At 37.7% G+C, this 72,089-nt stretch overlaps 1 pseudogene; it reads right to left on the reverse strand.

The window, feature by feature from the left end:
- Positions 1-18,105: 18,105 nt before the first annotated feature.
- On the reverse strand, positions 18,106-30,143 carry LOC118573741 (annotated as a pseudogene).
- Positions 30,144-72,089: the final 41,946 nt, after the last annotated feature.

Below are 72,089 nucleotides of genomic sequence, written 5' to 3' on the forward strand. Positions count from 1 at the left end.
AACCGGCAATGTGTAGCTCAGGTCTGAGCTGGGACCAGAATGGCCACAGGCAAGTGGCTTTTTTGTGAATTTGTACCTTGAATGTTGGGCACCAGATAAGTTTATTAGGGTGCATGTTAGGGACCAAGATGTCAGGAACCAAACATGAACCATGGAAAGTACTAGCTAAACCAAAGAACAACTCATAAGCCCCTTCCCAGAGCAGTAACCAGAGGCCTCCAAAGATAAGAGAACATCCCACAGTCAGGTGCCATGACAACCGAACGTAAAGAGCAGTCCATGGTCAGGTAGCCTAGCAAAGGAATATACTGCCCCTGACCAGTGACCTTAGCTGACATCTCACAGTTGCACGATCTGCCTCACATGTCTTGCACCCCTTCCATGTTCTACATGCCCCTTTTCCCTTTCCCTCCTTCCTGCCCCTTCCCCCCTTATGCTATATAAGCCATGCTGAGAAAAATAAAGATTGGCGGCTTGATCAGAATTCTGTCTTGCTGTCTGTCTCTTTGTGTCGCCCTTCCCTTTCATTCTCTCCCACAGGTGGGTCGCCCCTCATTGACACCCCGCTGGCCGGGGCAGGTGCACACGATTTTGGGGAACACAATACCACCACAATTCATTCCAAAATTTAACTTTAAAAATGGAGAACAAGGTCGCCAAATAAAAAAAATGATTACTATTCACTCATTTGAGTATCTAACTTATACATGAATATGTTTTTTTTAGATAATGGTGTAGATGACTGAGGCTGTCACATTTGGGGCTTTCAGGTAGTGTCTTAGACAGTTTGTAATTTTAATAACAGAAAGGAGAGCAAATTGTCCTGCTAAAACTATATGACCATCTGTCAGGTAACCATTGTTCTCCAAGTTGACTTTGGGGATTCTCAACAGACAAAATACAGTCCAAAAATACCAGCATAGGTGATTACAAAAGGACACTCCTAATTTATATCCTTACCATTTGGATATTATATATTTCTAGACAGATATATACTTTCTTTCTCACAAAACCCAGGCAAAGAGGAGATTCATAAAGAGCCATGCTTACCAAAGACATGAGAATCTGAACCACCAAAAAGAACTTTAAATTTAGTCCTTGCCCCTCTACAAAGACAGAAATTATAAGATGGATAATGTCTTACTTTCTCAAGTAAGGATGGGCCATCAGGTCCAATGATGGCTTTCCCTTAAAGATGTTGCTCAAAGTTTCCTGAAAAAAGGCCTTACTTGAACAACTTCAGATAATCATCAGGGCACCTCAGGTAACTCTTGACATGCCAGTTAAAGAAAACTAAATTTCTTTTCAATATGGGGAGCTTGTCTTTATCAATAACCCAGGATACCTTTCTGAACCAACTTATATATCAAATAATAATGACACTGAGAGGAACCAAATGGTCCACTTAGACATTTGCTTTTTATAAGGTATCTTGTCAAAGCCAATATATAAATACTTATGGCCAGATAATACATTTCCCAGAGGCAGGATGGCAATTAGGCTATGATTACTTAGGGCTAAAATTATATATAACCTTGTGGTAATAGCATACCTCTGTCCAATGATGTCTCTCATAAGTCAACATTAAAGCATTCTTTTTTATGGTTTTTTGAGACAGGGTTTCTCTGTGTAGCTTTGTGCCTTTCCTGGAACTTGCTTTGTAGACCTGGCCTCGAACTCACAGAGTTCTGCCTGCCTCTGCCTCCTGAGTGCTGGGATTAAAGGCATGTGCCACCAATGCCTGGCCATTAAAGCATTCTTTACTGAAAAAAAATCCTTAAATTTTAACTTCCTTAGAAGTTATGCAATTGACTATTTTGTCTGCATGTATGTATATGCACTATGTGCATGGCTGATACCTGTATAAGTAAGAAGAAGGCATCATATCCCTTGGAACTAGACCTGCTGAAGATGGTTATGAGTTGCCATGTAGGTAATAGAAATCAAACTCTGGTCCTCTGTGAGAACTTAACTGCTAAAACTGTTCTTAACTGCTAAAACATTATCTCACCAACTATAGGGGTGGACAGTTTACTAGCAACTTTTAGAGATGAAAATTAAAAGCCACCAAAATCCCATATATACTGTGGTGGTATGAATAAGAATGACCCCTATAGGCTCATAGAATTGAATGCATAGTCATCAGGGAGTGGCACTATTGAGAAGGATTTGAAGGTGTGTCCTTGTTTGTGTATGACCTTGTTGGAAGAAGTGTGTCACTGAGGGTTATCTTCGAAGTTTCAAATGTCCAAGCCAAAGGCTTTCTCTTCTTATACTTATGGATACAGATGTAGAATTCTTAGCTACTTCTCTAGCACCATGTTTGCCTGTGTGTTGACATTCTCCCCACCATGATGATTATGGATTAAACCTCTGAAACTGTAAGAAGGCATCAATTAAATGCTTTCTAAAAGTTGCCTTGGTCAAGGTATTTCTTCCCAGCAATAGAATAGTAACTAAGACAGAAGTTAGTAGCAGGGAATGAGATCTTGCTGTGACAGGCTTGACAATGTCCATGTTGGCAAAATGTGGACTTTAGGATTTGGGATTAGGAACACAGTTGAATGGTTAAAGTGGGGCTTAACATTAGTAGAAACATGGGAGTGAGTGGTGCTGAGAGCAACATAGATTATGATGGCCAGGTTCAAGAGGTTTAAGAGGAAAAGAATATTGGTAAGACACAGGCACTGGTGCAAACCACACCAGTTGGAAAAACAGGTGAGTGACTGGACTCTCAGCTGGGCTGCCCCAAAGTCCAGACATTAACTAAACCCCAGAGTACATTCTATACCCCTTTCACTCCCATCCCAGCAGCAACAAAGGAGCTGTATCCTGACACCACGTCTGGTGAGATACCTGTCTTCAGGCTGCACCCTAACTCATGCCACCTATTGAATGCTGTACTGCTAAGACCCACTCTGCCACCCAACCCCAAGCACCTGAACACCCACCATGGCAATCAGAGCAGACTACATAGGCACAGGTGCACACCCTATCAGTGGGAAGAACAGGCACAGGCTCAAGCCACACCAGTTGGAAAAAAAGATGAGTACACATCAGTATAAGAATACATTCAACACCTTTCTTTCTCCCTTGTTCTCTCTTCTTGAGCCTAGATTCCTCCTCCTAATTATTCTTTCTGCCTGACAACCCCACCTATTTCTCTATTGCCTAGCTATTGGAGGTTCAGCTTTTTATTAGACCAATCAGGTGCCTTAGGCAGGCAAAGTAAAACAAATGCAAAATATCTTTAAATAGTTAAACAAATGCAGCATAAACAATTATATCACACTTTTCCATAGCTAAAGTAATATTCTACAGCAATTGGGGGAGATTGAGCACCAACTGGCCATATGTTGTTGTTAAATGAAGCTTTTAGACTGGGTTACATATAATTGAGTTGTTGGCCAAAGGTGTTCCATGGGAATCCCCAAACAACCCAGGCTTTTGCCAAGACTATAGGATGTTCTCCACAGACTGACAGCAAGGCCCTACTGCTGAAGTAAAAACCTACAGAACTCGTTGAACATGGGGAAGTTGAACTGGTGACTACATAGAGCCTTCACCCCTATGTTCTAGCATCCTTAGTACAATAAGGTACTCTGAAAACTACCAGAAAGGTTTGTGGCAGGCTTGGTGTTTACATATCTCTTTTGGAACAAAGCTTGTGGAATAACCAACAAATACCTGATTTGACTTAATTCATATGCCATGAGATGGAACCCAAACCTGCCACTGCTTGGGTGACTAAGAACTAGAAACTAGATAGCCAAGAGACCCAGGATTAAACTAAATGCTATTGTTCTACTAAAAGAAGGTAGCAATAAAAAGGCCTCCTAATGACTTTATGCTATACTCATAGATCAGTCCCTTGCTCATCCGTCATCAGAGAAGGTTCCTTCTTCAGCAGATGGGAACAAGCACAGAGACCCACAGCCAGATATTATACAATGAGGGACCGGCTTTGAAATATTTAGCCCTAAGAGGGATGTCTTCATCAAATCCCTCCCCCTCAGGGCTCAGGGAATCATGCAGAAGAGGAGGCAGAGAGAATATAAGAACCAGAAGGTATGGAGGGCACAAAGGAAGTAAGGCCTTCCAAATCAACAGGATCTAACATCATATGAACTCACAGAGACAGAGGCTGCATTTGCAAGGCTTGCATGGGTCTGCATCACATCCTCTGGGTATATATTATGCCTTCAATTTATTGTTCTTATGGGATCCCTGAATGTGTAAATGAGTGGGTCTCTGATTCTTGTGCCTTTTCTTGGCCTCTTTTTCTTCTATTTGTTTTGTCCAGTTCTGAAGTATTCATTTTGTATTATCTTATTAAATTTTGTTTTATTATTTTTAAAAAAGAATACATTCAACAACTGAAAGAGCAGTATGGCACCACCTGAACCCAATGATTCTACAACAACGAAACCTGAACATTTCAATGCAGCTGAAAAACAAGAAAATGAACTTAAAAATTACTTTATAAGGGTGATAGAGGCTCTTAAAGGAAAATAGAAAAAAATTGCAAGAAATCAACAAATCCTTTAAAGAAAGCCAAGAAAAAACAATCAAACAGGTGAAGGAACTGGTTTAAGACTTGAAAACTGAAATACAAACTGTGGGGGCCCAAAAGAGCTGCCATGACAGGCTTAGGGGCCCAGATAGAGCTGCTATAGCAGGCTTACTGACAGGCAACACCTGGATCCACCCAAGGATGGGCCAGCATCTAAGAGGAAGTATCTGACATCCCAAACATTCCAACCATTAGATAAAATTAGATAAGATCTTCAGATGTTCCTGAGCCTAGCACACACCAATTTTCCTTTTACAGATACCCCTGGACAAATATCAGCCAATCAGGGTCCTGAACCCTAGAAATACTCTTATTTCAAACTCTGCTATTATAAAAACCCTACCCTGCCTGGGCTTGAGCTCTCTGCTTTCATCATTATGTCAGACAGAAAGTCCCAGCTCTGAGCTTGAAATAAAGACTCTTTGCTTTTACATAACAGCAATAAAGAAAATACAAACCAAGGGAAATCTGGAACTGGAAAATCTGGGGAAGCAAATAAGAACTACAGATGTAGACATCACTAACAGAATACAAGAGATGAAAGACAGAATCTCAGGTGTTGAAGATATGATAGAGGAAATAGATTCATTAGTCAAAGAAAATGTTAGATCCAATAAATTCCTAATACAAAACATCCAAGAAATCTGGGACACCATGAAAAGACCAAACTTAAGAAAAAACAGGATAGAAGAAGGAGAAGATTCCAGCTCAAAGACACAGAAAACATATTCAAAAAATCATAGAAGAAAACTTTCCCAACCTAAAGAAGAAAATGCCTATAAAAGTACAAGAAGCTTATAGAACACCTAATAAGCTGAACCAAAAAAGTCCCCTCACCACATAATAATCAAACCACTAAACATGGAGAATAAAGAAAGAATTTTAAGAGCTACAAAGGAGAAAGGCCAAGTAATCTATAAAGCAGACCTACCAGGATTATACCTGAATTCTCAATGGGGAATCGAAAACGCAGAGGGCCTGGAGGGATATTTTACAAACACTAAGGGACCATGGATGCCAGTTAAGACCACTATGACCAGCAAAACTTCCAATCAACATAGACAGGGAAAACAAGATATTTCAAGACAAAACCAGATTTAAATAATATCTATCCACAATTCCAGCACTACAGAAAGTATTAGTAGGAAAACTGCAATCCAAGGAACTCAGCTACATCCATGAAAACACAGGCAATATGTAATCTCACACCAGTAAAACCCAAAGAAGGGAAATGCATACAAACTACCATCACCACTGCCAAACCCACAAAACAACAGGAACTAACAATAACTCATCAATAATATCTCTTAATATCAGTGGACTCAAGTAACTAATAAAAAGACACAGACTAACAGAATGGATACAAAAACAGGATCTGTCCTTCTGCTGCATACAAGAAACATACTTCAACTTCAAAGACAGACATTACCATAGTGTAAAGAATTGGGAAAAAATTTTCCAATCATATGGACCTAAGAAACAAATCAGTGTAGCTATCTTCATATCTAATGAATAGATTTCAAATTAAATTCACTCAAAATAGATAGATGCATATTTCATATGCATCACAGGAAAAATCCATCAAGATGAAATCTCAATTCTGAACATCTATGCCCCAAATACAAGGGCACCCACATTTGTAAAATAAATATTACTAAAGCTTAAACCACAAATCAAACCCCAAACATTAATAGTGGAAAACTCAACTCTCAGAAATTGGCAAGTCTGCCAGACAAAAACTTAACTGAGAAACAAAGAAACTAACAGATAGTATGACTCAAATGGACTTAATAGACATCTACAAAACATTTCATCCAAACACTAAAGAATATACATTCTTCTCAATATGTCCTGTGCTGTGGATATCGCTCTGTGTAAATAAAGTTCTGATTGGCCAGTGGCCAGGCAGGAAGTATAGGTGGGACAAGAGAGAAGAGAATTCTGAGAAGTAGAAGGCTGGGGAGAGACACTGCCAGCCGCCGCCATGAGAAGCAACATGTAAAGACACTGGTAAGCCACAAGCCATGTGGCAAACAGATAAACAGAAATGGGTTAATTTAAGATAAAAAAAGCAGATAACAAGAAGCCTTCCATGGCCATACAGTTTCTAAACAATGTAAGTTTCTGTGTGCTTTCTTGGTTGGGTCTGAGCGACTGTGGGACTGGCGGGTAAGAGAGATTTGTCCTGACTGGGCCAGGCAGGAAAACTCTAACTACAAATGGCGTCCAACGTGTTGGCAAGAATTTGCACCTAAAACCTGAGAAAAAAGATTCTAAGACAGAGCTAAAAACAGCTTCCTAATTGTCTCTCTCAAGTTAGCAGCAGCCTGCAGGTTTAAGCTACTATGGCAGGTTCCTGGCGTGTGCATCTGACCTGCAATGTGGCAGGAATGAGGAGTCTACAAGCAGCACTTTACTCTGCTACATGGTGGATTTAGCATTTGCTAGTTTAAAAAAAAAAAGAAAAGAAAAGAAAGGTTGCTAGGCTATGCACTGCTTTGATAGAACTGCTTCTGATAGTTGATGGTACACATGGCTCCAGACCCAGAGCTGGCAGTAAACTGTACCACCGCCATGTTGGGAAGCTGAGGTGGGGGGAGCCAGCAGCCACAGTGGTGTTTCAGTCTTACAAAGATGGATATTACACAGAGAATCTGGTTTATGTTGTCTTTGGGATTTTTAACTGCAGAAAAAGATTTGATCATAAAAGTTGTTGAGTTAAACAAATATGTAAATTTTAAAGGTACCTTGACTTCAAAATTTGGATATAAGGATATGTTGCTTTAGAAAGGAGTCTCTGCTTTTGTTTCCACAGAAAGCCAGAGGCTATGGATTTGTTCCAGATTAAGATACATCAGGTTTGATCAGCCAAGACCACCTGAAAGGTCTCCAATGACACCATGGCCCAGATGATCCAACATCCAGAATGGTTTCAAGGCAACTGGCTCAGAGGTTCACCCTAATGGACTACTCCATACTCCTAAAATTTTCTTTGTGTCCCCATAAGATACAGCGCCCCCCTCCAGCAGGAAGTAGTAAGAGAAACTACGCCCACATTCCCAAAATTATCAAGCTGGCTGTGGAGATGGAATTGGTTCACTCCTTCTCTAAACCCAGACATATTGCTAAAAGAAAAGGTTAAGAGATTCTTGTGTCCCAAATCAGAAGAGCCCTCTGGTGTGGGACAGAGAAAAACCCATATTTTTCTTTAAAACAGGTTGATTATAAATGTAATCTCTTTCTAAAGATAAAAAGGGGTGAAAGGGTAGATTAAGGAACTTCTAAAGAGCAACAACTTGTTTAAAATGTTTTACATTGGTATAGATTTTAGTCTATTGATACAAACTTAAAGTTAATTTTGTTATACTGTGTGTATATTTCTAATCGTGTTTAAGGTATTATGTTTGTATAGCTCATTTTAAATTGAAATTGATAATTAAAATAGATTAATAATTAGTCATCTATGATAATCATACTCATAGCCATGTTAGTTAAGTCTTCTAGATATACATAGAGATATTTCAGATAGATATGTAATCTTCAAATACTTCAAAGACCTACAGAATACGGCATTTAAAATATTTTTAAAATTTAGACTTTCTGGACAGTGAGATATGTCTGCTCCTGGCAGCACCGATTTACTTCAGAGAGGAAGATGGGCATTGAAGACACTTCATATCTTATCTTCACCTTGGCAAAAATAGCCATTTGGGCAAGAAACTGTTCTTGCCAGGACTGCTCGATCAACTGGACATGCAGGACCCATAGAAAGATGACCACTAAACTTTGCTTGACAAAATGGTCCTTCAGGTTCCTGCTTCATAGAGGAAACTGCCAGACATTCTACAGGACACTGAGAGAAGTGACCGAGAGAGTGTAGCCCTGTGGGTTGAAGACAAATGCCCCAACTTTACAAAGGAACATTAGGTGACTGTCCAGGCTGCCAGCTGTCTCTGTCTACTCTTGCAAGACTCCCGAAAAATGCTTACATCCTTCTCCCAGTTCTCAGGTAATATTATATCCTTCTGAGGTCTTTGATGTGGTTGAAGACTAGATAGTTATAATTTCCTCAGTTATGATAAAAGATAAGTTAGATATAAAAACCTTAGACTCACAAATATAAGATAGTTAGGATATCTTCTTTAATATTGTAACTATAATTCTTGCTTGATAATTGTTTTGTTATATGTAATTGTACTATGTAAAAGTTAAAACCTTCCTTAAAAATAAAGAAAAGTGGAAGTGCTGTGGATATCGCTCTGTGTAAATAAAGTTCTGATTGGCCAGTGGCCAGGCAGGAAGTATAGGTGGGACAAGAGAGAAGAGAATTCTGAGAAGTAGAAGGCTGGGGAGAGACACTGCCAGCCGCTGCCATGAGAAGCAACATGTAAAGACACTGGTAAGCCACAAGCCATGTGGCAAAGTATAGATAAACAGAAATGGGTTAATTTAAGATAAAAAAAAAAAAGCAGATAACAAGAAGCCTGCCATGGCCATACAGTTTCTAAACAATGTAAGTTTCTGTGTGCTTTCTTGGTTGGGTCTGAGCAACTGTGGGACTGGCGGGTAAGAGAGATTTGTCCTGACTGGGCCAGGCAGGAAAACTCTAACTACAGTCCTGGAACCTTCTCTAAAATTGACCAAATACTCAGTCACAAAGCAAATATAAATTGATACCAAAAAACTTAGAATAATCCCTTGTAACTTATCAGACCATCAGGGACTAAAGTAAGGGTTCAACAACAACACAAACTACAGCAAGCCTATAAACTCATGAAAACTGAACAAACCTCAACTGAACTAGCTCTGGGTTAAGGAAGAAAAAAGGAAAGAAATTAAAGATTTCCTTAAATTCAATGAAAAGGAATCCACAACATGCCCAAACTTATGGGACACAATGAAATCAGTGCTAAGAGGAAAGTTCATAACACTAATTGCCTACATAAAGAATTTGGAGAAATCTAACAAAAACAACTTCACAGCACATCTGAAAGCTATAGTATAGTGATATTTTATTTGTATTGAAATGTGATTTTATTTGTATGTTAATAAAGTTGCCTTGAGGTCAGAGCAAGCCAGAGAAGAAACTGGGTGGTAGTGGTGCATGCCTTTAATCCCAGCACTTGGGAGGCAGAGCTAGGTAGATCTCTGTGTGTTCAAGGACACAGCCAGCATGGCAGACACACACCTTTAATCTCAGTAGCAACCATAGAAGACCTGGAGGTCTGTACAAACAGGCAGTGATGAGGAGTTCATATGGCTGGATTTACAACCAATGAGAAAACAGAACAGAAAATCTATAAAAAAGATAGGACACACAGAGGTAGCTCTCTTGCAGAGAGGAAGAACAGCAGAAGCAGGGAAGGGTAAGGTTTTCCGCTCTTGCTCTGACCTCATGGTTTTTAACTCTGCAGTTGGTTCTGTGTTTCTTATTTAACAAGCCAGTTACATCTACACTGTAGAACAAAAACAAACAAACTAAACCAAGAGGAATAGATGGTAGGAAATAAACTCAGGGCTGACATCAATAATATTGAAAGGAAGAGAATAAGACAAAGAATCAATGAAACAAAGAGCTGGTTCTTAGAGAAAATCAGTAAGATAGACAAACCCTTATCCAAACTAACCAAAAGTCAGAGAGCGACTATCCAAATTAACAATATTAGAAATGAAAAGGAGGACATAACAACAGACTCCAAAGAAATCTAGAGAATCATTAGGTCATACTTCAAAAACCTGTACTTTACAAAATTGGAAAACCTAAAAGAAAAGGACAACATATAAAAATTAAATCAAGAATATTTAGACAATTTAAACAGATTTATAATCCCTGAGAAAATAGAAGCAGTCATTAAGAGTCTCCCCCCACCAAAAACAAAGCCCAGGTCCAGATGGTTTCAATGCAGAATTCTACCAGAATTTCAAAGAAGAGCTAATACCAATACTCCCCAAATTGTTTTGCACAATAGAAACAGAAGAGATATTGCCAAATTCTTTTTATGTGGCCACAGTTACCCTGATACCCAAACCAAACAAAGATGCAGCAAAGAAAAATAATTACAGACCAATCCCCTCCAGAACATTGATGCAAAAATGCTCAATAAAATACTGGCAAATCTAATCCAAGAACAAACGATCAAGTAGGCTTTATCCAGGAGATGGAGGCATGATTCAATGTACTAAAATCTGTCAATGTAATCTACCATATAAACAAACTGAAGGAAAAAAACACATTATCATTTCATTAGATGCTGAAAAAGCAAATGACAAAATCCAACACCCCTTCATGATAAAGGTTCTGGAGAGAACAGGGATAAAAGGAACATACTTATACATAATAAAGGTAATATATAGCAAGGCAACAGCCAACATCAAATTTAAACTGAGAGAAACTCAAAGCAATTCTATTAAAATCAGGGATAAGACATGCTGTCCACTGTCTCCATATCTATCCAATATAGTACTCACAGTTCTAGCTAGATCAATAAGGCAACAATATATCAAGGGGGGTACAAATTGGAAAGGAAGAAGTTAATCTTTCACTACTTGCAGATGATATGAGAGTATACACAAGTGAAATAAAAAAAAATTATACCAGGGAACTCCTCCTACAACTGAGAAAAACCTTCAGTAAGATGGATGGATACAAGATTACTAAAAAAAAAAAAAATCTTTAACAGTCCTATATAAAAATGAGAAATAGGCTGAAAAAGAAATCAGAGAAACATCACTCTTTACAATAGCCACAAATAATATAAAATAATTTGTTGTAACTCTAACCAAACAAGGGAAAGATCTATATGACATGAATTTTAAATCTTTGAAGAAAGAAATTGAGGAAGAGATAAGAAAATGAAATGATCTTCCATGCTCATGGATCAGTAGGATTAACATAGTAAAAATGGCAATCTTACCAAGAGCAATCCACAGATTCAATGCAACCTCCACCAAAATACCAACACAATTCTTCACAGACCTCTAAAGAACAATATTCAACTTCATATGGAAAAACAAAAAACCCAGTATAACTAAAAGAGCCTTGCACAATAAAGGAACTTCTAGAGGTATCACCATCCCTCACTTTAAGCTCTACTATTAACCTATACTAATAAAAACAATTTGGTATTGGCATAAAAACATACATGTGGATCAATGGAACTGAATTGCATGCCATGACATAAATCCACACACTTATGAATATCTGATTTTTTAAAAAAGAAGCTAAATATATACAATGGAAAAAAGAAAGCCTCTTCAACAAATGGTGCCAGCATAAGTAGATGTTGGCAAGTAGAAGAATGCAAATGATCCTTATCTCTTGCTCTGCACAAAACTCAAGTCCAAGTGGGTCAAAGACCTCAACATAAACTCAGTTACACTGAAGCTGATAGAAAAGAAAGTGGGAAGTAGCCTTGAATGCATTGACACAGGAGAATATTTCCTGAATATAACAACAGTAGCACAGAAACTGAGATCAATGATTAATAAATGGGACTTCTTGAAACTGAAAAGCTTCTGTAAGGTGAAGAACACTTTCAATAAGATGAATTCCAGCCTACAGAATGGGAAAAGATGTCCACCAACTCCACACTGGATAGAGGAATGATATCTAAAGTATATAAAGAACTCAAGAAACTAGACATCAAAATACCAAATAATCTCATTAAAAAATGGGGTATATATTTAAACAGAATTCTCAGCAGAAGAATCTCAAATGGCTGAAATACACTTAAAGAAGTGTTCAATATCCTTAGCTATAAGAGAAATGCAAATCAAAAGGACTCTGAGATACCATCTTATACCTGTAAGAATGTCTAAGATCAAAAATGCTAATGACAGCCTATGTTGAAGAGAATATGGAGTAAATGGAACACTCCTCCACTGTTGGTGGGAATGCAAACTTGTGCAGCCACTTTGGCAATCAGTATGGCTGTTTCTCAGAATATTGGGGATCAATATACCTCAAAACCCAGTGATACTACTCTTTGGCAAATATCCAGACAATGTTCAACCATACCACAAAGACACTTGATCAGCTATGTTAATAGCAGCATATTTTATAATAGCCAGAACCTGGAAACAGCCTAAATAACCCTCAACTGAAGAATGGATAAAGATAATGTGGTATATCTACACAATCAAGTATTACTCAGTGGAAATAAAAAACAATGACATCATAAAATCTGCAGGAAAATGAATGGAACTAGAAAAATTAATCCATACCAGAAAGACAAACATTGTATATACTCACTCATAAGTGGAAATTAGATGTAAAGCAAATGATAACCAGATTACAATCCTCAGCCCCAGGGAAGCTAGGTTATAAGGAGGACTCTAAGAGGGACACATAGATATCCCTGGGAAAAGGAAATAGATGAGATGTTCTTGGTAAACTGGAGGCAAAGGGGGGAGAATAGAGAGGAGGGGATAAGAGGATGGGAATATGAGTGTTTAGGATGGTTGTGTTGGGGGCAAGATAGAGGGGGAGAATAACAAAAGAGATAACTTGATATATGGGACTATTAAGGTGATATAGAGAAACTTGATGCCAGCTAAAGTCCCAGGAACACACAAGAATGACCCTAGCTAAGACTTCTAGCATAGTGGAGAGGGTGCCTGAACTGGCCTCCTGTAATCAGATTGGTGACTACCCTAATTGTCATCACAGAGCTTTCATTCAGTACCTGATAGAATCAGATGCAGAAATCCACAGACAAGCACTGGGCTGAGCACTTGGAGGCCAGTTGAAGAGAGGGTGTTGGGATTATATGAGCAAGGAGGCATCAAGATCATAACAGGAAAACCCAAAGAGACAGTTAATCCAAGCTCAAGGGAGCTCACAGACTCTAGATAGACACCTAGGGAGCTGGCATGGGATATACCTAAGCCCTTTGCATCCTTGGTGACAGTTGTATAGTTTGGTCTTTTGTGATGACCCTAGCAATGGGACCAGGACCTGTCCCTGACACATGAGCTGCCTCTTTGGAAACTATTCTCTATGGTGGAATGCTTTGTTCAGCCTTTATTGCAGTGCGGAGGAGCTTGGTCCTCTCTCAACTTGATGGAATGATGGGGAGTAGAAGGGAGATAGTGAGAGGGAATGGGAGAAGAGGAGGGAGGGGAAACTGAGGTTGGTATGTAAAATAAAATAAAGAAAAAAAAGTTTTAAAAAAGCAGAAATAAAGAATATTAGTAAATGGCCTAGAGCCTGTTCTTGTGATATTTTTGGAGAATAATGTGGCTGCTTTGTGCTTTCGCCCAAAAAATATGACTGAGGCTAAATTGAAGAGTTTTGGATTAATGGCTTTAGCAGAGGAAATAAGACAGCCAAGTATTGACTGCTGTGTGGTTATTAGCAGTCAGTCTTGTGCAGATTTTTAATGAAAAGGAATAAGCTAAGAAAGGAAAATTACAAAATGTACAGTTTGATAAGAAAAGGAGTGCCCAGAAGTGTAATGATTCTATGTCTAGTGCTCAAGGAAATAAAAAGTTCAAAGAAAAGCCTGATGTTAAATGGAATAATGGGAGTGGAGGCCTCAATGCAAGACCCCAACAAGTTAAGTTTCCAATTAGTTTAAAGGAATTAAAGAACAACTTTACAGTGAAGGAAACCATCAAAAACGTAAAACTCATGAAAATATATTTGAATGAAGGGGCCAAGATTCACCCCCAGGAAGCAGAACTTGAAAGAACTTGGCCACATGGTTTTGGCTTTAGAGTCAATAATACAGGAAAGGATACAAGAACACAAGAATCTCCCTCTGTGGCTAAGGGATACTGCTGAGGCCAAACATGTGTCAGGGATATACCTGCATGGAGGCCTTGAGAGAGCCTTATGTGGAGCTGTGAATGTGAAGCCTAGATTGTATTGGAGAGCACAAGATGTTGGAGATAACAGAGTTGTGAATGCATTTCAAGGTGAGGAGATAACAGGGTATGGAACTAGCCCAAGAGAGACATGTGTGTTACAGTCAACAAAGATGAAAGGAGTTGGAAATCTAAAGAGCTTTTTGACATCAGACATAGAGATCTAGAATTTGGAGTTTTTCCTACTGTTTTTGGCCTTGCTTTTGTCCAATATTTTTTCGCTATGCTCCCTTTCCTCCATTTTATAATGGTAATGTATATTATGTACCATTTCATGTTGGAAATATGTGATCTATTTTTTTATTTTGATTTTACATGAGGTTAATTGTTAGAGGTTGCCATGAGTCTCAGAAGAGACTTTGAACTTTGCTCTTGTGAACAGTTTTGGGACTATGGTAGACTATGGAGACTTTTGAAGTTGGATGGAATGCATTTTTTTGTATTATGATATGGCTTCATGCCTATGGGGGCCAGGGAGTATAATGCAGTAATTCAAATGAGAATGACTCCCACAGAACCATAGATTTGAATATTTAGTTGTTAGGAACTGGCACTACTTTAGAAGGATTAGGAAACATGGTCTCATTGTTTATTTATATAATAAATTATTTACTTAGCACCTGGCATTTGAAAATCTTTAAGCTTCCCACTTTATACTATACCATGATTTAAAGTGTTTTTAAAAACTTAGACTTTCTGGAAAGTGAGACACACCTGCTCTTGGCAGGACCAATTTACTTCAGAGAGGAGGATGGGCATCGATGACAATCTATATGGCATTTATCTTCTCTTGGCAAAATAGTCATTTGGGCAAGAAATTGTTCTTTCCTGGACTGCTTGACAAAATGTTGCATTGACTGGACATGCAGGACCCACAGGAATGTTACCACTGAATTCTGCAAGACAAAATGGACCATCAGGTTCCTGCTTCACAAAAGAAACTGCCAGACATTCTATAGGACACAAAACAAAAGACTATCAATTTTTGCTAAGACAAGTGTGGTTGTTGCTTTAGCAATAGGCGTCCCCTGAGACCAGGACAGTATGGCACCATCACTGAAGTGGCCTTTGTAATCTGGAAAAGGTACAGTGCCCCTTTCTTTGAAGGAGACTGAACAGGCAATGGATAGATGGCTTCTGGTGTGCAGTGAAACAGTAACTGAAAAAATTATTCTTGAAAATATAACTAGGTTAATGGAGTATAACCTCTCAATGTTAGACTGGCATTTAATAAAAAAGATGAAGCCACCCAGAAGCTGAGAAGAATGGACAGATGAATTCCCAAAACACCAACAATTTCCAGAATTTAAAATCCTGAATCATGACAGGACACTGGTGGAATTCAAGTTTATCTGGTACATGGACTACTCTCACCACATGTGAAGTCAAACTGTAGGCCTTGTGTACATCCTACTTCATAAATGAGTCTGTCAGATACACTAAGCCTATAGGCTTAAGATGATGTCCCAACATTGTAGAGAAGCCTCAGGTGACTGTCCAGGCAGCTGGCTGTTTCTGTCAACTCACATTTTTTGGAAGTCACTTGTTTGCACTTCCTGTTTCATTAGATAATATTATTTCCTTCTTGGGTCTCTGAGGGAGTTGAAGACTAGATAGTTATAGTTATAGTTAGATGAAGATTTGATAATTATAGATATAATTTTCCTTATTAATAATTTCAGAACAAAAACTCACTAAAGAAGTGTAAAGTGTATAAATTTGAAAGACATTATCAGATAGTTTTCTGTTGGTAATACAAGTTAGGATAGAAAGTGATTCAGGTACATTTTGGACTTAAAATAAATAGTGGAATATTTTCTCTGAGTTTGTTAAATGTAAATGGACTAGACATTGTTGATGTATTTATTGCTTGATATATTGTATATAGTTATTGTACTTATTGTATATAGTTTTCTTATATTAGTTATTAACTCTTTTCTTTTTTCCTTTTTATTAGAATACAAATGTGGTGATATTTTATTTGTGCTGAAATGTGATATTTTATTTGTATGTTAATAAATAAAGTTTGCCTGGAAATCAGAGGTCACATAGGGCAGGTGGTGGTAGCCCAAGCCCTTAATCCAATCACATGGCAGGCAGAGTCTCTGTGTGGTCAAGGAGACAGCCAAGCATGGTGACACACACCTTTAATCCCAGTTACAACCAAAGAGACATGGAGGACTGTATAGACAGACAGAGATGAGGGAGTGATGTGGTTGGGTTTAGAAGCAATGAGAAAACAGCTAGAAGGCAATAAAAGCACAGGTTAGACAGGAAGAAGCTCTCTCTTTGGGGAAGCTATGGTGTGGTGGTAAGCTAAGGCTAGTTGTGGCTATTTGCTGTTTCTCTGATCTCTTCAGCTATTACCCCTATATTTGGTTCTGTTTCTCATTTAATAAGACTGTCTAGAAATTCATCTACATTCATGCCTCTTTCTTATTGTCAGGGTTTTGTCCAAAGTATGCTTTTGGACTATTCAGATTATATTTCCATTTATTAGGTCGAAAGGTAATTTGCCTTGCTATCCAATTTCAAATAAAAGATAGCTCACCAAACATATTTCAAAATAACCTTTTACTACTCCTTTGTTTAAAGGAACTCAACCCACATTGGCTGCACCTATGTCTCTTCATGAATTAAATGCAAAGCTGTTTTAAGATATAATGATTCTTATGAGATAAGTACATTCATTCCAAAAAATTAACACATTAAAAACAGTTAAACTTGTCCAAGCCAACTTCATAAATTCTTTAATCTTTTATTAAACAAAATGTACAACCCAAAACATTACACTATGGTGGTAATAACTTGGGTAAGGGAGAGGAAGAGGAGTTACATCTATGTTTGTAGAACAGAGAATTCATCCAATCCCAATTTCAGATCTGCTAGAGTTCACAACAGAAATGGCTGATAATTTAACATAAAATGGTACTGGACCACAATATTATGAGCAAAGGCCATTTCAAAACTAAAAGTGACCTCAGAAACACAAATGCTTTTGATCCATGAATAATCCTTACCAGTTTATCATCTTCCAAACCTGAGCCTGCCAACTTTCTTTCATTTACTGAGGCCATTTCCAAACAAGTCTGTAAGTGACCAGGACAATTTTGAAGCAAAGGCAACAAGATAAAGAAGGATGGCGCTAATATACCAATAAGAGAAATTAAACAGCAAGCTCAAGAGCTAGTCATGTTGCATTTCTAATAATGGTAAGGCAGTCTCTTCCAAATGAATGGAAACCTAAGGGAGGAACAGGTCTTTCTTTACAAGTTTTCCATTTCAGATAGCTTTTCTGGTGTTTCTCTCAGACAGCCATCGATTGCCCAGAAACGTGGTTAGGAATACACCACAGTAACTCTCTCCCCTCACACTCCTCACAGCCCGAATCAAAGCACACTTTGAGGTGAGCCAGATAGGTATTTGATTTTAATGACAAAGAGAAAAGAATTTGGCCAAAAATTAAAAAAAAACATAACAGAAAATATTTTTAAACAGATATGTAGAGTAGTTAAGTCCAATTTGTCTAATATTTTAAAGGGAAAGGAGTGGGGGAAACAGGCAAATTTTCTTAGCTCCCATGAAAATTTGCTGTGAAGGTTCCAGATGAGATTGCCAACTAGTCCTCGATCAGCTGGGGTCCAATTTCTACAAACCAGTATGATTCATCCATTCAGGCTGTCCTGGCTGTTGTAGTCCTGAACACTTGCTTTTATGTGGTCTGGGATGATATCAACTGCAGCTTCTTGTTCAGGCATTTCCTCAGGGCCTCTGACTACCTGATCCCTCAAGGAGGACACCGAGGTTGGAGTTCTTACCAAGTTCACAGCACTGCCAATGTCTTCACTTACTTGAGGAACTGCCTCCAAAACAAGTACATTCAGAATTCCAAGTGGTGGTGAGCCCATCTCCAAGGAATTATACTTAAGAAAGTCATCTGGCTCAGAGAGCGGAAAGCACAGTTTTTCTTTTAGAACTCCAGCTGTCCGTGTGACAAAATCAACAAGGTCTGGAAGGCAAGGAGATGGTCCAAGGCCTGAAGGACTGACTGTTGTGTATTCTATTCTGAGTAAATCTTTTGGTAATTGTGAAGTTTTTTTTTTGTGTGTGTTTTTTTTTGTTTTTTGTTTTTTTGTTTTTTTTTTGTTTGTTTGTTTTGTTTTGTTTTTTTTAATTCCTCAGACAACATTCTTCCAGCCAATAAGTCAAGGGCCTGGTGTGTTCTCTCATGTCCGGAGTCATGGTCAATATTTTCTACAGGGTGTACTCTTTCTAGACAGTTGGAGGTGGATTAGGTGAACTATGTTCACCATCTGTTTCAAAATTAAGCACCAAAGTTTTGTGAGTTTCTAATAGAAACCCAGAAAAAGGTGGTATTGTTTCAAAGTCATTGGGGCTGGAAGGATTACACACTACAGATAGTACTGAATTTTTTTTTTCACACATTTTCTGGGATGGGGCAGTTGGTGATCTATATGCTCATTATACCTTAGCATTGGAGAAATCATCACATACATGCCCCAGATTCCTCAGGGCAGCAAGCCCCTCTATCTTTAAGTGTGGAGCGTCCAAGTTTTCCAGGGCTTTGCTTTCTATTGCCACTGTTAGTTCTGGACAATTGTCTTGTAGCTCCACAGCTTCCACCTCTGGGCTCTTTCCTAGTTTCTTTTGGCTCTCCCAAGCCTCTGGTTTCTTTAAACACATATCTGATCTAGCTGCAAATAGCAGAAGTAATTCAGGCAAACCTTTTGGACTCTGGAGCAATGATATAAATGAATCTATTTTTGCCCTTTTGGAAGAGAGAGACTGACTCAATTCAATTACTACTTTACTTGGATTTTCATGTCCTGTCATCAATCTCCTAGACTGTTCCACCTCTTGGTCAGCTGTTGATAATTTGGGTTGTCCTATTTCTCCTTCCAATGTGTTTCTGTTGCTGTGGTTCAAACTGGAATCTTCTATGCTGTGGAGTCCAATGTTGGCTCCTGCTCCTTCTTCAACTGCTCCCTTTCCTTTTAGTTCAGTATTTCTCTTCACTTCTCTTTCTCTACAGTCCTCAGACTGGTTCAACTCTTGGTTCTTGTTTTGGCTATCTAGGAAGTTAGTTTCTACCAACTTCTGAGACCCCTTGGTATGACAAGTGTGTATCTGATACATGAGAAGCTAAGCCTGTACCAGATGTCCCCGGCTCTCTCAGGTCAAATTTGATTTTCCCCTCTGGAGGGCTATCTTTATCAGTGTTACTCTGGAAGGATGCAGAAGTCCACATGGCCAAAGTCTCTGTCTTTAGGGTAACCATTTCATAAGGCCTATTTTGGTACAACCTTGTCAGAGGGTGTAGGAAGCTACAGCTGCTGTCTCTAGTTTGGGGATCTATATGCTCTACAACTGACAATTTCTCTACAAACACCAGACCTTTTGAAATGGGATCTTCAAGTTGGCTAATTACAGGAGCAGTGACCAAACCTCTATTTTGAGGCAGGTCCTCTGGGGATTCACTACTGTTCAAAGTAGAAGTGGAAGAGATATCTGAACTTTCAGCTCTGGAGAGACTCAGCTTAGTCTCATGGGCTCCCTTTCCCACCACTGCTGTATAATATATCATACAAGTCCTTAGCATTGGCTGTTGCTAAACACAAGTTTCACTTTTCTCATTTTTTGGCCTGCTCACAGAATGCACTTGAGAGGGGTGGTGGAGGACACACTAACATAGAGATTGGGGTCTGGTCTCGGTCACTGTCTCTTACCCCAGGAGCTGTCTCATCAGAAGGAATAGCAACTGGTTGTTCTGAGGCTGTGAAGGCTACAGGCAAAGCTGGGTTCAAAATCTTAGGACCTTGGAAGCCACAACCAAGAGTCTAAGATATAACTAAATCGGATTTCACTGGATCTAAGACATTTGTTTGAGTAGGAGATGGGGCACACAGAGGAGGTATAACCAGGCATGTTGGAAATGGTGGTGGTGGTGGTGGTGGTGGTGGTGGTGGTGGTGGTGGTGGTGGTTGGTGGTGGTGGTGGACACGGTGGTGGCAGAGCCAACATTTGCTCAGGTACTTGGCATGGCTCATTCTTTTCAGCCAGTTCCACTTTTTCCTCTGGAGATCCTTTTAGAATCACCTCTTCCCCTCCAAAAGCTTTGGTGATGATATCTGGAGGCAAGAATAGATCAGATGAAGATTCTTTAACCACATGCAGAGGGCTGGCAGATGTCCCAGAGGACTTGATGGGCAGAAAGGTGTTAAGAGAGGCAGGCTTGCTCTCTGTGGCTGACCACGATTTGCAGAGTACCATGGATGGGATAGGTAGGTTGGGTCGGATCTTAGTCTGTGTTGAAGTAACAACAGGTGACCAGGGGCTGTTGCACAACAACAGTTTTCCCAGAAAGCTTGATTTTGATGGGTTTTGCCTTTCCAGTTTCAGGTTTTCCATCATCTTTGTCCTTACTGTTTTCCATAGTGTCTTCCTTAGGGGCACAAGGGGCCACCACTGAACTTTTTTTCCGCTTCTTTCTCTGGCTTCTTCCAACTGAACTTTACAAAATAAGATGCTACTGTTGACTCCTTCTTAACTTCTTCTCTTCCTGGGAGTTTGAGACTAGTGTTCCTTCTAACTTCACCCTTTTCAGGGGAGTTCCTGTGCTCAGAGAGCTGTTCCTCTAAGTCTGTGGAAGCCTTGTCCTGTTCCTTTGGTTCTCTGACAACCTGTGCCTTTTTTTTCTATGTTCTCCTCTTTTGGTTTCTCACTAAGTTCACTTCAGCTCACTCTGACATCATCGCTCTGTCTCTAGGACCACAGCCAAGCCAGCTTGGTGGTCCAGATTTCTTCATTCTTCATACAATGAGATTTCTTCCACATATTTCTTGCATTTCTCATTGGGCAGGTGATGCTTCACATGTTGCTATCCAGAAACTGGATCCCCCAAAAATTCTTCACAAAGTTGGCAGTATAATCCAGTGATGGGAATCAGTAACTCAGAGCCTTTTACAGGAACAGTTACTGTAGATGTAACCATCTTGTTAAATAAGAAACACAGAGGCAGTTGCAGAGTTAAAAACCAAGAGGTCAGAGCAATAGCTCATAGCCTTACGCTTCACTCTTTCTGCTGTCTTTCTTTCCTCTCTGCAAGAGACCTACTTCTGTGTGTGTTTTCTTTTTATAGACTTTCTGTTCTGCTTTCTCATTGGTTGTCAACCCAGCCACATGACCTCCTAGTCACTGCCTGTCTGTACAGATTTCCAGGTCTTCTATGGTTGGTATTGAGATTAAAGGCATGTGTCGCCATGCTGACTGTATCCTTGAACACACAGAGATCTGCCTAGCTCTGACTCCCAAGTGCTGGGATTAAAGGCATGCACCACCACCACCACCACCGCCGCCGCCCAGCTTCTGCTATGGCTTGCTCTGACCCCAAGGCAACTTTATTAATATACAAATAAAATCACATTTTACAAATATAGTATTGCCACATTTCCCCTTTTCAATTTTAATAAAACAAAAAAGGAAAAACGTTATAACTAAAATGTCTGGTCCATTTGTATTTGGCAAACTCAGAGAAAATAATTCCATTATCTATCCTATTTTGGTAAGTCCAAAATGAACCTCATTCACTTTCTATCCTAACTTATATTACTGTTTTATAACGTCTTTCAAATTTATACACTTACAACTCTTAGTAAGTTTTTTTTTGAAATCCTTAACAAAGAAAATTATAACTATAACTAACTGATATTCAACTCCCTCAGAGACCCAAGAAGGAAATAATACTACCTAATAAAAAATAAAAACAGGCATCTCATGCACTAAGGACAGGTCTTTGTCCCACAGACTGGATGCCTCCCAAACAGATCAAGCTATTCAATTGTCTCACTTATCCAGAGTGCCTGATCTAGCTGGGGGCTCCTCAGCTGTTGGTTCATAATTCATGTGCTTCCATTTGATTGGCTATTGGTCCCTGTGCTTTTTGCAATCTTGGATTCAACAATTCATGCTCTTGCAGTCCCTCGGACACCTGAGGGGAGGGGTTGGAAGGAAGGTGGGGGTGGGTGCGGGAGGGGGGAGGACAGGGGAACCCATGCCTGATGTATAAAATTAAAACACATAATAATAATAATAATAATAATAATAATAATAATAATAATTTAAAAAATTAACCAGAAAAAAAAAACAAAAACAGGAAGTGCATGCAAGCAGCTTCCAAAAAAAATGTGAGTTGACAGAAACAGCTAGCTGCCTGGACAGTCACCTGAGGTTTCTCCTCATTATTGGGGCATCATCTTCAGCCTATAGGCTTAGCTTATCTGAAAGACTCATTTGTGACCTCACATTTGGTGAGAACAGTCCATGTACCAGAAACACCTGAATTCCATTAGTGTCATGTCATGATTCAGGATTTTAATAGTTGATGTTTTTTAGTTCAGCTGTCCATTTTTCTTGGCTGTGTATATGTGGCTTCATCTCAGCATCTTGTTCTTCTCCACATCCCTCTATTAAATGCCAGTCTATTGAGAGGGGTGAGCTTAGTTATTCTTCAAGAATGATTGTTTCATCTGTTCAACTGCACACCAGAAGCCATTGGCCCACTACCTGTTCAGCTGCCTTCGAAGAAAAGGGCACAGTACCTTTTACAGTTGCAAAGATCACTCACTTCAGGGATGGTGCCATATTGTCCTGGCTTCAGAAGATGCCTTTTGTTAAAGCCACAACCACACTTGTTTTGGCAAGAATTGGTAGTCCTTTGTTTCATGTCCAGCCAATCCTGTTTGTCAGCAGTTGATTCGAGGATACTTTGTTGTCCAGTGGCTAACTTTTGCCACAATGAAAGTTAACTCCATATGAGGTTTCTTCAATGCCCATATTTTCTCTGAAGTAGATTGGTACTGCTAGGAGCCAACATGTCTTATAGTCATAGCAAAAAAGAAAAATTCCTGTTATTAAAACATTTTAAATGCCATATTCTGTAGATCTCTGAAGGGTTTGAAGATGACCTGTCTATCTAAAATATCTCTGTTGGATCTTGAAAACACAGCTAATATGACTATAAGTTCAATTGTAATGTCTAACTACTAACTTTCATTTCTACATATCCTAATAGTTGGTAATACTAACATTCAAGGATTAGCAAATTGCATTACATTGTTAAATGAATGGTATAAGTACAATATCTCGAGCAAGATTAGAAATATGTGTATGTGTATGGTATATTCTAACAATCTCTCTCTCTCTCTCTGTATATATATATATATATATATATATATATATATATATATATATATATATATATATATAATTTGTATATAATATAAAACAATCCAATCCAATGTAAGTAATTGTCTTTTTCTTTTTTTCTCTCTCTCACTTTTTTTAAACAAGCACCATAAATCTAATCTCCTTTACCTAGCCTTTTTTCTAACCCTTAACAACAACTTGTAACCAATCCTCCTAAACAACTAAAACTATCCCAGACCCCAAACCCATTAAAAGACCAAAAAACCACCTGCCCCACACCACCCCTTTGGGAATGTGGGCATCGTAGTCTTGAAATTGCTTCCTGCTGGGTATGGGCAAAGGTATCTTTATTCTGAAAAGAAAAAAATTTGGGTTAATTGTCAAATTCTAGGAAAGGTAACTATATTCTTTGTTACCCATAATGCCAAAGTTCAGGGTTTATCTCAAGTCCTTATTCAAGTAGTCTTTGAAACTGGATAATCTCAGCTAGCCATCTCAGAATTGCTATAAGCACTTTGTAGTCCAAAGCTGATCTGTAGATGATGTTTGTCAGCTAGGTGATATTATTATTTTCCACGTGGAATTGTCATTGTGGGGCCCCATCTTCTTCCTGTAGATTTCAGTTGATGTTAGGCCTGGCCGTGATTTCCTGCAGAAAACTGATAAGAGATTTGAACACAAGGACATGTATAGGCAACTAATTGAAGCCTTTTCCCTAGAATTAATTAGTACTCTATATGACCGTTATTATCTTAACAAAGTTTAATACATATATCTTATAAATTTTGATATAAAATTCATACTTTAAGAAAAGTTTAAAGAATCAGAATAGAATCAAAGAATTGAGATTAGTAATAGAATAGTCCCTTAATTAATTTGTTTTTTCTCCTGTTTCATGTCAGAAGATGGCTCTTTCTTCTGGTATGATACAGGGAGTTTTCATTTTCCTTTTAGCAACATGCTTGAGTTTAAAGAAGGAGAGAGCCATTCTCCAACTCCAAAATCAGCCTTAAGTTTCAATTGAACTGGGACTACAAGAAGACCAATAGTGTTAATTTTTTAGAGAAGAGCAGAAACAAACATTTAGGAAGATTTATGAAATTTTGTAGATGATCTACCAATAGGCCATTTTACTCTTTTTCCTGGGACAGATGATTTGTCCTTTTTCTTCAGTTGTCTCCTTTGTCCAGTGTTCTTCAGATTCCTTAGCCTTCATTCTCCTAAAAGACAAAAACAAAAACCCTTCCCCAAGACTAATTTTGGGGAGATTCCCTTTTGGCAAGTTATATCTGATTAAATTAAAAGGCATGTATTAATGGTATAAATTAGTTTAAACTGAATGGTCGTGTTGGTTGATGAACTATCACCTCCTCTAATTAAGAGGTCTCTCTTGTTCAAATTGAACCTTTATCAATTTTGATGGTACCCACAGCTTATCTTCTCCCGCAGAAACAAAAGCAAAACCTCGTCCCCAACATAACACATACCCTGGTTTCCATTCTGAAGTCAGCACATCCTTGAAGTACATAGGCTGATTTAATTCTGTAGTTTTTTCTACTATCCAATGTCTCTCTGCAGCTGTTGTTCCTTTCTCATTAGCATTGAGAAAATTCAAAGTTAATAGAGCATTGTGCACTCTATTTCTGGGAATTTTTGTTACCCCTTTTTGTTTATTTATCATGTGCTTTAGAGTTCTGTTGGATCTTTCTTTTACTGCTTGGCCTGTAGGATTATGTGGTATACCTGTAATATGCTTTATATTATAATAAGCAAAAACCTGTTTCATTTTAATAGAGACATATGCTGGAGCATTGTCAGTTTTAATTTGTGCAGGTATACCCATGATGGCCATAACTTCTAGCAAATGAGTGATTACAGAATCAGCTTTTTCAGAACTCAAAGCAGTTGCCCATTGAAATCCTGAATAAGTATCAATAGTATGGTGTACATATTTCAATTTTACAAATTCTGCAAAGTGAAACACATTCATCTGCCAGATTTCATTCTTCTGAGTACCCTTTGGGTTACATCCTGCTGGTAATGGCATCTGATTGTAGAAGGAACAAGTAGGACATTTCTTTACAATTTCCTTGGCTTGTTGCCAGGGTATGGAAAAATCCTTTTTTAAACCTTTACTATTGACATGATGTTTTTTATGAAATTCTAAGGCCTCCAGCACATTTCCTATCAATAATTTATCAATCTCATCATTACCTTGTGCTAGAAGGCCTGGCAGACGAGTATGGGATCGGATGTGAGTTATATATAAAGGATGACTCCTTTCCCTGATTGTATCTTGTATTTGAATAAATAGTGAAATTAATTCTGAAGAATTAGGGATAAATTCTGTAGTTTCAATATGTAATACCACTCTTTCAGCATACTGAGAGTCAGTAACTATGTTGAGAGTTTCTGAAAAATCCATTAATACCAACAGAATAGCATACAATTGTGATTTTTGAACTGAATTATAAGGACTTTGAACCACTTTACTTAAATTTTCTGATTTGTAACCTGCCTTTCCTTGTTTGTTGGCATCTGTATAAAATGTCCGAACTCCAGATAGGGGTTTTTCATGTACAATTCGAAGCAAGATCCAATCAGCTCTCTTTATGGGATCAATTCTATTGCTTTTGGGATATTTGCTGTTAATTTCTCCCAAAAAATTACTGCAAACTCTTTGCCAAGGTTCACTATCTGTCCATAATTTTTCAATGCCCTCTTTAGTTAAAGGTACAACAATTTCTGCTGGGTCTATTCCTGCTAATTGACGAAGTCTCAATTTTCCTTTCAAAATTAAGTCAGATTTTTTCCACATAAGTTTTAAATTCTTTATTTGGTTTATCTGGTAAAAATATCCATTCCAATATAATACCTTCTCTCTGCATTAATATTCCTGTAGGAGAATGCCTAGATGGTAAAATAATCAAAATGTAACCCAGCTTTGGATTGATACAATCTGCGTGTTCTTCATGTACTTTCTTTTCTACCAAGGCCAATTCTTTCTCAGCTTCAGGTGATAATTCTCTTGGACTGTTTAAGTCCTTATCCCCTTCTAAGGTTTTGAACAAATTATTCAGTTCATCATTTTTTACCCCAACAGTAGTTCGCAGATGAGAAATGCCTCCAAATAATCTTTGAAAGTCATTAAGAGTCTCTAGTCAATCTCTCCTAATTTGCACCTTTAGATGTCTAATTTTTTTAGCTCTATTTTATATCCTAATTAATAGAACCTCCTCTTTGTATCTTTTCAGGAGCAATTTGTAATCCCCAGCAAGGCAATATTTTCTTTACTTCTTCAAATATTCTTTCTAAAGTATCTGTATTTGAGTCAGGTAGTAAAATATCATCCATATAATGATGAATTATAGGTTTAGGAAAATTTTTACGTATCACTTCCAAGGGCTGTTGTACAAAATATTGGCACAGGGTTGGACTATTCAACATTCCCTGTGGGAGGACTCTCCATTGAAATTTTTTAACCGGTTGAGAATTATTGTAAGTAGGCACCATGAAAGCAAATCTTTCTCTTTCTTTTTCTTGTAATGGTATTGAAAAGAAATAGTCTTTTAAATTGATAACTATGAGAGGCCATCCTTTAGGTAACAGAGTAGGCAAAGGAATTCCAGACTGTAGAGAGCGCATTGGTTGAATTACTTTGTTAATTGCTCTAAAGGCTATTACCATTCTCCATTTACAAGATTTCTTTTAAATAACAAATACAGGAGAATGGGCTAGTAGATTCTTCATTATGCTGAGCATTTAACTGTTTTTCTACCAGCTCTTCTAAAGTCTGGAGTTTCCCTGTTGTTAAAGGCCATTGATGAACCCATACAGGCTTGTCTGTTAACCCTGTTAAAGGTAGAGCTGTTGGTGTCTTTGGAAGATCATCAGTTTTTGTGCCCTGTTCTTGAATAATATGGATGGCTGGTGACCACTCATTAGAATAATACCTTCTAGTATTTCTCTCAGAAACATGTGCTAGTTTATGATTTATTTCTGAGGTTGGAGGGATGTTAATCTGAGTATTCCATTGTTGTAACAGGTCTCAACCCCCACATGTTTATAGCTATGTTAGCCACATATGGTTTTAATTTTCCTCTCTGTCCTTCTGGGCCTATACATTGGAGCCATCTTGCACTCTGTTTCACTTGAGATAATGTTCCAAGTCCTATCATTTGAACATTTACCTCCTGAAGAGGCCAAGATGGATGGCAATATTCATGTCAGCACCTGTGTCTACCAGACCAGACAACAAAACACCACTTATTTTTATTGTTAATTTTGGTCTTTGTTCATTTATAGAAGTTTGCCAAAAAATTTTCTTCATGGTTTCTCCTGAATTTTCTGTTCTCTCTGTCTCAGTTGTTCCATTACTTTGAGTAGCCTGGTTTATTCCAATATGCATTTGGTTTATTAACTGCTCTGAGTAGCAGTCTCCTCTACAATTGCAGGAAAGGTCTGAACTGGATTCACTGTAGGGGCCTGCCTGAGGCCTCTCTTGGAGTTTCCCAAAGACTGAGGCAAATTATTACCTTGTCTGTCCCTTGTTGATCTATATTCATAGGTCCAGTGTCTTCCCTTACCACACCTTCTACATACTCCATAAGGAAGGGGCATTCTGTTGCCATTGTTCCGTGAAGGAACATTTTTTCTAGAAGTGCCCTGTTTACAGTCCCTTTTCAAATGTCCTTGCCTTCCACATCCAAAACATCTGACATTCCTCAAACCTCTTGAAATTGCTTCTCCTACCCACATGATCATGAGCCTCAATATTAACCGTGTCTCTAATCCAATCTTCCAAGGATGCAGATCTTGCCTTTCACAGCCTGATTATTCTCTTGCATGCTGCATTTGCATTCTCAAAAGCCAAAGATTCAATTATTATCTGGCTTGCTTCTGAATTTGGGACCATTCTCTTTACTGCTGAAGTCAATCTTTGTAAGAAATCTGTGAAAGATTCTTTTGGGCCCTGTATAACCTTTTAAAATGACTCAGTTTTCTTTCCTGGTTCCTCAACTCTGTCCCATGCATTCAAGGCTGCCATTCAACATAGAACTAGAGTTTGGATATCATATCAACATTGTGTTTTACTGCAGCATATTGGCCTTCTTCAACAAGCTGATCCTGGAAGACTTGTATATACTTTTATTCCTACTTTGTATTGCTATGTTTTGACCTTCCTCTTTGAACCACATTTGCCACTGGTCCTGTTGTCCAGGTTCCAGAACAGCCTATGCCAGCTCCTGCCAGTCCTGTGGGGAATGCATGCCATAAGATACTATTGCCTCCTTAAACCTTTGTAAGTCTAACATTTCAACAGGAGTCCAAATATTTTGTGTATTCACTTGACCAAGTAGCTGTTGAAATTCCTTCAGATTTCTACTGTTCTATGCAGAATTGGTAAGTCAATTATATCAGATATTTTAAAGGAAACTATTTAAAAGAGATTTTTTTTCCCAAGGTGGGAATCCAAAGAGAGAGAGACAGCAAGAAAGCATGAAAGCATAGCCACATTCTGGATAAAAGCTTGAATCCAACCACATGTTCCCGCTTGAGCAGAGTCGAGCCTGGGCTCTGGCTTCCTTAAGCTCCGACTGACCACGTGTGCTGGTGTTTCAGCCAAAAGCAGCCCATCTGCAGTTGCATGTAGCTACTACAATTGGCGGTAGCTCCTGCAGGCCTGAGTTGTTCTTAGCACTGGCTTTTTAAGCAAGTAACTCCAGTTGCTGTGGTAACTGCTTGTAGCTAAGGTAGGTTGGGCCTGAGTCCTAAGCTGAGATAGGCCCAAGCTAGGGAGCTGTTCCTGCCCAGGCAGGAAGCAGGGCCCACTGCCAAGCCAAGCGGTGTTTTAATGAATTCTTGCCATGTTGGGCACCAAATGTAGATGTAACCGTCTTGTTAAATAAGAAACACAGAGCCAGTTGCAGAGTTAAAAACCAAGAGGTCAGAGCAATAGCTGAGAGCCTTACCCTTCACTGCTTCTGCTGTCTTTCTTCTCTGCAAGAGACCTACTTCTGTGTGTGTTTTCTTTTTATAGACTTTCTGTTTTGCTTTCTCATTGGTTGTCAACCCAGCCACATGACCTCCTTGTCACTGCCTGTCTGTACAGACCTCCAGGTCTTCTATGGTTGGTATTGAGATTAAAGGCATGTGTTGCTATGCTGGCTGTATCCTTGAACACACAGAGATCTGCCTAGCTCTGCCTCCCAAGTGCTGAGATTAAATGCGTGCACCACCACCACCACCACCACCATTGCCCAGCTTTTGCTATGGCTTGCTCTGACCCCAAGGCAACTTTATTAATATACAAATAAAATCACATTTTATAAATATAGTATCACCACAAGTTACCTTGTCAGTTCGCTTTCCAGTGTGTTGCTTAGCCTAGCTCTGGGTCTTTGAACCCCAAGGTCTGTTGTAGGTATCCAGTGTCTGTGTGCTTCTTATTGTGCATATGGGTGAAGAAGTCAAACATAACATTTTTAACAGTATATGAAGGCTTAATTATAAGGAATGTTTAGGAAAGTTAAAAAGGAACTTATATGTGAAATGCAAATTATTGGGAAAGGTAAATATAACATATAAACATCTAGATATGTTATGAATGATGAGTCTCAGTAAATAACCTATATATGCCAAGGGTGTATGCCTAAGTTAGGTCTAAAGTTATGAGATAACTCATAAAAGTTTTAATATCGATAAATTTTGTATTGAGGTCTGAGATACACAAGCTTTAGAAATGTACTTATGTTCCATCTCCTTCACAATACTAACAACTGACTTCCCCAACAGTGTGCCTCAATACCAGAGTCTATGGACCTCCCCCAGAGGGGCACTGGGGCTAATCATAGGCCATAGATCCTCTGCTATACAAGGTATTAATATTGTCCTAGGAATGATTGATCCTGACTTTACTGGAGAGATTAAGATTATTGTATGACCTCCTACAAAAACCAGATTTGTATAGGACAGTGCATATCACAGCTGCTCTTGATCTCATATCAGGTTAAGGAAAGTATAATCTCTGCAGCTATAAGGGGAGCTGCTAGTTAAGAATCTAGTTACATGGTATTTGGGATTCAGAAAATTAAGAATTCCAAACTGACTAAAACTCTTAAAGCACAGGGAAAGAAAATAACTGGTTTGATAGACACTGGCACATACAGTTCTTGTATTTCAGTAAAAGATTGACTGAGTTCTTGGGAGATGGTTATTCCACTCTCCTCTCTAATGGGACTAGGTCAAGTTAATAATATAGCCAGAAGCTCAGAAATATTTAGATGGAGTTAGTTGGTCAGATAGAAAAAATATGACAAATTTTGTTCATATTACATCCCCTCCATACCTAACACTCTGTGCGGGGAAGAGACATGCTGCAACAAATGTGTGTATCATTAATCACTGCTGTGGACTGACATCAGCTCAAGTGCTATAGATGGACTTTAAACCTGAAAAGAGCTTAGTGAAACAAGCCCATGCAAAAATTAAACCCCTTTTTCCAGAAACCAAAAATGACAAACATAGCCTAGGGTATCAAAATTTATCCTAGGAACCAATGTTCAAATCACTGCTGACCCCATTTCATCGAAATCTGATGCTCCTATATGGGTTAAATAATGGACTGTGAATGCCGAGAGAATTATAGCTGCTACTTATCTAATGGAAGAAAAACTAAAAAATAGGGTATATAAAGCCCCCCACCAGCCCTTAAATCACCCCAATATTTTTTATTAAGAGGAAAAAAAATCAGGCTTATGGAGGCTGTTGAAAGATCTTTGGAAATTAAATAGAATCATGGAGCATATGGGAACTTTACAGCCTGGCTTGCCATCTCCTATAGCCATTCCTGGAAATCATAATGTAATTGTCATAGACCTACAAATTGCTTCTTTACCATAACTCTATACCCTAAAGATTGTCAGCATTTTGCTTTTAGCTTGCCTTTGCTAAATTTACATAGACTCTATCAAAGATATCCATTGAAAGCATTACACCAAGGAAGCAAAAGTAGCCCAACATAGTGTCAAAAGTTTGTGGATACATTACTTTTGCAAGTTTGTAAAACATATTCTGATGTTTATCTTGTTCATTGTATGGATAGTACACTGATTTCTCATGCTGACAGCCTGTTTACAATTCCTAGTCCAACAATTGACATTATATAGGCTTCAAGTGATCCCTGAAAAAAATCCAAATTTAACCTCCTTTTTTGTATTTGGGACAGGGTATTCACATGGATTTTGTTTCTTCCCAACCTTTTCAGTTGAGACTGGAGCATTTAAAAACTTTAAATGATTTTCAAAAACTGCTTGATGCTATCACTTTGGTATATACCCACTTTTGTACTTAAACCCCTGTTTGACATTCTTCATAGTGATCTGAATCCAAGATTCACCACAAATATTAACACCTAAGGCTAAAGCATCAGTGACTCTATTGGAGGAGGAATTTAATTCTAACAGACTCTTTCATATAGATTACAAAAAAACATGGAGTCTGATTGATCTACCTATTGATTACACTCCCACTGCCTGTTTATGGCAAGGAGGGCCTCTAGAATGGCTACATTTACCTGTAATTCATAAAAGTTTGTGACAACCTATACCTCTCTGATTGCATTCCTGATAAAAATAAAGAATTATTTGGGTAAGACGTTCATATAATAATCCTTCTTATACAGCTGAACAACATATCTTGTCTCATGAGTCTATAGATTTGCTAATATCTCAGATGGGCTATACTGCTACTTTCTCATATGAACTACCTGACCATTGTCTGTTAAAATTCATATGCTTACATCCTGTAATTTTCTCACGATTGCATCTCAATCTTGGGCACAACTTTCCCTATACATTTGGGTAATTGGATAACTGTCCCCAGCTGTCTTTATTTTTTCATTAACATAAATCTGGCCAGAGCCATTCTCCAGATAAAAATATTTCAGCTAAGATAACTTTTTATCCAAAGACAAAATCAGATAAACATTAGCTCATCTCACCCAAAGATAAGAGAAAATTACCACTAGCAATTAAATCCTCAAATCCTTACCTTCACCCAGGTTATTTATACAAAACCCTAATTTAAGAGATTTACTGCTCACATTCTTGGGATGATGTTTTAGCAGCTTGCTAGTTACTGAGTTAACCAAAGGAGATTTCTAACAAGGGCAGGCTAGCAGTAGGTGCCAAGCTTCGTTTCTTTTGCAAATTAAGTTTGAATTCCTCTTCACCCAGGTGCTATTCCAAGATTTTCTCAACAATTATGCTGAAGGAAAGTGCTTTGACTAACCAAATGCTACATGCGCTGATGTAGGTTGCCTAGCAACTGAGCATCCCCCCCCCCCCCCTCCTGCATCACTACAACACACCACCAGAAAGCAGCTGCAGCCAGGAAGAACGAGCTGGTAAAATCAGTGCCAAAACCAGTTCACTTTCTAGTGACTTATTGACACCTAACATTCTACCTAGCCATAATTAGATTATAGTTTGAGCACATAAATTCCCTAATTGATCTTTAGTTGATCCTACCAGAGAACTCTCCTTTAGTCACTCTACATTTTTGAGTTGTTAATCTAGCTGACAACTATTTATTTATGTGTGGATCCTTATCACCTCTCTCTGGGACCCTGAAAACTTCAAATCTCACAATGCATTGTAAAAAAAAAAAAAAAAAAATGACCGTTCGTGTATATATACTGGTTTCTCCACTTGTAGAATTTACTTAGAAGAATAAAGTGGAATAACCAACTCAGTTTGCTTAGTTTCATTGAATATATCTTAGATTAGTGTCCTTGTAGCATCTGTTCTGGACCCTGGTAGAAATCTCCTCAAGGCAGGCACTGGAAGGGAATTTGTTAGATAGCTGTAGCAAAACAAATGAATAGAGACCTCATATTGTTAGGAAACAGAGAAGGAAATAGCAGCCAACAGGCTGAGTTAGGAGCAGTAGAGGCAGCAATATCTTATGAGCCTTGGCCTGTGATGATCCTTATTCAGAATTCACATAAATTCAGAAGCTTCACTTTTTTTTTATGGCAGAATGGAAAAGGAAGGAATAGCAGGTATTGGATCTGCTACTGTAGGAACAAAAAAAGTGGATATACAGCAACCTGAAGCTCAATTAAGTCTCCCTGGAAATCAAGAACCAGATGCCCATATATACCTATGGGCCATTTCCATCCAGGTACCCTAGAAGGCTACCCACTGAGCTGATATAAACTCTATTCACATGGGAGCCATCAAAGGTTGCAAAATACCTAAGGCGGCTGAAATTCCCTTGAAATATTGTGTATTTTGCATGTTGTCTATATATGTGAGGCCTGTTCCTAATTATTGCTTCAACAAATAAGTGCTTTGATGGGAAATAAATAAATTGACCTGTCCTGTGCAAGATTGGCAAGTGAACTTCATAGGGCATGAGCCTGTCAATGACTATTGTAAGTATGCTTTCACCTTCATAGACATTGTCATAAGCCTATTGAAGGATGGTCAGGGGAATTTGGCTAAGCTAGAATATAGTGACTGACTCCTTTACGAAAGGCTGCTAACCAAGGGGAACACTCCTTCACTGTTGGTGTGAATGTAAACTTATACAGCCACTCTGGAAATCAGTATGGCAGTTTCTCAGAAAATTTGGAATAAGTCTCCCTCAAGACCCAGTTATACCATGCTTGGGCATATACCCAAGGAATGCTCAATCTTACCACAAGGACACATGCTCAACTATGTTCATAGCAGCATTATTCATAATAGCAAGAACCTGAAAACAGCTTAGATTCCCCTCAACTGAAGAATGGATAAAAAAAAATGTGGTACATATACACAATGGAGTACTACTCAGCAGTAAAAAACAATGGTATCATGAAATTTTCAGACAAATGGATGGAACTAGAAAATATCATCTTGAGTGAGGTAACCCAGACTCAGAAGGACAAACATAGTATGTACTCACTCATGAGTGGATACTAAATGTGATGGAAGGGATGGCCAGACTGCAACCCACAACTCCAGAGATGCTAGCTAACAGGGAAAGACCCTAGGAGGGACACATGGATGACCTATTGAAGAAGAAGTGGATGAGATCTACATGAGTGGACTGGGTGTGTGTGGCGGGGAGTGTGGAGGGTGAGGAGTGGGGAATGAGAACATAGGGAAATGGGAGGGTGAAGCTGGAACAGGGACAGAGTGGGAGGGCAGGGAGGAAGATACCATGATAGATGAGGACATTATGGGAATAAGAAGAGGCAGGGTGCTGGGGAGGCCCCCAGGAATCCACAAGGTTGACTCCACCTTGTACTGCTGGCAGTGTCCCAGAAGGTATCTGGACTTGTCTACTCTGATGACCATCCTAGCAAATAACCCAGCTGTCAGCATAGAACCTTTGTCCAGTGACTGATGGAGGCAGATGCAGAGATCCATGGCCAGGTGTCAGACTGAGCTCCAGGAATCCAATTGATGAGAGAGAGGAGAGATACTGCAGGCGAGGGACATAGAGATCATGATGGGAGGATGTGCAGAGATGACTGGCCACACTAGTAAAAGCCCATGAACTGTGGACCGGTAGCTGTGGGACTGGACTAGGCCCTCTGTATATGGTAGTCAATTGTTTTGCTCAAACTGTTTGGGGGGCACCCAGGCAAGGGGATTGGGATCTGTCCCTGGTCTATGGGCAGGCTTCTGGAACCCGTTGCCTGTGGTGTGACACGGCCTTGGTTCAGTGGGAAAGGGCTTGAACCTGCCCAGGCTCAGTGTGCTGGGCTTTGCTGACTCAATTTGGGGGATGTGGGGATGCAGGGTAGCTTGGGAAAAGGGCTGGGGGTTGGGAGGAAGGAGGGGGGAAATCTGTGGATAGTATGTGGAGTGAGTAGGAAAAATCTCTTAATAAAAGAAAATGAAAAAAAAAAAGTCTGCTCCCTTAAGAAAGGATCTGGGGATTACCTCTCTCCCACAGACAGTAAAGGTTACAAAACAGTTTAATGGTTGTCTCTACTCCCCACTCTCCCTAATCTTCAGAAGACTGCAACTGTTATAAAATAGCTGACAGGGAAAGGAGCCTATCCAATGGCTGATACCTCAGGCTGAACCAATCATGAAGGAGAGATCATCCTGAGTGGGCAAGGCACCAAGGAGCTTATAAAATATCCTACCAGAGCCCAGGTGGACTGGAACCCCTTCCATCACCTTAATGAGAGGTGTATATCTCTTTCAAAAAATGCTGGTAGTTCTTGTTTTTTTTTTTTGTTTGTTTTGTTTTGTTTTTCCTCCATGGCTGGTGGTTGCTCCCACACTGTCAGTTGCCCTCAGGATCTATCTTGGTTGCTTTGTGTCCTGATGCTCTGGATCTCTGAATTTCATTCTGGGCAGTGGTAGCTACTTTACCATTCCCATACCTCAAATCTGTAACTGTTACTTTCTGTCTGATCTCTGCATTTTCAATCTCCAGTGGCTACTTTTACTTCTCCCCATCTCTAGCTATCACCATATGACTTCTCACTTCACAACTGTTACTTCAGTTTTTCTTTGACTAAGTGAATCTTCTTTCTAGAATGTACAATTCTTTGTCTGTCCTAAATGGAACCCTTAAATGACCACCCCTCAACTTGGACCTCAAAATACTATACAAGCATTCCTTGAAAGTGAGCCACAGATGAAGCCATGATCTCTTCCAATTGTTATATATCGGTGTCTACCAAGAACTGACAGTGACAAGAACAACTATTATATAAACATTGATGTGTAGAACTGGGCTGTCAGTAACTAGATACAATTGGTTCTTCCACAATTGCTTCTTCCACCTATTTTTGAACACTATTGGAGCTGGACTAATTTGAAAAAAGGGTGAGTTATTAAAATAACAGCAAAAGAGGGTAAATCCAAGAGGTATCCTACATGTGTGGAAAAGAACACTCCTAAATGACATAAGGTAATTGTCCTAGTTAGAGTTTCTATTTCTATGCTGAAACATCATGACTAAAAGCAAGTTTGGAAGGAAATGGTTGATTTGGCCTCAACTACTGCCTCCAACCACCCACCCACATTCAACCCAGGGATTGGGGTGTGTGTTCATGTGTGTGCCTGTGTGCCTGCCTCCCTGTGTGTGTGTGTGTGTGTGTGTGTGTGTGTGTGTGTGTGTGCCCACATAGTCCATCATTGAAGAAAGTCAGGATAGGAACTCAAGTAGGGCTGGAACCTGGAGGCAGTAGCTGATACAGAGGCCATGAAGGGATGCTGTTTACTAGTTTGCTCATGTGGATTGTTCAGCCTGTTTTCTTATAGAAGCCAGAACCACCAGCCCAGAGATGACCTCCCACACAATGAGTTGGGCCCTCCTACATCAATCACTATTTAAGAAAATGCTCTAGAGGCTTTCCTACAGTCAATCTTATGGAGGCATTTTCTCAGTTGGGTTTCCCTCCACTCAGATGACTCTAGCCTGTGTCATGTTGACATAAAAATAAGCCAGTGAGGCATAAAAACCTACATGTGGACAAATGGAATCGAATTGAAGATTCTGACATTAATCTACACACCTATGAACATACGATTTTCGGCAAAGAAGCCAAAACTGTACCATGGAAAAAAGAAAGCATCTTTAACAAATGGTGCTGGCCTAACTGGATGTAAACATGCAGAAGATTGCAAATAGATCCATTTCTGTCACCACACACAAAACTCAAGTCCAAGTGGATCAAAGACTTTAACATAAATCTAGTTACACTGAACTTGATAGAAGAGAAAGTAGTCTGGAACATATTTGCACAGAAGACCACTTCCTAATTATAACACCAGTAGCACAGATACTAAGAGCAACAATTAATAAACGGGACTTCTTGAAGCTGAGAAGATTTTGTAGCTCAATGGACCTGGTCAATAAGACAAAATGGCAGTCTACAGAATGGGAAAATATCTTCACCAACCCCACATCTGACAAAGGGCTGATAGCCAAAATATATAAATAACTCAAAAATCTAGACTTCAAAATACTGAACAATCCAATTAAAAAATGGGCTACAAAGCTTAACAGAACTCTCAACAGAAGAAGCTCAAATGGCTGAAAGACATTTAAAGAATTGCTCAACATCCTTAGTCCTCAGGGAAATGCTCATCAAAACAACTCTGAGATACCATCTTACACCTGTCAAATGGCTAAGACCAAAAATACTGAAGACAGCTTATGTTGAACAGGATGTGGAGCAAGGGGAACACTCCTCCACTGTTGGTGGGAATGCAAACTTGTTTAGCCACTCTGGAAATCAGTATGGTGGTTTCTCAGAAAATTGGGAGTAAGTCTTTTTTTCAAGACCCAGTTATACCACTCTTGGGTATATTCCCAAGGAATGCTCAAACTTATCACAAGGACACATGCTCAACTATGTTCATATCAGCACTATTTGTAATAGTAAGAACCTGGAAACAATCTAGATGCCCCTCAAATGAAGAATGAATAAAAAAATGTGGCACATATACACCATGGAATACTACTCAGCACTAAAAAAAAAATGATATCTTGAAGTTTGCAGGCAAATGGATGGAACTAGAAAATATCCTGTGTGAGGTAATCCAGACTCAGAAGGACAAACATAGTATGTACTCACTCATAAGTGGATACCAGATGTGAGGGAAGAGATGGCCAGACTGCAGCCCACAACTCCAGAGAGGTTAACTAACAGGGAAAGACCCTACAAGGGACAGATAAATAACCCAGCAAAGGAGAAGTGAATAAGATCTACATGAGTATACTGGGTGTGGGTGGGTGGCAGAGGGCGAGGAGTTGGGGATGAGAACATACAGAAATGAGAGGGTCAAGCTGGAGCAGGGACAGAGTGAGAGGGCAGGGAGGAAGATACCATGATAGATGAGGATGTCATGAGACTAGGAAGGGGCAGGGTGCTGGGGAGGCTCTCAGGAACCCATAAAGATGACACCACCTTGTACTGCTGACAGTGTTCCAGAGGGTACCTGTACTGGTCTACTCTGGTGACCGGTCTAGAGAATACCCTAACTATCATCATAGATCCTTTGTCCAGTGACTGATGGAGGAGATCCATGGCTAGGAGTCAGGCAGAGTTCTGGGAAGCCAATTGATGAGGGAGAGGAGGGATTCTTCAGGCAGGCAATGTAGAGATCATGACAGGAAGAAGTGCAGAGATGACTTACTACACTATTGGAGGCCCATGAACTGTAGACTAGTGGCACTGAAGCCCTCAGGGGACTGGACTAGGCCTTCTGGATATCGAAGACGATTGTTTGGCTTGAACTGTTTGGGGAACACCCAGACAGGGGATTGGGATCCATCCCTGGTGCATGGGCAGGCTTTTGGGAATCTGGTGCCTTGTGCAGCCTTGGTGCATTGGGAAGGGGCTTGGACCTGCCTGGCCTCAGTGTGCTGTGCTCTGCTGACTCCCCATGGGAGACCTTGATTTGTGGGATGTGGGGATGTGGAGTGGCTTGGGAGGGAGTGCTGGGAGATTGGAGGAGGGAGGAGGTGGGATCTGTGTGTGGTATGTAGAGTGAGTAGAAAATTTCTTAATAAAGAAAAAAAAAATAAGCCAGTGAGCTATCTCTTCATCAGGCATTAGCCCGAGATACCACAAACTATAAAGAACAGGGCTACTGATGTTGCTTATAAGTCAGAACTAAGCATGACAATCATGGATACAATCAATGAATTTTTGGTTAGACATAAGGCCTGCTCCACAAGAGGGAGTTTATACCTGTTACTATAATCCAGGATGAAAACCTCTGTCTGGGGAAGTCTTAGGTCTCCCTGGAAATGCAACTTGAGTTGTTTTATTAGATGGATGTGTTGTCCCTGTCAAACTGCCTTCTAAACATCTATGCTTATGCTCATAGATCACAGGTGTTGTCAGCCACTATCTGTCATGGAGAGAAAATTATTTTGCAAATGATGTTGTACCTGAAACTCATACCCACAAGTGAAGCTCCTGAAAGTAAGAAACTATTGCTGTAGTACAGTGTTCCAAAACTTAGCATTAGATAGACATCTAAATCACTCCCTCTAAAACTAAAGGAAAATCACAGAAAATGGACAAGAAAGGATTATAATAGCCCAAGGAATGAATGGAGTGCTGTTTTATAGTTACTTATTGGTGAAATTATTAAGGCCACTCCATGTAGTTAAAAGGGAGGGATGGCTATCCACTACAGTTACTACAAGATTAAAACCTTATATCTTAGAGGAAAGTTTCTTAAGACATGGGATGCTAAAAAGGAGATAAACAACAGGATATTCTCACTGGAAGTAAAATATTCCATCCTGAAAGGAAGCTCGGTAGGTTCAGTTGATTAGTATGAACTCTATGGCTTCAAGAAGTATCTGAAACTGACCAGACTTATTAGTCCTCTCATCCCAAGTGTATATAAGTAGTAAGGACTGCTGAGAGACTCTCTCAGAGTAACTGGAATTCTTAGAAAAGGCTCAGATCAGCTTAGGGTTCTGAAAGAAGCTGAAACTCACCCACCTGCCTACGTGCTTGGAAGAGGCTCAGACCATAGGAGCTGCCTGATAAAGACACCTTCCAACCTGTTCAAGCTGCCTGTAAGTTGTGCAGTAAGTTCCAGGTTTCCAGGTATCATGAGCTGTTGCCACCCATGAAGGGTATCCTTACTTTGGTCTGCCATTGTTTCCATATTTAGATGAGCAGATGTTTGCTCAGGTCTCTTAAAGCATAGTCTCAAACAACAGGTACATGACACAAGGTACAGCCTGGGCATTCTGTTTAATCTACAAACTCACCAACTAAGTAAATATTTTGCTTTATGCAGTGCTGAGATTTTGTAGTTGCTATACATCATAGTTTTGTTGACAGCCAATATGACCTTTGCCCTTCATGGTGTTGTGACTGAAAACTATGAAGACAATTCAGCTGCCTCCCTCTTCTTTCATACATATTTTGTTTTTCTTGTCATTACATTATCTAGTAGTTCTGAGCTAATGATAAAAAGAAATACTAAGAAGAGCAATAATAATCCTGTTTCTAATCCCAGTAATGGTATTCTTTTTTCTGTTACAAAGAGTCATACTAATTATTGGAGTATTTTTATAGGTATTCTTTGTCTATTTCAGTAAGTTCACAATATTCTGAGAGTGGTGAAAAATTCTGTCACGAGTGAGTGTTCGATTTTATCTACATTTTACTGCACCAGTGGATACAAGTAAGAAATTTTTCTTGGGACTCCTGATGTTAAACCAGTCTTACATGATTTAATATAAACTACACCTACTTGTGTTATATTATACTTAAAATATTACTAGTACTGCTGACTTCTTAATAAGATAGGAAATACTACATCTTCATCAGTCTTACAGATAAATTCATAGATAATTGCTATTTCATTTTTAAATAGTTTACATTACATAAAAATGTACAAATGTGACTTATTTCTTCATGATCTATAATGTTAATAACTACTTATTTAGTTTCTTTTACCAGCATGGTTTATTGAGATTATTTCTTTTTGAGCAAATCTCAGCAGAATGTGGTTTTAATGAATTTCTCTATTTTCATATAGACCATTAAATGTGTAGCCATACAGATCCTCATAGTATTTCTTGATTATTCTTTTAAAAATTATTTATGTGCATATGTGTGTGCTTGTTTATATGTATGTGCATCATATGCATGCAGTGCCCATGGGTGCCAAAAGAGTGTGTCAGATCATCTGGAACTGAAGTTCCAGTTGGAACCAAGAGAATCTGATCTCAGCAAGAACAGTAAATACTTTGACTATTAAGCAATCTCTCTAGCATCTTGACTATACTTTAAATATAAAAAGAATATAAAATGACATCTTCTCTCTGAAAATTTATACTTCTAAATTTTTTTTATTTGTGAAGTTGATGATCACTTAATGATTTTACTGCTATTATCAAGACGTTTTCTTGATTTTTACCTATTGATTTTTTTGTTTTCAATTTCACTGACCACAATTAACATTTTGTTCCCCCTTTTTATAATGGGAACTTTGATGATTGATTTTTAGACATGTCTTTTATTCTGACATGTATATTTAATGTAGTAAATTTCCATCTGCTTTTGCTATATAAATTTTGATAAGGTTTCTGTATGAGTTACTTGTCTCACTGCAGCAAGGTATCTGAGAAAAGAAATTAAGAAAAGAAGTATTTATTTTGGCTCACAGTTCCATAGAATAATCCATCATGGCAGGTAAGTCATTGTAGGAGGAGCTTGCAGCAGCTGTTCATATTTCATACACAGTCAAGCAGCAGAGGAAGATTACTGTTAGTATTCAAGCCCCTTTTCCCTTTTATTACATTTGGGCAGCAATAATCATACCCCATTTAATCCAATCTGAGCAGTCCCTCACAAGCATATACACACTCTTGTCTCCACATTGTCTTTCTTTACCTCAATGGACATAGATATAGTTTTTTCATATTTGGCTGTTTAAAGTAATAATTCAATGAATGAAAAAATCTGAATGGAAGCATTGTCAGGTATATTATTCTTGATTCATCATTTTTTCCTATCAGTCCTTAAATCTATCATCTTACTCTTTCTGCCCTGAAATGTTTCTGCTGAAAAAAAATGTTGATATTATTATTGTAATCCTCTTGTATGATGAACCACTTTTAGTTACAACTTTCACAATTGTTTCTTTGACTTCGATTGCTGTCAGTCTAATCGTGTTGGAAGTTGGCGAATATTTCCTGCTTAATCCAACTATAATTATGTCAGAATCATGACTATAGATATTGGTTTACTTAATACCCAAGAAGCTTTTGTCATTCTTTTCAATACATTTCTGTTAGGAAAACAAGTGAAACTATTTTTGCGTAACTTGAAAAACATTTTGTGTGACTTGAAAACCATTGCGTATGACTTAGAATATAGTAGTGTCCACAAGGCTGCTCAGTAAGGAGCGAAGCCCCAAGACAAACTCTGATATATTAATGAATGAACCAGATCACAAGGCAGCTCCACTAGGAGCCAAAGCCAGGATAGGCTTTGCTATGTCAATGAGCTAAACCCTAGATTGCAAATTGTACCCAATTAAATGCTACAAAAATTGGAACTTTGGAAGTAGCCCCTATTATCCTACTGCTGTGCTCTTGAGATATGGCTTCTTTGAAATTGGCCTGGGTATGGCTCTATGACCACTGAGTTCCTCACACCATTGTTGAGCTCACATATGCCTGCTTAGCAGTGCTGGCCAGTGACTAAGGCTTTCAACGACCATCTGAAGTATTTCATGACAGATGTAGCATACTCCCCTAACCTGAGAAGATTCCCCAGTGCTATTTTGAAGCAAATTTCTACCCCATCAACCATTCCCACTCAGGGAGATATCTATTTACATAGGACTACCATTACCTTCAATAATAGCATCTTTTTTTTTTTATAACAAATGATTGTGTGACTAAATCAAGCAATATTTCAAGGAAATCTCATATGGAAATCCTAATTTTCAAGCTCCTCACAGCCCACTGGCTGTTCGCTTCTCACTTTCTGTCAGTGTGTCCTGCTCTGTTCATTCTGATCACAAAATACATGTTTATTTATGTGTTGGAGTCATTGTATTTCAAATGTTCTATAAGCATTCTTGTCTGCTTTTTTATTTTTTATTTTATTGTTACTGTGGATAAATATAAATTGTCTGTCTCCTTATTGACTGATTCTCCCTCATCTTCATCTAGTTTTCTATTGAACCTATCTGTTGAATTTTGAATTCACAAATTTAATATTTCCACTCCATTATTTCTATGTGATTTCTGTTTCTGGGTTGAAATTCTCATTTTGTTCATTTATCATGTTTTCTGATAATAGCTACTTCTCTTTCTGTTCTCTTGTGCCACATGGACCTTCATTAAGATGACAGTTTTAAAGTATTTATTGGTCAATCTAGAGATTTCTATTTCCTTGGAGTCAGATGTTAAGATTTATTCTGTTATGCTGCTGACATAATTTTCCAAGATTCTTTAAGTTCCTCAGAGCACCATATTGCTGTTTTATTTGAAAAAAAAAAATGTTTGCCTCCTCTAGCTTTTACCAACTGGATCTGGAGAGAAAGATCTTTACCAGTTAGTCTTTCTAGAGACTCTGGTCATAGATTTTTGTCTGTAGCTACAGTTGTTCTGCTTCTCTTGTTCTCTGCTATATTCAACTGATTTTAGTGTTAAAGGTCCTTATACAGCTCATTTCCATTACAGTGTTTATGTGCTTATTTTGTGTGTGTAATTTATGTGTATATGTAGGTGTGTGTGTGTGTGTGTGTGTGTGTGTGTGTGTGTGTGTAGGTCAGAAGATGGTCTCAGTATTGTAAGACCAACACACAGCGAAACCACCAAATTAGGTAACTCTATGGATAGAAAGAAAGGTTTACTGGGGATAAAATTACCAGTGCTATCTCTCTCCAGGGGCAGAAAGAAGCAAAATAGTAGAAAAGCAAGCAGATTTTATATGTTATTCAGCAGTTTAAGGTTTTTTGAGCTGATATATGCTGTTCTGATTGACCAGAAAGGAGATGCCTTTACCTGAGGTAGTTGACCTTTGTGGGTGGATTAAAGGAGGTTTGTGGTAAACAAAAACCCACCTTATGGGAATCCTGAGGAATGCTGTTTAACAAATAACAGTTGTGTTTACTCAGTCAAAGTCCTTCCATTTAGGGTACTATCAACAGCATTGCCATAAATGGTGAGGATAATCCTCTGGTTACTGGTGACTGCTGCCTGTGGGTGTGAGAGGAGGGAATTCTGCAAGACTGGTTAAAAACAGTGGCTCAAGCTGGCAAGTGCTGGTAGGAAAACTGAAGAAATTCTGTCAGAAACTTCTGGTTTTTGACTGTTGTGTTATTTCACTAATTCTTCCTGAAGGAATCAGACGAGACAAGGATCAGTCATCATTATGAGAAGGATAGAGACCAGTGGGCTAAGAAGGGGTAGAAGCCAGGGACCCAGAGAAGACCATACTGAGAATCCCACATTGGGATTATGCCCTGAGACTGCAGTTTGTTAGCCAGTTCATGTAAATTTGTAATCCTTTCTTCCATTTGACTGGGCTTGTTCACAAGTAGCAATATTCTGTATTGAGACTGAGCTAAGTGCCTCCATTTTCAGTGGTCAGCAAGTTGAGGGCCCTTGGGTTTAGCAGGTCTGCCAAGGCTGGTTATCTAACAGAGCAGGGAAACAGGGACTATATGTAGACTTGTCTATACACTGGTAGAGCTTGGACACCAGAAGAGGTTCTTTCCAGGATTAATGAGGTTCCAAAAAATGAAATATTAGTACAAACTAGTAGAGGTCAGGACTGAGTGTAGCTGGTGAAGAGGAACTCACCTGCTGTCTCTAAAGATTAGAGTGGTACCAGTGGCAATGAAGGACAGGCAATGATTTTGGGGTTACAGAGCATGGAGTTAAGGGTTATGTGCATAAGATGGATATCTGCCACAGGGATTGTTGCAGGAGAATGTTTTAGAATATTATTTTAAGGTGTGTTTCTTTTGTTTATATTGCATTGTTTAGCTCTGTGAAGCTGTTTTACTGTGCCTGTCTAAAACACCTGATGGTCTAATAAAGAAAGTAAGTCAATAGCAAGGCAGAAGAAAGGATAGACAGGGCTGGCAGGCAAAGATATAGAACGAGAAATCTTGGAGGAAGAGTAAGAAGAAGCAAGAGAAGGAAGAGGACCCAGGGGCCAGCCACCCAGCCACCCAGCAGGCCAAGGAGAAAGATTGAAAGTGATTTACAGAAGTAAGAAAAAAATCCCAGAGTCAAAAGATAGATGATATAATTTAAGTTAAGGAAAGCTGGCTAGAAACAAGTCAAGCTAAGGCTGAGCAATAAGAATTAAGAATAAGACTTATGTGATTTTTGGGGGGAGCTGGGTGGCAGCCCTCCCAAAAAAAGAGAAAAAAAACAGGGGAGGACAAAGGAGGTACAAGATTTGTTAAGAGAAACATTGTTACCATCATAGATGTGGAGAAGACACAGTCATCTGGAATACTCTTAAGGGAAATATCATGTATTTTGGACTGCAAAGTAGACTCAGATGGTTTAATAACATCAACTATACCATTTATAGGGGTGCCTGATGTTTCCTCAGGGGATCTGAAAATTACTACCACCACCCTCGGTGAGATGGGTTAATCTCTGCCATATAGATATAGCTCTGTCTCATAACCCTGTAGGCCCATTTTTCATCCCAGGGTCTCTGATAATGAAGGCAACCATCCCTCTCACAGGTCCATGGTGGAGTTGTTGACCATTTGTCCCATCCTGGTTCAGAGTAATGGTACTTTCACCTCCAATTTGAGCACCTTCCCCAGAAGTGGTTGTCAGTGCTGTTACACTCCAGGGAGATTGGGAATATAGAAAGGGCCCTAACAGAAGGGGAAGAAAAAGTCCATATCAGGTGTCCTTGAGATAGAAGGCAAGCAAGAGAATTTAACTTTTAGTGATCTCATTGATTGAGAGGAGTACTTATCAACCAATTGATCTAAAGCCTGCTTGAGGTGTGACAGATGGAGTCAAGCTTAGTCACTATTGGTGCAGTGAGGATGGCCAGTGTGGATATGTCTATCTTGGGTTGAGGGCCTGTGGATGAGAGATCATTTAATAAACCCAATCTTCTAGTAAAATGGTTTGAGAGACAGGATTAATGAAGACTTGAAGGGGAACATAATCAGAGAGTAACATCAAGGAGTAAACTAAGTTAAGTAGTCATAGACCAGTACTGGTTCCAAAGGAGGTAAATTTCCTAGAAGACAAGGACAGCAGTATATTAACTCAAATGTGCTGAGTAAAGGTGGGGGCTGAGTAAAGGTGGGGTGTGGCCAGAATATGAGTGAGGACAAGAGACAGGGGTTGAGTGCAAAGAAGACAAAGTTCATAGGACAGTTTTGATAAATGAATCTATGTAAGTCCATTACCCCTTTCTACTTCTCCTGGGGAGTTGGGTGCTAGGGAACATAAAGGTGCCACCGTACCCCTAAGGCCCTTGAAATTACCTGAGTAACTTTGGAAGTGACTGCTGGGCCATTATGCAATTAATTGTATGGATTTAGGAAATCCAAATCTGAGTAAAATAGAATTTATGAGATGGGAATAGACCATGTCTGTAGTCTCAGCTATAGTAGGGAAAGCTTCTGCCCATTCTAACAAAGTATCTACCATAGTCCCTGATACTCATGGCACTTTCTTAACTATAATGCCTTGTAAAATCAAAATGAAAAAGCAGATCACATATTTCTAACATATAATGACACAGGATTACTTGTTCTAAAATGAAGTAGAAGAAGCATAGTGAGGAAGTACTGAACCAAAGCAAGACCAAAAACAAGCTGGACAAACTCTAAACTCTGTGTCTCCACGTCTGATGTCAAAGCATTCTTCATATCTCTAACTCCTTTTAGCTTTGTTGATTGCAACACACTTCTTTCTCTTGGGCTAGTTCCATTTTCTGATAGCAGCACACCTCAGCAGGTATCCAACACCTCTGGCATCTCCAACATCTTGGAGTCTACAAAGCAATCTAGGCTTCACCTTCACAGCTTCACACAATGAATTTTCTAGGCCTCCTTTCAGGAACACCCATGACATAATCTGGCCTCACTGGCTTTTTTTAGCCATGGAGGAAGATTTCACAACCCCCTTCTTCTATGCTTAAAGCCAGACCATGTGGCCAAAGTTGACAAGTTCTGCTGCTTGATAGGTCTAGAACATAGTGCCCTTGTTCAAACACATTTTCACTAGTTTTCTGTTTTTAATAGCTTCTTTAACTGTCAAATCTTAGTTGTCCTGGAACTTGCTCTGTATACCAGGTTGGCCTCAAACTCCAAGATCTGCCTACCTCTGCCTTGGAAGTGCTGGGATTAAAGGCATGCAACAACACACGTGGCCCTAAGCTTTTTAATTTCCTTTCACAAGTTGGAGTTGTAGCTGTGTGGGCTCCTGCTCTGAAGTCACTTTCCCCTTTATTCCATTTAATATCAGACTTTTATTTAATCTTTTTATCTCCTTGAACATGGAATTTAACTCCATTGAACTTCTTGGTATCCCTTTTCTCCTTAACTTGTGCATTTTATAGTTTTCCTTGCTCAGCTTTTTCCTTTTCATTACAGAACTGCCTAAGACTGAGCACTAATAACCACATGGCACAGCCAATGCTAGGCTGTTCTGAAATGTCCTTTGCCAAAGCTGTTAATCTGTAACTCTTCAATTTAGCCTCAGGCAGATATTTTGGTCAAAGGCAGAAAGTAGACACATTCTTCATCAAAATATCACAAGAATAGTCTCTAGGCCATGTACTAATATTTTTCTTTTCTTAAAACCCTTGAGCCAGGCCCATAAAGCTCAAATCATCCTCACTCAGCACCACTGTCTCCCATATTCCTACTAAATGGTCCATTAATCCCCACTTAAAGCATTCAACTGCTTTTACAAACCAAAGTCTCAAAGTCCCCATTCCTCCAAACAAAAAGCATGGTCAGGCCTATCACAGTAACACCCAAATCCTTGGTACCAACTTCTGTCTTAATTAGGATTTTATTGCCATGACTATAGCAAGTCTTAAAAAGGAAAGCATTAAATTGGGGATGGCCTGGAGTTCAGAGGTTTAGTCCATTATCATCATGGCAGAAAGCATGATGGCTTGCAGGTATGCATGATGTTGGAGAGGTAGCTGAAAGCTCTACATCTGGATGGACAGGCCACAGGAACAGAGAATGAGTCATTAGGCATTGCTTGAACTTCTCAAGCTATAAGGTCCATCCCCTGTGACCTACTTCTTCCAACAAGGCCACAGTTCCAATTATGCAACTCCTTACAAGTTTGGGGGCCATTTTCATTCAAACAACCACAGGTGGGCCCTCTCATTTGTTCCCACACCCCAGGGACACTCCCCATTTTTCAGCAGTAAACAGGATAAAAGTTTAGTCAAGGTCTGTGAAAGCCAGAACAGGGGCCCATGGGACTGCCTCTTAGAGGTGAGACAAAGCAGGATTAGTAGGATCTAGAAGCTCATTTGGAAGGCTCTTAGCTGCCATAGAGGGGACAAGCAAGAAGAGCAAAGTTGGAAATCCATGTTCTGAGATGCTCAACTAGGACAAGGAAGGAAAGAATCACTTCCCTGGTGGTTGTAGACATAAGGGACCACAGGTATTATGTGCAATAGAGGGTTAGTTCATATCTTAGAGGATAACAGAGAGCCTAGATAACTGACTTGAAGAATATAAACTTGAACTTTAGAAGGGCAAACTCTATTCCTTGTTTTCTAGAATATTAATAAGTTGAAGATTATGTTGCTGTGACAGTGAAATCACATGGTAGATGGTCATCTGCATATTGGATTTAGCAGCTGAGAAACAGGTTGAGAGAAAGGAGGTCAATGGTCAGAGAGTAGAGTAGCAGAAAAATATGGATCCTATCTCAGAATTTCTAAGGGAGGATAGTCTAAGTAGCCTGAGATGCTGTTCCAGTGTCAAGAGACCTCCCAGGTGATAGCAAAGAGAATATGTGTATCTGAGTGTAAGAAATGGTAGTACATAATAGATTCAGAGCTACTTTGACCATACTTATCCTTCTCAGATTTCTATGATGAGTGTTGATGGTGAGCCCACCAGCCTAGGGCTACACTTCCTCTCCCCTATTTCTCATTATGATTAGGTGCCCAACCCCATTAATGGGCAGGGATATCATTATTTCTTTTCTTTAGTTTCATTCAACTCCTTTAAAAATTTTCCCTCTTATTCTAGCCTCAAAAGAGCCTCCTTGCCCACTGTTTGACACTCATGTTTCATTCTAACCTCTTCCAGACTCCTTTGTTGACCCACAATTATGGGATATCTCTTCTCCTTTGGTAACTTCCCTTTATTCCCCCACTAATATCCTACTCCAACCTTACCTCTTACCTGTGTCATGCTCAATACCATATCTCCTTAAGACATTGACAAGACTTATAACCTATCATGCAATTCCTTCTTTAATAAAAGTGCTCTCAAACCCACTAATTTATCCTTTAATATACCTATCCTACCTGTCTTAAACCCTGATGGCTCCTAACTACCTGGTCCTGGATTTTCCCTTATGGGATGCCTTTTAGTGGCTGACCAGGAAATGAATAACTATCTTATCTCAAGGTGCCCTACCAGGGAACTGATGCTGAGGATCAACCTCGAAATACCACAGCTCCCATGGGATAGGAAGTATCAGTGTAGTGAAATTTCATCTACAGTGGCTTGGGCAACTGTCTAGACCCTTATATTTCCCTGCGGAGTAAGATTAGAAGAGAGAATAACATAGAGATCATTCAAGGTGAGGATTTATTTGAGTTCAGGCCACTGAACTCTTTGAGGAAATTAGGAGAATCCACAGAGAAAGAACTGAGGCACTTTTCTACCTGAGAGAGATTAGCTACTTTTAAAAAAGGTGGAGGACATGTATGTGGAGTATGTAGTTAGGGCCAACACTTCTCTGAGATGATAAAGACCATTTGCATAGGAGTGAGTGTGAGCTGCCGAAAGCAATGAAGAGAATGAAGCTGAAGTTGAGTCAAAATATAAGGAGTAGGAGTGGGCTCAGAGGGCATTGTGGGTTGAGGATTGGGTGGCACCCATGGAGTGTCATCAAGCTTGTGGATTAGGACGAAAAGACACCTATGGAGGGGCCAGGTCCACTATATTAAAATCAATGGGAGAAGGAACCAAGAACTATTGGTTCTGGTCAGATTTGGGAAGTATTTTGGCCTTTGCCAAGAGAATCTGGTGAGAATGGCACAAGGTATAGTGAGAAGGGTGAGAATGAAGGTCAAAGAAAGCCTGAACAAAGGGGAATGTCTGACCACTTGCCTCTTTGTTCGCAAAAATATGTCAAGATCAGTGAGAATTTGGAAATTAAATGTGTCATTTTCTGGCCATTGAGACTGATTGTTTTGTTTTTATTGAGGCCAAGCCACATTGTAGTAAAACATTTAAAAAGGCTGTGAGGCATAATGATCATTCTAAATGCAAGGAGGGAAAGAGACTTAAGGAGACAGGCAAGGGGAATTGAAGAATATAGTTTTGAGTAGGAAGAGTCCATGGTTAGTAACAAGGAGGAAGGGAGATGCTCTTGTAAAAATGACAGCAGAGAATTATTATAGGAGAGAAATATCACAGGGAGAAAAAAGGTGGAGTTAAGACAGAATCTAATCTGAGGGCATCCCTGAGAGATCCAGATTTGTCAGAGAAATGATCAGAATCACAGTGAAGAGGTGTCCCTTTCCACATAAAGAGGCACCCAGGATAGTGTAGGGTAGCTGCCTAAGGCACTAGCTGGACTTTTTTAAGTCAGTTCAGGATAGCCAGCAACAGAAGGTTGAAGATGACATTTACCCAAGTAGGCAATGAGAGACAAGTCATTAGAGCAGGTGGAAAAGAAAAATGACTAAAGAGGCAAACTTTGAAATTTGGAGTTGAGTATGGTGGTTGTCAGGAGCTGGTATAAGCAAATGATCTGCAGTTAGAAGAGTCAAATCAGAATTTTGGTTCAGTTAGAAGGAGCAGAGCCCTTTGGGGAAAGAGTGTTCTTTTCCTGTTTTTCAGCACCAAATGTAAGTGAGGACACTGTGAAACCACTCAACTAGACCACTCTGTGGGTAGAAAGAAAGGTATATTGGAGGATCAAAATGCCGAAGCTATCTGAAGGAAGCAGTAAAAAGTGACAGAAAAGCAAGTGGATTTTTTATGACAGTAGTGTGGGAGACTGAGCTAATACAGGATACTTGGATCGACTGAGAATTAGATGTCCTTGCCCAAGTTAGTTGACCTTTGGAGTCAGATTAAGGGATGTTTCTGGTAAACAGAAACCCACCTTCTGGTGATTCCTGAGGAATGGAGAATTTAGGCTTATGTTTACCCAATAACCAACCTTATTAGAATCCTGTTTAGAATATTGTCATCAGCACTATCATTTTGGGGGCTCACTGAAAACCTAACAAGTATGTCTTCATCAATCACTTCTCCATCTTATTCTCTGAGTTAGCATTTCTCACTAAATTTAAAACTTGGTCTATTGACTATAGTGGGTAGCCAGCAAGTCCCGTATACCTGTCTGTGTCCACCCCCAGAGCTGGACTTATAGTCATATGCTCAGCTATCACTATCCATGTCACTAGCCTTCCATTAAAGTTTTGTACAAAGTAATTTATTAGATTATTACAAGAACTAAATTTAATATATCATTTAACATTAAATGTTAAATTAACTTATCAACCTACTATTTGTTTTAATAAACTTATAGCATTTTGTGAAAGATTTTAGCTATAATCTTTTTTTTTTACCTTTCTAGAGCTTTATTGGGAAAGAAAGGGAGAGAGAGAGGGGGAGGGAAAGCAGCTATAATCTTAATATAATAACTTTAACTTTCTATCTCTATTTTGAAAATATTTCAGTTAGGATGTACATAAATCATATGACCTTAGTAAATTTTAGTGAAAATAGGAAACAATTCAGGACTAAAATACATAAGCTATTCCATTTTTGGTTGTTGTTTCTGAGTATGCATTTACCATATGATCAATTTACTCTTTCAGGAAGTTAAATATGGTAATACTATCATGATAATTTCTGTAAATTAATAACTGTTTTCAAGTAATTTTACAACTTAATGCTGGGGAAGAATGGTTAAAAGTGTGTAATTTGTAGAGGACTGAAGTTCAAATGCCAGCACCCATGTCAAGCAGCTTACAATTTGTAACTCCAGCTTCAGGAGATCTGAAGCCTCTGGCTTCTTGCATTCATATACACATGCCACATGCCCAATATCTACACAAGTATAATTAAAAATAAATCTTTAAAATTTTTGTTAAATCATTTGTGATTTTCATTTAATACCTTAACTAATTGTATTTTCAATTTGCTACTGAATTGCTTCCATTTCTTTCAAAGAATGAATTTATTTTATGTGCCAATACATGGATGATTAAATTAAATAAAGAACAAGTGAGAATTCTTGCATGACTGTTTAAATTAAATTATTCATCATGGTTTCAGTGTTTGAGAGAATAGTTTTATATGTGAAAGAAACACATCCAATTGAAAAGTCACATATAAATTGTGGTTGATGGGACATTTAGTTTTAAAGTAAAGTACTGTCACTTTACCACAAGGGCAGGCATTTTGAGAAGACAAGCAGCTACAATTTGATAAATACATAATGAGTGCTTACAGGAATAGAAATGAGAAAAGGGCAGGACATACCTAGTTTTATTCACCAAGTTTCATGCTGCATTTACAGATTATACCCTTTTAGAGTAGGCTTTTCTGTTAATTGTGTCTCCTTCACAGTTATTATAACCTGCATGATGAAAAGTAATTACAGACATGAATTGTGGGAAATGAAAGACCAAAAAAGAAATACATAGAAAAGCTAGCAACAATTTGTAAAAAAAAAAAAATTACTGTTATAAATTACTATTTTCTAGAATCCTGATCTCAGATCATATATAAATGTACCTGTATATGTAATTTATATGTGATATATATATATATATATATATATATATATATATATATATATATATATATATATATATGTGTGTGTGTGTGTGTGTGTGTATGTGTGTATTATATACATATACTATTTATAGTATATATTATTTGTAAATATAAATTATTTAATATAATCATGTTTATATGCTAATGTGTGTGTGTGTGTGTGTGTGTATTTCTATATAGAGACTTTATACTGACAAGGAACTATGGGAATTTTCTGAACATATATATGTGTGTGTGTGTGTGTATTTTGACTTTCTTTTGAGACAGGGTCTAACTATGAAACTCAGTATGCAGACCAGACTGGCCTCAAACTGTTAGAGATCTGCCTGCCTCTGTCTCCTGAGTGTAGGGATTAAAGGCATGTCCCATCATGTTTGGCTTAGAATATAATTTTTATTAGAGGTAATTTCACAGAGTACCAAGGTTGCTTTGAAACACAGAATGTCAGAATTATAAACAAATTTATTTTTATGCTAACATACTTCTGTTAGAATTATTTCCTTTCTACCATGTATGTTCAATGTGAGACAAAGTATTGTGACACTGAAAAACTCAAAAGTTTTGTGCATTCTAAATTCTGAGCTTTCCAATCTCTGAAAATGAGATAGGGTTTCTAGGCTACCTCAAATTGAGATTGTAAGGTATATGCCATTCCTTTCTGAATTGACCTTCCTTCCTTTCTTTAGGTTTCGAAAAATTGGTGTTTAGTTCTCCCTTAATCTGCTAAAAATGATAGATAAATAATTAATAAATTAAAAGTTTGTGTGTCGTTTTTTAAAATTTTGTAGGTCCATTGTTGCTATAGTTATTTTATACTTTTGAATTATATTAAATTTTTAAAAACTTGGAAGTAATTAACACACTACTGTAATCCATAGTACTGTGCTGAATTCGACTGCATTGCTATATTTACAAATGAATTTTACAGTTATATTTTCAGTTAGTGATAAATATATTTTAATATTTATTTTATTTTGTGCATATATGTGTACATGAGTGTGAGAGGACAACTTGAAGTGGTAGGCTTTCTCCTGGATAACATAGGTCTCAGGGATTGAACATAGGTCCCCAGACTTGGTATCATTTAATATCTTAACTAATTGTATTTACAATTTGCTACTGAATTGCTTCCATTTTACTAGCCTGCAATTAATATCATTGTTTCAGTTTCCTGGACTTCATTTGGCATTATCTGTCTTCCTAACCTGTTAATTCTAGGGCTCAAACAGGGTTTTTAGGCTCCTTCCCAAGGTGAAATATAAAAACCTATAAAAAAGCAAAAGAGAAAGAGAAGAAATAAAAGCAACCATTGAAACAAAGGATACAAATTACCAGTTAGGTAGAAGGAATAAGTTCAAGAGATGTCTCATACAGCATGGTGCCTACAGTAAGTAATAATGTATGGTATTTAAAAATTGACAAGATAGTAGATGTTAGATGTTCTTACTCTCAAAGATAATAATTAATCTATATGTTAGTTGGCCTGAAGTATCCATTCTATAATGTATATACTATTTAAAATATTTTATAGTGTAAATATATATGCTCTATTAGTAAATTAGTATTAGCACACAACAAAGTTAACTTATATACAAAAATATTAAAATTGTGTATATTCTCAGGGTATCATGCGAAGTTTCAATTCATTTATTCACTGTGTTACGTTTGAGTCAATTTAAATTATTCCTCTTTTCTCGAAGATGTATCATTATTTTACAGCAAAAATATTTAAAATACTTTTTCTAACTTAAATATATATATATAGTAATTTACCATTATCTACATTCACCCTACTATGTAATAGCATTCCAGAACTTCTTATTCTGACATAACTGTACTTATCATCTTATTCCCTGTCTTCTCTTTAATCCTTTATGCTCCCAGTTTCTTGTAAAATTCATTCAATTCTCAACTTCAATGAGGTCAATTTGGTCTCTATTCTACATATTTGTGAGTTTTTTTTCTCTGTTTAGCTTATTTAGTCGAGTACAATGATTTTTTAGCTTCATCCATGTTGTTACTAACTTGCAATTCTTAGCTATAGTGAACATATTTTACTTCTGTTCTTATTTATTTTTTGAGGAACATCTATGTTGTTTTGCATAATGCTTGTACTATTTTATATTACCACTGTCAGTATGCAAGGGCTCCCTTTCATCTACCTTTGTATTTATCTTTTTAGTGCTAATTAAGGAATCCATTGTCTCAGGCAAGTGCTCTAAAATCGAGACTTAGACTGTAGCTCCCCTTTGTATTTAAAAAATTTAAAACAAAACATATATATATATATATATATATATATATATATATATATATATGTTGCATGACTTGTTAGAAGGTCTTGTTAATAAAAACAAACCCAAGGCCAGTGTGTGTATATATATATATATATATATATATATATATATATATATATATATGTGTGTGTGTGTGTGTGTGTATACATATATATGTGTATATATATATATATATATATATATATATATATATATATATACACATATATATACACACATATCTTTTGTCTGCATGTATGTCTGTTATACCATTGCAAGTCTGGCATACAGCGAGGACAGGAAAGAGATTGGATTCCCTAAAATTGGAGTTACAGATAGTTGTAAGCTGCATATGGGTGCTAGGAATCAAACTTGGATCCTCTGTAAGAGCAGCCAATGTTATTAACTGCTGAGCCTGATGTGATAATTCATTATTTCATGAAGAAAGGAAAGATAACAGCTTTACACATTCAGAATGGGAGAAGCCTAAACTGGAAATCAGCTAAAAGTCTGTTAAACAGACAGTGGATTAGGTATTTTATAGGGCTCCTGGGTCCTTCCCTTCTCACTGTTGGTCTTGTTTAGATAACTCTCACCATGTCTTCCCACTGTTTCTTTGTCAAATATATTCTGGAACAAGAGACAGGTATTTCAAGAAGCTCACTTTTATTTTCTTCTAAGCCTGACTCATTCCCCCATTTCATGGGCTGACACATACTGCTGTTCATTTACAAGGCAATGAATATATTAGTTGAGTCATTTTGAGAGGGACAGAGTCTAGGAACTATTGTTTCAAGACAGAGGGGACACTTGTGCTCCTGGGGCTGGCTGGTCCGGGATGTTGTGGCAAGATTCTCTTGGACAATGCATCTGTGGCTCTGTCTTCAGGCACATCTATAGAAGCAGAGAAAGCGAGTGGAGTAGAGAATTCAATAGTCCACTCCAGTATAGTCCAGAGTAGGGTGACCATTCAGAAGAAAGTCCCACATAAAAGCAATCAGTCCATGGCTGGTCCCAATAATGATGAAGCCAGCATTTGATTTAGCTGTTAGAGTTGTTTAGAGGTGCAATGTGAAATCAATTTAGGGTAGCTTCTAGAGGAGAGGGAGAAGAAATTTAATTGTTTAATTTTTGGATTCAAACAATAGTGGGCTTGTCTCCCTTGGCTGTAGGTAGGCCCTGTAATAGTCAGTTGAGACAAGGCCATAATTTTCTATCATATGCCAAGCATTTTTCTTATCAATAAGAAAATCATTAATGATAAATAGTGGCCTAAAAACATTTTTTACAGTTTTAAGTCAAATATTTAGGGAGTTCAACTCTTAAACCAACAGAACTATGCCCATTGTCCTGCTGCCTGACTATACTTTCTTGCTGGGTGCTTAAAACCACACAGGTGATCCAAATCAGTTATTTTTACTTATGTATTTATTTTCACCTGCTTTCATTTTCCTTGTGTTTGTTTATCCCTCTAATCTTGTTTTAATTTCATATCATGTACTTATGCACTTTTAAGTTTTTCCAGAGCTAACTTTTGAAACTGATAGGAAATAGTTTAGTTCATTCTTTTTCTTCCAGATTGCTCAGCTGGACTGAATCATTTCTAGGCACCTCAGCTTGTATATGAGAATGTTTCTTAGCAATCCTTACTTTTTATTATATAGTTGAGGAGGGACCAGCCTCATGTATCTGGTTTGTTTCATGGACTTCCTGAAACTATTTTGAATTGTTAACTTCATGAGTTTAATGAGCTTCTCTGCAGGATGAAATGTTTCACCTAATTTTAAAACATCCTTTTATTTTACCTTCTTGTAGATATACTGTGTCTTAATAAGCTCACCCCTAAAATAGAAGGATTTAATCTCAGAGGAAACTGGTACATAGCTGGTGTATAATTAAATGCTTTTATATGCACATATCATTAATTGATGCCTATACTAAAGAAAATTACATACACAATCTCTCCTCACATGGGTGAATTTTTCCCCCTTGAAATATATATATATATATATATATATATATATATATATATATATATATATATATATATTGCAAATTTTCAGCATATTTTTTCTACAGAGCTCAGATCAAACCCAGAGTATCTTACCCAGGCAAGCTCTCTACTATTTAACTATGTTTCCATCCCTTTATAATGTTAACAGCAGTCATTGAGTTTTATCTTAGATCTCTTGTCATTCATCATAAGTATCTGAAATTTTGAATCTTTTGATCTCTCTATTACAGACAATTTATGATAATAAATTGTATTTGTTGATTCTATGTATACAGATTTTAAAAATATGGCAGGTGAGCTCGTGAAATGTTTTGTTCTCTGAATTTGTTAACCACAATATCCTCCACTTTAATCCACATTATGAGGATGGTAGGCTTTCCACCATTTAAAAAATATATAAATGTATTAATGTAACATGATTTCATTATCAACTCATCCTTATAGAGCATTTCCCCTCCTATACCTTGGTTATTATGTGTCATATTGCAATGAAGGCAGGAGTATAGATATCTCTACAGGGTGTTGACTTTATTTACATTGTTAACATCTATAGAAAAATAATTGTTGTCTCATATATACTTCTTAATTTCTTTGGAATTATCATACTATTTTCTGTAAAGACTATGGCATTTTTATTCTCACTAGCAGTGTACAAGAATTCCCTTTTCTCTGCATACTCATATTCATTATCTTATCTTATTGATAATAGCCCCAAATATACTCTAATCTTTCATTTATAAAGTAGTATCAATTTATTTGGATTTATTTGTTTTCCAAAATATCCCTGTGTAGATGGTAGAACAAATATTATCAATATTCAAAGATTGTAGGAGTCAAAGGTAATGACTCTTTAAAAAAAAACAGCATCTTCTACACACCACAGAAATGATAATTATGAACTCACATAAGACTGTGACAATATGCACAAGACCTATACCTACACTAGCTCAAACCAGACAAAATCATAGAACCAAAAAGGGGAAGTGAACACAAAGTTCCAATCTTAACCAACAAACTGCTTAGGATTGATACCTGCTGGCAAAGGGAAACCTGACTTTTTCCGCAATAGAATGTCAGTGGTTATATAAATAAACCCCATTCAGGGCAGTGTTCATGTCGAAGAATAGTTAGCTAACCAAAAATGAACTTTGTTTTTGTAAGCTTTTTGTTTTGAGTTGAATTTGTGTGTATCTTATTGGTTTTCTATTTTTTAATTTGTTGTGATTTTAGTCTATTTATTGATTCATTTATTTATTTATGTGAAAAAGATAACTGTAGTTGGGTGTGGGGGCAGGTGGGAGGATCTGGGAGAATTTGGATGAGGAAAAAGGATTTAACCAGAATGTATAGTATGGAATAAAATATGAAATAAAACTTCAAAAAAATCATATGACATTGTAACTTTATGTGAATTTATTTTGCTTTTTAGTATATTTCTGAGCTTTTTGTAAGTTATGTAGAAGTGTGGGTAAAATAGAATATTATTATGGGGATTAATCTTCAAAGCAATATTCTAATGTTTATTGCATTTACAAAGACAAAGCCTAAGAACATTTGCCACAAGAAAACTCAACGGGAATTGTTACACATTTAAAATTCCAAGGTCTTTATTTATTTTCTGCATGAATTGAATATGTGTAATTTGAAACATGCAATATCTACTCTATATAATTTTATACATGATGTGAAAATATATAATTAATTTTTTTCTTTATTATTATGTGTCCATGGGTTCACCTGTCCTCCCAGCTCCCGCACCTACCCCCACCTTCTGCCTAGGCCCACCCCTCCATTCCCACGTCCTCCAGGATCAAGGCACCCCTGGGGATTCATTTAAACCTGGTAGATTCAGTACAGGCAGGTCCTGTCACCTCCTTCCAGACTGAGAAAAGTGTCCCTGTATAAGCCCAAAGTTTCAAACAGCCAGCTCATGCACTAAGGACAGATCCTGGTCCCACAGACTGGGTGCCTCCCAAGCAGATCAAGCTATTCAATTGTCTCATTATAGACAGGGCCTGATCCAGCTGGGGGATCCACAGCCTTTGGTTCATAATTCATGTGCTTCCATTCAATTGGCTATTTGTCCCTGTGCTTTTTGCAATATTGGATTCAACAATTCACGCTCTTGCAGACCCTCCTCTTTCTCGACAGTTGGACACGTGGAGCTCCACCTGGGGCATCGCTGAGGATCTCTGCATCCACTTCCATCAGTTATTGGATGAGAGTTCCATCACAACAGTTAGGGTGTTTAGCCATCTGATCACCAGACTAGGTCAGATCAGGCTTTCTCTCAACCATTGCCAATAGTCTATAGAGGATGTATCATTGTGGATTTTTGGGGACCTCTCCAGCACTCTGCCTATTCCTGTTCTCATGTGGTCTTCATTTATCATGGTCTGTTATGCCTCATTCTCCCTTTCTGTTCTTGATCCAGCTGGGATCTCCTGCTCCCCTAAGCTTTCTTTCCCCCAAATCTTGCCCTTCATTATTCCCACGGTCGTCCAGGTTGTTCATGTAGATCTCATCCATTTCTCTGTCATTGGGTGATCCTTGGGTCTTTCCTAGGGTCCCGTTTTCTAGGTAGCCTCCCTGGATTTGTGTAGCAGTCTAGTCATCTTTGTTTTACATCTAATATCTTCCTATCAGTGAGTACATACCATGTTCATCCTTCTGAGTCTGGGTTACCTCACTCAGGATGATTTTTTGTAGATCCATCCATTTGCCTGCAAACCTCATGATGTCATTGTTTTTCTCTGTTGAGTAGTACTCCATTGTGTATATGTACCATATTTTCTTTATCCATTTTTCAGTTGAAGGGCATCTAGGTTGTTCCCAGGTTCTGGCTCTTACAAAAAAAGCTGATAGAAACATAGCTGAGCAAATGCCCTTGTGGTATGATTGAGCATTCCTTGGATATATGCCCAAGAGTGCTATAGCTGGGTCTTGGGGGAGATGGATTCCCAATTTTCTAAGGAAGCGCCATATTGATTTCCAAAGTGGCTGTACAAGCTTGCATTCTCACCAGCAGTGGAGGAGAGTTCCCCTTGCTCCATATCCTCTCCAGCATAAGCTGTCTTCTGTGCTTTTGATCTTAGCCATTCTGACAGGTGTAAGGTGGTATCTCAGAGTCGTTTTGATTTGCATTTCCTGGATAATTAGGGATGTTGAGCAATTCCTTAAATGTCTTTCAGCCACTTGAACTTCATTTGTGGAGACTTATCTGTTCAGTTCTATAGCCCATTTCTTAATTGGACTGTTGGGCATTTTGATGTCTAATTTCTTGAGTTCTTTATATATTCTGGATATCAGCCCTCTGTCAGATGTGGGGTTGGTGAAGACCTTTTCCCATTCTGTAGGCTGTCACTTTGTCTTGTTGACTGTGTCTTTTGCTCTACAAAAGCTTCTCAGTTTCAACAGGTCCCATTGATTGATTGTTTCTCTCAGTGTCTGTGCTACTCATGTTATATTTAGAAAGTGATCTCTGGTGCCAATGCGTTCAAGAGTACTTCCTACTTTCTCTACTATCAGATTCAGAGTAGCTGGATTTATGTTGAGGTCTTTGATCCACTTGGATTTAAATTTTGTGCACTGTGACAGATATGGATCTATTTGCAGCCTTCTACACATTGACATCCAGTTATGCCAGCACCATTGGTTGAAGATGTTTTCTTTTTTCCATTGTACATTTTTGGCTTCTTTGTCAAAAATCTTATGTTCATAGGTGTGCGGGTTAATGTCAGGGTCTTCAATTTGATTCCATTGGTCCACATGTCGCTTTTTATGCCAGTACCAAGCTGTTTTTATTACAATAGCTCTATAGTAGAGCTTGAAGTCAGGGACTGTGATGCCTCCAGAGGTTGTTTTATTGTACAGGTTTCTTTTGGCTATCCTGGGTTTTTCTTTTACTATATGAAGTTGAGTATTATTCTTTCCAGATCTGTGAAGAAATGTGTTGGTAATTTGATGGGAATTGTGTTGAATCTGTAGATTGCTTTTGGTAAGATCGCCATTTTTACTATGTTAATCTTGCCTATCATGAGCGTGGGAGATCTTTAGATGTTCTGACATCTTCAACTTCTTTTTTCAGGGACTTAAAGTTCTTGTCAGATAGGTCCTTCACATGCTTAGTTAGAATAACCCAAAGGTATTTTAAATCAATTGTGGCTATTGTAAAGGTGATGTATCTCTGATTTCCTTCTCAGCCTGTTTGTTTACTGTATATAGGAGGGCTAATGATTTTTTTGGAGTTGAACTTATATCCTGCAATGTTGCTGAAGGTTTTATTAGCTGTATCAGTTCCTTGGTTGAATTTTTGGGGTCACTCATGTATACTAACATGTCATCTGAAAATAGGGAGAGATTGACTTCTTCATTTCCTATTTGTATCCACTTAAACTCTTTATGTTGTCTTATAGCTCTGGCAAGAACTTCAAGAACTATATTGAGTAAGTAGGGATAGTGGGGACAGCCATGCCTTGTTCCTGATTTTAGTGGTATTGTTTGAGTTTCTCTCCATTTAATTTGATGTTGGCTGCTGGCTTGCTGTAGATTTCCTTTATTATGTTTTGGTATGTTCCCTGGATTCCTGATCACTCCAAGACCTTTATCATGAAGGGGTGTTGGATTTTGTCAAATGTCTTTTCTGCATCTAGTGAGATGATGATGTGGTTTTTTTCTTTGAGTTTGTTTATATGGTGTATTACATTGATGGACTTTCATAAGTTGAACCACCCTTGCATCCCTGGGATAAAGCCTACTTGATCATGGTGGATAATTGTTTTGATGTGTTCTTGGAGTCTCTTTGCCTGAATTTTATTGAGTATTTTTGCATCAATGTTCATGAAGGAGATCGGTCTGTAGTTCTCTTTCTTTGTTGCATTTTGGTTTAGGAATCAGGGTAATTGTAGCCTCATAGAATGAGTTTGGTAATATACCTTCTGCTTCTATTGTGTGGAACAATTTAAAGAGTATTGGTATTATGTCTTCTTTGAAGATCTGGTAGAATTCTGCAGTGAAACCATCAGGTCCAGGGCTTTTTTTGATTGGTAGACTTTTAATGACTGATTCCCTTTTCTTAGGGGTTATTGGACTATTTAAATAGTTTATCTGGTCTTGATTTAACTTAGGTATGAGATACCTATCCAGAAAATTATCCATTTCTTTTAGATATTCCAGTTTTGTGGAGGAGAGGTTTTAGAAGTATGACCTGATGATTCTCTCAATTTCCTCATTGTCTATTGTTATGTCCCCCTTTTCATTTCTAATTTTGTTAATTTGGATGCTCTCTCTCTGTCATTTGGTTAGTTTGGATAAGGGCTTGTCCATCTTGTTGATGTTCTCAAAGAACCAACTCTTTGTTTCATTAATCCTTTTTATTGTTCTCTTTATTTCTATTTTATTGATTTCAGCTCTCAATTTGATAATTTCCTGGCATCTGTTCCTCCTGGGAGACTTTGCTTCTTCCTGTTCAAGGGCTTTCAGGTGTGCTTTCAAGTCACTAGATTTCTCCAGCTTCTTTATGTGGGCATTCAGTGCTATGAATTTCCCTTTTAGCACTCCTTTCATAGTATCTCATAAGTTTGGGTATGTGGTGTATTCATTTTCATTGATCTCTAGGAAGTCTTTAATTTCTTTCTTTATTTCTTCCTTAACCCATTGGTGATTCAGTTGAGCATTATTCAGTTTCCATGAGATTGTACGGTTTCTGTAGCTTTTTCTGTTGTTGAACTCTAACTTTAAACCATGGTGGTCTGATAGAACACAGGAGGTTATTCCAATTGTATTGTATCTGTTGAGATTGCCTTTGTTGCCAAGTATGTGGTCAATTTTAGAGAAGGTCCATTGGGTGCTGAGAAGAAGGTATATTCTTTTTTGTTCGGGTGGAAAGTTCTGTAGATATCGATTAAGTCTATTTGAGCCATAACATCAGTTAAGTCCATTATGTCTCTGTTAAGTTTCAATTTGGCAAATCTGTCCAGAGGTGAAAGTGGGGTGTTGAAGTCTCCCACTATTAATGTGTGGGGTTTTATATGTGATTTAAGCTTTAGTAGTTTCTTTTACATATGTGGGTGCCCTTGTGTTTGGGGCATAAATGTTCAGAATTGAGACTTCATCTTGGTGGATCTTTCCTGCGATGAGTATGTAATGTCCTTCGTCATCTCTTTTGAATGATTTTAGTTTGAAGTCTATTTTGCTGGATATTAGGATGGCTACTCCAGCCTGCTGCTGAAGACTATTTGATTGGAAAGTCTTTTCCCAGCCTTTTATTCTTAGTTGGTGTCTGTCTTTGAATTTGAGGTGTGTTTCTTGTATGCAGCAGAAAGATGGGTCCTGTTTTCGAATCCATTCTGTTAGTCTGTGTCTTTTTATAGGTGAATTAAGTCCATTGATATTAAGGGATATTAATGACGAGTGATTGTTCATTCCTGTAGTTATTTTTATGTTTTGGTGATAGTATGTGTGTACTTTTCTTCTTTGGGGTTTACTGCTGTGGTTTTATCTATTGCCTGTGTTTTCATGGGTGTATCTGCCTTCCTTAGGTTGGAATTTTCCTTCTAGTGCTTTCTGTAGGGCTGGGTTTGTGGATAAGTATTGTTTAAATCTGGTTTTGTCTTGGAAGATCTTGTTCACTCCTTCTATCATGATTGAAAGTTTTGCTGAGTATATTATTCTAGGCTGGCATCCATGGTCTCTTAGTGACTGCATTATATCTGTCCAGGTCTTTCTGGCTTTCAAAGTCTCCATTGAGAAATCGGGTGTTATTCTGATGGGTTTGCCTTTATAAGTCACTTGGTGTTTTTCCTTTGCTGCCCTTAATATTCTTTCTTTTTTCTGTACGTTTTGTTGTTTAATTATTATGTGGCGAAGGGAATTTTTTGGGGGGTCTAGTCTGTTTGGTGTTCTATATTGCTTCTTGTATCTTTATAGGAATTTCCTTCTTTAAGTTGGGAAAGTTTTCTTCTATGATCTTGTTAAATATATTTTCTGTGCCTTTGAGTTGGTGTTCTTCTCTTTCCTCTATCCCTATTATTTGTAGTTTTGGTCTTTTCATGGTGTCCCAAATTTCTTGGACATTTTGGGTCATGACTTTGTTGGTTTCAGTGTTTTCTTTGACTGATGAATCTATTTCTTCTAATGTATCTTCAACACCAGAGATCCTCTCTTTCATCTCTTGCATTCTGTTGGTTATACTTGCCTCTGAATTTCCTGTTTGTTTACTCAGATTTTCTATTTCCAACATTCCTTCTGCTAGTGTCTTCTTCAGTTTTTCTATTTCCCTCTTCAGGTCTTGGATTGTCTCCCTTGCTTTTTCATGATTTTCTTTCAGGGTCATATTGTTTCCTTCTGCTTTAATTGTCCTTTCCTCTATTTTCTATAGCGTTCTTCCCATTTTTTGTTTGTCTGTTCCTCTACTTTAATTTTGATTTCTTCTCTATAAGGCTCTAGCCTCTTCATGATGTTACTTATAAGGTTTTTTTTTTCTTCTTCTTCTATTCCGTGATTTTCAGATCTAGCTGTTGGAGGAGGGCTAGGTTCTGGTGATGCTGTATTGCTCTTTATTTTGTTGTATGTACTTCTGCCTTGATGTCTGCCCATCTCCTCTTGTGTTCATTCTTGGTCTTATCATTGTACTTGGTCCAGAGAGAGTTGACAGATTTAGGGAGCCTCTCTCTGGTCCAGATGGAAGCTCTGGCCCTGATGGGAGCGCTGGCCCAGATGAGAGTGCTGGCAGGATAGGAGCTGGGGAGCTCGGGACATCCCTGGGGTCTCCTTATTTTGTCCAGATGGGATCTCCTCTTGTCCAGATGGGAGTTCCTCTGGTCTCTGGTCCAGATGGGAGTTCCAGGGCAGGATGGAAGCTTGGGGCTGGTCTCTGATTGTCAGGAAGTGGCTGGGGTCTCAGGCAAATCTGTGTGTGGGCCATGTATGGAGACTGCTGTGTTTTTCTGCAGTCTTGGGAAAGGGGAGCCTTCCCACAGGGCCTGCCAATTGGCAGGAAACTGGGGCCATTTTGGTCAGGTTCTCCTGGAGTGGCCTGTGTACAGTGGTGTGACCCAGGTGCAATTGCCTCTCTGACTATCTATAATTACTTTCATATCAACAAGGGCAATTATAATAATACTCTTCCTGATGCTTTATGTAGTAATTTTGATTAAAATAGAAAGAGAATTCTCCCATTATGTTTTTCATGAAAGCAAATTCTAGATAAATAATATGATAGGATTGTATTGTTTTCCTTTTTTAATTCTTAAAAGTGTTTATATTATTCTACATATACCAATATTTATTTTCATATTCTCCCCTGTATTTGTAGTTACCCACAGAAAACTTTTCTAATAAAATCTAAATGTGTCCATGATATGGTTCAGCAGGTAATAGAGCTAAATACCAAAACTGGTGCCCTGAGATTATTGCCTGGAGCCCAAGGAGGAAGATGATTAATTCTTGAAATTTGTTTTGTCACCTCCACACCCTCAATGAGGCCTTTACATTGTAACCATTAGTGTGATGTGGGCTATTGGTGAAATTATTAAGGCCACTACACATAGTTAAAAGGGAGGTTTATTTTGTGGGCTAACTTACAAATGAAGGGATAGGTTGCAGGGTCTGGGAAAGGTCTGGAGAACTCTGTTCAGTCTACCTCCAATGTCCAGGGTCCTGGAACCAAGAGAAACCTCTCCTCTTGATCCTGGGTCTTCAGCTTCCTCCCTCAGCCCTGCCTTGTGGGCGTGAGCATTGCTGAAGCCTCAATGTGGCTTGGAAATTCCAGGCCAAGGCTGGAATGTCTACCCTCTACAGTGGGCCAAAACACACACATACATGCACTCAACAAACACTATTTTAAAATGTTACAGCTGGGAAATTTTCTTTCCCTCAAAAAGCCCTTCCTCTTGTACTTTCCTTCTGTCTCATTCCTGACTCTGTATTCCATAGGTTTGCTGCAGTCATCATGTGAGAAATTCTTTAATTACATTTCATACTTATGTTCCTTATTTCTTATATCCCATGCATTCTCTATAATTGGTGTATAAAATTTTCATTTCAAAGGGAAAATTTCATAGAAATAATATATAGAAAATAAAATCTTCATGACAGTCTTATGCTTGATTATTATTTTGTTTTGCTATTGTCTTCTATGTGGAAAATTATTTGCATCTGATATTTGAATGTATTCCTTCTACACATGATGCTTATACCTCATTTTCTATATTGTATTATTGTATTTAGAATATCTAGTGATTTTCTACTAGGATTTTATATATGTAAATTTCTCTTTAATAACTTAAATTTTGTCCCTTTGTCCCAAGTAAGGTTTTTTTTTGTGTGTGTGTGTGTGTGTGTGTGTATTGCTAGGGTTGGAACTCAGGATCCTGTGAGGTGGCAAGCACTCTACCACTGAACTAAAACTCAGCAGCCTTGTTTTCTATTCCTTATAATTCTCTGTGTCAGAACTAGAGCATTTCCTTTCCTCCCTCCCTCCCTCCCTCCCTCCCAACCTCCCTCCCTTCCTTCCTTTCTTTCTTTATTCCTTCTTTTTCCATTTCTTTTTTCCTCTTTTCTTCTGTTGTAGTTAGAATGAGAAATGTCTCCCATGGGCTCATTTATTTGAACACATGGACTCCAGTTGGTGGTACTGTTTGGAAAAGTTATGGAAATGTAATCACATAGAGCCTCTGCTACCCATCATTATAGAAGAGTTGCAGATGCTGAAGGAAAGAAACATGAGGAGGTAATCCATTAAATTTAGCAAAATTACAATTAACAGTTTTCCCATGTACAAATGTACCCTAAGGATTTTGAAAGGAATTTCTTACCATAGGTGACAATATTCAGTTCTAAATAGTTGTAATCATTTTACTGAAGTAATTCTGTCAAAAATATTGAGTACAATTAGAGTTTCTTAAATTAAGTGGTCTCAAGATATACTTTTCAAAATGTGTTCACTCAGTACAGCTGTGTAAAAATTTCTGTCATTGTCCTTGTCACTGAGCAATAATTACAATCTTATCAATTGGAAAAAATCATATAATTTCAAACATTCATCCCAGAACTATAACTTTGCTAATTAGACTAGTGTAATAAAAATCTAAAAATCTCTTGAATCTTTTCCCTCTTCATTTCATTTATAGCTCCTAATGGCTTACTTTCCCAATGTATCATCTTTAAATTTTCCTTACTACATGTTTAAGAAATCTAAAAATGTATATACATTATATTTTCTTGAAGCTACATTCTGACTATAAAAGCAATATCTCTAGAATGCAATAAGATGTGTGTATTCCACAATTTCAGTTTCAAATTGAGACTTTAATATAAGATATGAAAATAAATGACAAAAAGTCCTATTCTATTTAACTTCCTATTCCTACTAAGCAGCTTTATTCATTCAAGGGCAGAAGAAGAAAAAAAAAAGAAAAGTGAGAGAGAAATGAGTACTTCCATTCTCCGTCAAAGTAAATTACTGACACAATTGCAGATACTTATGCCAACATAAAGTTGAATTTAACAGGGCCCTCTGGAGTTTTAAACTCTCTGAACAGTGAATCTAATGCTTGGTATGCATTTTCTTCCAGGCAAGTTGTCAGTATTAAAATGAGAAACACAGGTAGGGAGATAGTCACTTTAGTGAACTATTTGCATAATAAAAATTAATAGTCAGTTTCATGTTTGTGTCCAGTTCATTGATTGTTCATGTAAAATACTGCATCATGAATTCATTATTCACACTAGGTAAAAATTCCTTTCTATTCTATTATATAGTATTTGTAATGTGATAAAAACTGACAAGCATATTCAGTAATAACTAGACTGAAAGTTAAAATATTTCTTTGATACTTATATTTTAGTAGTCATCATCAATAAAATACAATTTTTATTTGCATATGGTCAAGTCCTAATTCTGACATAATTTTCTCAAGAACTTTTGTGCAATGATATAATACCTTTATCTGAATCAAACTTGAATGCTGACTAAATGCAATGGACAATATTATTAGACTTCCAACACAATTGAAACACCTACTGATATTTTAATATAAATAATGAAAAAAATATCATTTTATTCATATATAAATAAAGAAGAAAATAATTTAAAATTTATGGAGTACTTAAATAAAAGCTATGTACATACCAATTCAGAAGCCTTCTTTTATTTTGATCTTAAATATTCACTTAAGTGAGTATGTCTTTCTCAAGGATTAGGGAAATGTTCTAAGCAAAGATTCACTCATCCTAAAATGAGCTCTAAAGTAGCCTCACTAATTATTTTATTTCTAAACACATTAATGACATAATTAGAAAAAGTTCACCAAAGTAAACTGACACAAAAAGATTGTAAGATATTGTATGCAATGTATTGTTTTAGTCTATGTACATACAGTTATCCACACTCAACAAAAAATAACGTATCATCACCATATTTATTATAGGAAGAAAAACAGTAAATAAACACTGGAAAAAATGCAGAACAAGAGAATGTTTCTGTTATAGCTAATAAGTGATATGGCTATAATAATGTTACTTACATTAACATTGATGGTTTTATTTTCTTAAGGAGGAAAACATACATATATGGTTATATAGTATATTAATTGTTTTTTATTTTTTGTTAATAAGATTTTTTAAGAAGGGAAATTTGCTAATCTTTGTCCTCCCCCACCAACGCTTATGGATCACTTTCATTGTGATCATTCTCAAAACCGACTGAGTGAATTGCCTTAGAAAGGTGCCACTATTATGGGTACACTGCTCAAGCAACATTTATTCATAAATAAAACTGAGAGTCAATCTTTCCTAGGGAATATGCTCAGCCACACCTTTAATTTCTTTATCCTAAAATGAGTATCATTTTTCCCTTACTAAATCTATACCATGTGAATTAGACTATTGTTTATTAAAAATACAGCATAAGAGTGCTGGTGAAGCCTTAAACCATTCCCACTTCACCATTAGTATATAGATTTCAGTGAAAAGAACTGGATATATTCTAGAAAATATTGTTTTGATTTTTATAAACGGATTTTCAGAAATGCCTGTATTGAGTTTCATTTCTGCCTCAGCTCACTGTGGGAAAAAAACCCCTAATCTTCAATTTCTGAATATATTATTTGACATTTTATAGCTTTCACGTCTGAGTATCAATTTTTAAATGTTAGTGGAAATTGGATAAGAAACCACATCTCAAAGGAGAATCACCAGAGTATGGAAGAAAGCTATTAATTTACTTCCCATTAGCACCTGGAATCTCCATTCACTGTTCACATCGATCTATCATTTTCCCTGTTTCAACTATGCCTATAAAAATAATTTCCTGAGCAAGAGAGTAAAAAGTATTATCTTGTGATTTATATGTGATCACTAATGTATGATTCAGACTTTAAGTCTTAGATAGTACTTAATTTTGATATAACGTGATGGCTACCAATGAAGATTGTGTTGAATGACAATTAAAAGCTAAAGCTCATTCAACAGTGTTCTATGTTTATAATACCACGATCTTGATGTAGGCACTTTTGTGTATATTACAAAATACTTTAATTTATATATTCAGATATATACACATATTTTAAAGCACTATTGTAAACACAGTTAAAGTGTCTGTTTTTCTTTTTTTATTTTATTTTATAATTTAATTTAATTTTACATATCAGCCACAGATTCCCCTGTCCTCCCTCCTACCCCCCATTGTCCCCCCAATCCACCCATTCCCGTCTCCTCCAGGGCTTTATGACAACATTTCAGTTCATTAGAAAAACATGCTGTGTTTGTTAGTTCTTCCAGAGTATTCAGCTACATGGATGAAATATAATTATTTATCTTTGTCTCATTTTTGGCATTGTAACTTTTAAATTTTTATTATTTTCTAGGTTAGAGAATGTTTAAATGAGAACCCTTATGCTTATGTTTTAATAATAGTTTGAAATTATGTCTAATCACCAGTAAAGGAGATTCTTTATTACATAATATTGGCCAAAATTTTTGATAATGGTAATTTTGATTTTGTTTGATTAATGTGGTATGTCATAGGGAAAAGGGATATAGTTCATTTGCCTAGTATGTATAAGGCTCTGGGTTTAATCCCCAGTAGTCCATAAACTGGGTGGTACATGTGCTATGCTAGCACACAGGAATTGGAGGAAGGGAAATAAGAAATTCAACATCTTCCTTGGCTGCATAGCCTATGTCAAAAATAAAAATTATACCAATAAATGACATATAATTATTTCCACATGAGATGGTTTGTTGAATAAAGTTGAATAGTTTTATTAACATATTTAATAGTTAACTGTTTCATAGTCTTTTTCATTGCCCCTCCACATTCTTATGTTAATAGCCCTTAATATCCTTACAACTTTTTATGATCTTTTCAACACATGGGACTATGAGAAATAAATATAAAATAAAATAAAATTATGTGCTGATACACTATGTTTCCTAATATGACAAAGGCCTTCTTAATTTATATATTCTGAAGACTAATATTATTTAGTTTTTTAAAAAATAATCATGTTGTTTATCTAGGAATTTTTTTATTCTTTTTCTCAGCATCATAAAATTATAGTCAAATCTCACATTAACAAAGATATAATTCAGTCAAAATTGATTGAAGGACTAACAGAGAATAAGCACGATAAAAACCAAAATAAATATTATTTAAGAACTAATCATTTCTCAAATGTTGATGAAAGCTCCTAATATATTTAATGATAATTTTCATGTAGTAACAATTTAAAATACTACAAATAAGTGTCCTGAAAATGAAAATTATTTTTCTTTTGTTTATAGCTAATATATTTCTTTTTAAAAGTTATTTACCTGTTAGTATTGATTAAAAATAAATCTGATCTTATTTTGACTTATGTGAAATTCCTTACTCTTCAAATAGTCTGCCATGAATAGCTCTCTAAACTGGCAGTATACTCTATTGTTTTGAACAAATATTCTAGGTACAGTGTTCATATGCCATTTACTGTACTTGCTTTTAGTTTCATCACATAACTGAACAATGATATCTGCTAAATATGGTCTCCAATAAAGATTAAACAGCATTGTGCACATAAAAAAATATTGGAATTGGGTCTAGTATATGGTAAACACTCAACAAATGTTGGTTTTAAACTCTGCAGTAAGCCGGGCGGTGGTGGTGCATGCCTTTAATCCCAGCACTTGGAAGGTAGAGGCAGGCGGATCTCTGTGAGTTCGAGGCCAGCCTGGGCTACCAAGTGAGTTCCAGGAAAAGGCGCAAAGCTACACAGAGAAACCCTGTCTCGAAAATCCAAAACAAACAAACAAAACAAAACAAAACAAAAAACAAAAACAAAAGAAAACAAAACAAAAACACAAAAACTCTTCAGTAAGTAGTGTATGAGAACAATTGCACTTTAACATGCACAATTTGGCTGGAAAACCTGTACTAATACATTAGAGATGTAAACTAAGACCATAAGAGGTAGAAAAGAAAACAATACATTACAGTCCTTAATCTTTATATCTGTGGTTATTTATCTTCATTGTTCTCTGGTATCTTGGGTCATACCATTTGTCTGTTCAACTATGTTCTTTCTAAAGTAAACACGAATAACTCTACAGTTGTTATAGCACATTATCTGATCCCCTTTGTA

Source organism: Onychomys torridus, chromosome X (assembly GCF_903995425.1).
Source record: "Onychomys torridus chromosome X, mOncTor1.1, whole genome shotgun sequence".
Taxonomy (NCBI): Eukaryota; Metazoa; Chordata; class Mammalia; order Rodentia; family Cricetidae; genus Onychomys; species Onychomys torridus.